Raw genomic sequence first — 72089 nt, forward strand, 5'->3', positions numbered from 1 at the left:
TGTTAAACTACGATATATGTATGAGATGCAGGAAATAGAGGAAATGCATTGAAAATTAAAATGTGATATGATTTATTTTGCATGTGTTTGATAATGTTAAATTATAATGTATGGTTTGAGAACTCCAATGGACCAGAAAAAGGGTACAGTACTGTTGCGGATATGTATGGTTGCACTAGTGCACCCACACGTCTTACATAGAGTGTGGAAACAGGATGGTTGATTGTGCTGGGAAGGGTAGTGTCCCCCTAGAGTCTAGACTAGTATGGGAATAGCCAATCGGACCTACAGACTGTAGAATGTGATTGATTTAACTCTAGAGGACCAACCAGGGTTAAGTCCAGCCTTCGGGCCGCACAACCTGTCATGGGGCTGAAGCATGACTATGATTTTTCACCGGTATAAAGGGTTTTAAACGCATAATTGTAAGTTTAATCATAGTTAATATGAGAACAACGGATATGGAAATGACGGATATGAGAACAACAAATATAAGAATAATAGACGGAAATGATATGAAAACATAATATGTGAAAACAGACATGAATACAGAAATGAGAAATATAGAATATATGTGAATGTAATGAATGACATAGAGATAACAGCATAAAGAGTAATGTAGTAAAGTATTATCAATATTAAATATAGTAGTATTATATGTATTTGGGGCGAGATATACTCTTCGCTCGAGGGCTTGCTGAGAAAGGCGAGTGTCTTGATCGGTATCAGATGTAGCTGTGAGTTGCATAACGTATTAGGGCAGAGGGAAGCTACTTGTATGGGTGGGTAAACTTCCTTATTCTTGGGAACCTTTATTATTAAACCTTTGTGTGAATGTGTGAGTACAAGATAAACTAACCACCTGAGGGCTTACTGAGTAAGGTAAGTGCCCTGATATGCTTCAGTTGTGACCATAGGTTGCTTAAGGTATCAGAGCAGAGGGGTGCTACTTGTATGGACGGGTAATCATCCCTATCCTTGGGAACTCTCGTTGGTAAAATACCTTACATGTGTTTGAGTAGGAATAGAGAATGATTTCTTAAATTGTGGTTTCATTTGAAAATAATGAATATATATGTTGTACATAAACCTCATGATAGCTACACACTGATTTAATGTATTCCATTCTTACTGAGATGTGTCTTACCTGATATAAATTCTATCTTTTTAGGATCTTCACTTGATTGAGTTGAGTGAACTTAAGGTTGATATAGCATTTTGTTAGAGCGAAAGGGTATAAACTTTGGATATAACATTTTGGGGTTGTAATATATTTATATTTTCGGAATTGTAATGTTGTGAATACTGGATGTTGGTTTGTACTTTTGAGATTATATAGATGTAAAAACTTTAGTATATTATTAAGGAGTTGATATTGTTTCCGTTGCGTATTGATATAGAGTCAGGTACAGGTAATAGAACACGTGGCACCCGGGCCTCACTTGGCGGGTTCGGGGCATCACAACGTGGTATCAAATATATATTTAAAATAACACTTCGGACCCTAATTTTGAGTTCGGGGCGTTACATTTTGGTATCAGAAAATTAGGTTTCGAGATTCTGCAGACTTAAGGAATGATTAATATTAGAGTATAGGATCAGATGACAATAAGGATAGAAAATGGATAGGTTAGGTGTTGAGAGTTATAAGATTTTGTCTTGTAGCTTAAAGGCGATAATACGTCAACGATTTCCTGTGATTTTTCTAAAGCAGCCGATGGTCTCAGAAAAGTTACGGTAAACCTCAGATGATTATTTTATTTAGATATTTTCTTTTTGTGTGTGGCTATATATATTGTGAGTCGATGTATTGATCAGTTAGACTTTACTTTAATACACTTCATACATATGTATATGTTCATTCATGGAGGAGCAATGATTGATTGGAAGAGTTATCTTGAGACGCCAAAATGTGCAGATGGAAGAGCTCGAATCAACTTTAAGACACCAAATATTTCCTCACCCACTGGTATGCATGCTCCAATCTCATTCCAATTTCTCTACCATAGTTTATATACGTAAGCTCCTATTACGTCCACTTTCTTATCATTAGCATTTGTATTATTATTATTATTATTATTAAAACAAAATTAAAATTTTGAGCAAAATCATCTATTAAGAGGATATGGCACCAAACTGTACCTAAACATAAGTAATAAATTTCAAGAACTAGCTACTAGTAAGTTCAATTTTCTAGTTCTAAAGCTGGGAATTGAAATTTTTTTGTTCATTATTGTCGCATACTAATTATTAACAATTTATTTAATATCATTAATTACACTATATTCAAATATGAATCCTAGATCTAACATTACATGCATTTATAGATTAAATAATAAAAATTTGATGATAAAATTAATATTAATGATAATAACCTAGTAGCTAAATATTGATATCACCACAAAAATTAGACTGGCTTTCATAAGACCATTCAATTTGAATCAGCAAGAGCTTACATGCATAAATGACGCATTAGCACAAATGCTACTGATCTCTGAATCAAATGGATTAGATTGTTGTCAATTGTTTAAGCAATATACTTGAAAACAGAAATGGCTGCCCCCACTTCTGGGTTCAACCTGAAACGGTAATGCAGGCAAGACTAATAAAATTGGGGTGTTTTATAGCATTTTTTTTTTTTTTCTCAGTTTCTTCAAAACCTTCTCTCTGTTCGTTCTACTTCTATTCCAACATTCTGTGCACATCTTCCTTTTCTTTTCTTCCCATTCATTGCCAAAAGTCTAAGTTCTATCATCCATGTTCCCCCCCCCCCCCACCCACCATCATTTCTTTCTTCTTTTTAAAAAAAAAAAAAATTGAATAGCCACCCACATAATAGCTCCATCCCAAATTTATTAAAAACATTCACTTATGGCCGAGAAAAACCGTAGTTACAAGCAAAGCCTTTGAGAGAAAACAAATGAACAATAAAACCCTCTCAAAAACTAACCACAAACCTAAACCAAAATCAGAAAATCAGAACTAAACAAGCATAACCAAACAGCCCAAAACCTACCTAAATCACACAACCAAGCAAACCCGACAAACCTAACGTCTAATGCTAGGAATGGGTGACATGTTCCTCTCCCTCTTTAATTGCATTTCCTCACTTTCAACCTTTCTTTCACATTTGAAATGGATTAGGAACCAAATAAAATGACAAATTTAATGAAATATGAAGTGTAATTTTGATTGCAGCTTGCCTGCTTTCATTCTATTAAATCAAATATGTGAATTGTAATAAGATTAAACCAATCCAACCCATTTTTCATGAATAAAATGTACATACAATCCTCCCGAAGCCAACCCTTAACAAGAGGCAAATAATAAGAAGTGTCTAGCGACCAAAAGCTATTTTAGCATTTAATAAATACACTATTTTCTTCCGGAACATGGCAGACTCTGCTGGGAAAAAAAGAAGAAAAAAAAACACACACACACACACACTTGCAGAAACAAAAATGCTCACCTTGCCTTTGTGCTGCAAATGAATTAATCCGTGACCAAAAAATGAAAAAGAAAAAACCCCCAAGAAACATTTAAGGCATGACATGACATGACAGTCGTGGAAAATGTATAATTTACATGCCAACACAAATGAACTAATGAGCTATATACAAGGACAAAGGGAACAAACATGCCTCTCCAAATGCGTCTACTCACATTAACCGCCGAAAATCAAAGAACCTCCACGGATTTCAAATGACAATCCCTATCCCACCAGATTTTCTTCCCCAATACAGCACCGACATTATCATGGAAATGAATACAAATTCACATATTTGTTTCCCACCATGCCCCCTTAAAAGCAACCCAAATGAGAAAAGTGGAAGAGGGAAAGTTAAAATCAAGAGTGAAGGAACAAATAAAACCCACCCCGAAATGCACATTTCACAAAATATACAAAATACACAACAATAAATGACAATAGCCAACAAGATAAGCCCACATTTTGGTTGAAATGACTACTCATGGTTGGCATCCATTGCGGTACCTGTCCGAGCTTGCGAGATCCGGTTAGCATAAATTGTCACCAACCGCAACTGCGTACTGTTTAGTCCCTCCAAATATGGCAAAAAAGCTTTTCCAAGCATGATGTAGATATCTACCAGACAGAACACAACAGTCTGCCACCATACACCAATGTGTATAAATTAGAATAGAAATGGATTAAATGAGAGAACAATTACAAATATGTACATCATTTTGTATTTTTCAGGTGTTCTTGTTTCTCATCAAAATTTGTCCAATGCTCCAATAGCATGATGGATCATATAAGGTCTGCATCAAAGCAGCATAAAAATAAATAAATAAATAAAAACAGTGAAGATAAAATCTGATTTGAGAGGTTTGGATAAGGTTTCAAATGATTGCAGACATAGGGTTGAAGCTCTCATCTTTCTTGTCTTGGTTAAACGAGTATACAGTTTAACTTGAATGTGTTCCCGCCACACGCTCAATCTCCTCCCCTTCCCCCCGCCCCCCACCCACCCTCCTTTTCCTTCATTTTCCACACGTGTGGGGTGCAATATTGCAGAACCAATCATCACATTTTGGGCTTCTATTTCTCCGAGGAGTTCAGGGAAACATAGTAAACCTCCATCTTTAAAATATATGCCTCTAGTGGGATATACACCATTAGGTGGCACCAACACTGGATGACCCCAAAGATTCCAGTGGCATTAATCCCAAATTACACCTACTAAGACTACTAAGTGGTACTCATCCCATCGTTCAGGAGATTTAAGTCATCCCCGAAGCAGTGATCTAGGGCAACATTCAGGGACTAATTTGTTTGTATCACTCCCACAATTGGATGTTTACTAGGGGGATCTTCAGCTTACAAGGATGGTTCATACTCTAATTATGTGAGGCGCCTTTTCCAAGACAAAACCATGAGGTTAGTGGATCAAAATGAACAATACCTCGCTAGAGTTAGGCCCAAGACCATGAAATTTGGTATAAGGGCCAGGCCACCCCAAGGGTAATATCATGTGGAACCCCTACACAGAGGTACTCTGATAAGGGCATCAAAAATCAAACAAGAGAGAATGTCAGAGTCCCACATTAAATGTTGTACTACGAAAATCTTTTACTTATAAGGATGGTTTGGGCTCCAACAATGAGAGGCGCCATTACAAAACAAAACAGTGAAACTAGTGGGCCAAAGCGGATAATACTTCACTAGAGTTGGGCCAAGACCATTACATTTGGTATCAAACTCATCCCAAGGATACTATCATGTGGGTAGATCCTACACAGAGGTGTGGGTCACTCTGACGAGAGTATCAAAAATCAGACAGGTGAGTATGTCACAGTCACACAATGGATGTATGCTATGAAAATCTTCGGCTTACAAGGTTGGTTCACACTCCACTTATATAAGGTGTCTTTAATACGACAAAACCGTGAAGCTAGTGGGCCAAAGCGGATAATACATCACCAGAATTGAGCTTTAGACCATGACCCTTTGCTTAAATACTGCAAAAATTCCCTTGATCCAGTAGCATTAGATTATTTATTCCTACTTTATTGTACACCTTTGCACACTAAATTTAACATAGCATTTTTATCACTAATAAATTAGAAATATAAATAATATACAATACTTACATATATTTAAATAAATTAAATTAAGTAATCTACATAATACAGTAAAAGTAACTTGATATGAAAACAACTAATAAATGAAAAGTCAAACACAGAAGTTTAGTAGTTTCCGAAGATAGTTTTGGTTTGAGAACACAATGATCTTAAATTCCCATGGCACACTAAATAGGCTAGTCATAGCAGGGCAACTTTTATAACTAAAACATGAAACACCAAATACAGTGATCTTAGATCACCGGGACCAGATCAAGCAGCATAAGAATTATTTAATTTTTTGCAGGAATAAGTTTTCGTTGAGTTGAGACTCTTCTCCTTGGTGTTCTTTAAGCTGTGTCCAATTGTAAAGATACATCAGAATAAATAGCTTCATAGTGGTAGAATGGGAGAAAAAATCATAAACGAGCAGGAGGATTTAATATCAAGACGGTGCGAAAAATCATCTCAAAAAATTTGAAACTGTTATTGCAATTGATCATCTTCCATGGAATGCTTTTCTACATAAATTAAAAACCAAGTACTTGACCAGAGAATTATAGATGAAAGAATCTGAAATCCTAAATCCCTCATTCTACGAAATCTGACATACGTAATAGATTTATCTGTCTTGTATGTCAGAAGCTTACAGGATGCTGCAATCCATGTCTTCTGATCATTAAAAGAACTTATTGGAATAACTCAGACCTTTTGAGTTATCAGCTAGACTAAATCCCAAGTGAGCAATGCTCGCACTCAACTATAAAATGAAGACAACCTTCCCTCTTCTAGTAGTGCCAACAAAGTGACAAACAACTTGTGTCTTAAAGTCAGATGTAAGCTCATGCCAATAGTAGCATCATTTTCTTCAATAAGGCAAACGGATACATTTTTACATATCTACACCTTCTGCTAAGGCATAGATACTGCTTCCACAGATTGTAGGCAAGCATTTCTGTTAACCTATTTAAGATAAAAAGACATTACTAAGCAAGGCATTATCTTTCAGGCAGCTCTTCAGTGCACTATGGATTATATCTCCCCTTTTCACAGATTGCACCATTGCAGTATGCGGGCATTCTGAGGAAGTGCTATGTTCAGTTCTGCTTCAGCTAGGATTTTTTCTTACCGGCATGATTTTATCTCCCAAAACATTGACCACTCAGGTTATGGACACTGCATTTCTAGGCAACTCACTACCTAGAAAGCTTAAGTTACAAATTGAATCACAATACTACAAGGAAAAAGTCGCATAGATATAATCCTTGAATTTTCACTCGCTAAATTAAAAAAGGGGTACTGAAGAGATTCTTCTATTTCAATTATTCCAGTCAACAAAAATACACATTTCAGATTGAACAAAAACCATTAACTCCATGTATGCTACACACTAGAATATAGTTCCTCATATCGTGATTCCTCATTAAATTCCAGATTTTTTTGCTAGGTCTTTTTAATCCCTAATCATCATACTGTTGCTCATAAGGTGTTTCAAGTCCTAAGATACTATTATAGATAATCCACATAGCTCTACACGTAGATTTTATCACTTACCACCTCAACCCCCTGCTTTCAAAGTCAGCATCGGCCAAACTCTGAACACTTTTTAGCCATTAAGTTCACTTGAGAACACTAATTAAAATATGGTCTAGCGTAGAGACGAAGTGTATTCATGCATTGAATTTACATGCACATAAAGCACTTTTGTCATTCCCTCATTTGAACAATAACGGGTGTGCACCTAGATAAAGTTCTTGTCCAACCTGTGAAGACATGCTTCTTCGGTTGCAAAAGTACTGCCTTTAAATCATCATCACTATTTTTATGAATGAAAAAACCATGCAAACTCAAATAGACCTCATATAATATCAGGTGGAATGTGTTTTTAACTGATCATGAATTTATTTAACCAAATTAATTACCCATTGGGAAGAAAAGGAATTAGTAAGTCTGGATGAGCCAAATTATTACCTTGCGTACATCTGCACTCCGATTTCCAAACGCATCAAAAAGAGCAGGCAGAAAAGAAGGTAACTGAGCCATCAGTACCTCTTGTGAAAGCCGACCCACAAGCTGAAAACAGAAATGGACCTTAATACGATCAACAACAAAAGTAACACCAAGTTTGAAAGTTTAAGCAGGTATTTTTTGCAAGGAAAAAAAGTCCATGGTGAGATAGAAAAATGAATAACATAGGACAACTGCCAACATAGAAGAATGACACTTAATGTATAATTATAACCACATCACCAAACTGCAAATAAAAAACATCATATTCCAACAAGACAGAAATCAAGGAAACTGAGAATCCCTTTCTTCATGGATCAAGAAGCTGTCAATGATAATTACTTATCAAATTATGCCTCAAAAGCAAGGGCAGCAATTAAGGTAAAGACCACCATAGTATGAGAGTTACATGAAGAGTAATCCACCATAATTTGAGTGTTAATGGTAATTTAGTCATTTAGCATTATTATTATGTGTTTATGTTAATAAGTGTGAGTTAGTAAGGGTATTATGTCTTTGGTATTGTACTTAGCATGGTATCAATGCTGACACACTAAGCCTGATTTTGCTTAGAGTGTGTGGATGATATTGTGATTACTGATAATGATGATCAAGGTATTTGAAGCCTAAAGCATTTTCAAACAAAAGACTTGGGACCATTGAAGTACTTCATAGGTATAGAAGTATCGAGATCTCACACATGAACTGTCTTATCACAGAGGAAGTATGTTCTTGATTTTTAGATGATACGGAGCTGCTGGGATCCAAACCTGTTGATACACCCATGGATCCCAATAGTAAGTTAATGCCAGATATGGGTGATTTGTTGCTTAACCTGGGACGGTACCGGAGAGTTGTTGGAAAGTTGAATTATCTTACAGTCACTCGACCAGATATATATCCTTTGCAACAAGTGTAAGTCACAAGGATGCAGTAATTCGCATTTTGAGATATCTCAAAGGTGCACCAGGGAGAGGTCTCTTATATTAGGATCAGGGCCACACTATACTCATGGATATACAAATACAAATTGGGTTGGATCGTATTCTAACCTAAGATCCACAACTAGACTGTATCTTTATTGGTGGTAATTTGGTGTCTAGGAAAAGTAAGAAACAAATTGCGGTGGTCAGCTGAAGTGTTGAGTCAGAGTATAAGGCAATTGTAAACACTACATATGAACTTGTTTGGTTGAAGAACATGCTGAAAGAACTAGGTTTTCCACATTCTCGACCTATAGAGTTAATGTGTGATCATCAAGCTGCTATGCATATTGCCTCCAACTCCATCTTTCACAAGCGAGCAAAGTGCATTGAAGTTATTTGAGAGAAACTTGTACAAAAGCTCATTACAACTACTCATGTGAAGTCTGAGTTTCAACATGCAGATTTGTTCAGTAAAGCCTTGGGAGGTGCTCGTGTGAAATTCATTTGTAACAAGCTAGAAGCATATGATATATATGATCCATCTTGAGGGGGAGTGTTAATGGTTATTTAGTCATTTTGCATTATTATTATATGTGTTAGAGCCATGTTAATAAGTATGAGTTAGTAAGGGTATTATGATATTTGGTATTGTACTTAGACATATATTATATAAATAGAGGGAGAGACCTATCATTGAAGTTAGGTCTTCCATTTTACCCAATTATTCAACAGAGAATTACATAAATAAAAATAACAACCATCACACCGCCGCTGCCGCCACCATCACCATCATGAAAAATCCAGGAATGTGGGGACACATCACATTAGTTTGCCAAAACTTGGGGCCATATTCCAGAGTCAGTCCCAACCTTGAAAATTTAAGTGCTTAACCATGCATGTAGTGTATCAAGTTAAAATAAGCATTCAAGGATTAACATGTGAAGCATTGTATTAAGACATGTATCATATTATAAAAGGCACCAAGGGAGTACCAGCCCAAGTAAATAAAATATTCATTTAGATGCCATGAACTACTAAATCTAAAAAACCATAGCTCCCAACATATAAAAAATCTGAACATTTTTTATCCACCTATCCTTATGCCTTGTAAGAACATTTACACTCGAAATGATTTTTCATTTCGCTTCCTTCAACCCAAAAAGTAGAGAGGGGGAAAAGCAGAATCACTTTCCCACTCTTTGTGCAAGCCAAAAGCTCCTGAATAATTGAATCTCTAACCTCCCAAGTGAGACCCAAGATAAAGAGCACCGAATCCCATAACTCCCCTGTCCACCTGCAATGAAGAAGACAAACTGAAGACAAACTGTTTCTCCTGCCTCCTTGCAAAGGTAACACTAATTAGTTAATGCTTGTTCTTTGCAGATTATTAATGGTCAAATTCCTTTTCTAACTGCTCCCCATGTCTTGAAACAGCCTCCTAAAGAAATTTATCTGCCCACTACCTCTACCCTCGTCACAATTTCCTTAGTACGATTTCACATTAAAGTAGCTGCCTTCTTTTTTTAATTTTTGTTTTCACTAAGCAAGTAGGTGCCTTCAGTAAGCTTCCATTTCACCTTGTCCTCCCTTTGGCTGTTAATCAGTTTCTTATAAAACTGATTGAAGAAATTAGAAGAAGACTGGATTCCCCAACCTTGAGCATGTCTCGCAAAGTCAACATTCCAAACATCATCATCTGACATCATTATGCAGGAATTCAACAATGTGTTCCCATCCCTAGCCAATCAAAAAAACCTAAGGAGATTGAAGTTTTAAAGATCCCCACATTCTTTATCATGCCAAAAAAAGCAATGTCTTTCCATTGCCAGCTTCAAGCTTGTTTTCTAGTACCAAAGGAAAAACATTGACGTAGGAAGATAATATGTACAAGAGGCATATAAAACAAAAAATAAAAATAAAAATAAAAATAAATAAAGATAAAACTACCAAAAAAAAATTGCAAAAGAATACAGCCAACAAAGCCATCCAAATATGCTCAAAATCAACAAAAACAAAACCACTAAAACACCCAGAAGAGAACCACCACAGTGATGCAAAAAGAAGATGATCCAGTCCCAATCAAATTAGTAGGCAAAGATCAATCATGAAAAATTTGAGCATTCCTCTCCAAACAAATCAACCAGGGAAAAAAGGGGGAAAAAAGCAAACAAAAAAAACAAAAACTGCACACCAATAACCTTCTCCCATCTTTATGCCTTCCAAATCCACTAAATATAATCAACAAGAAAACCTCCAAGGAACTAAGGCACACCAAACAAATACCAAACAAACCAAAAAGTTTATTCTGAAACTCCAAGCCATTGAACAATGAAGAAACAAGTGAAAATGTGACCCGTTACCAGCATAGCACAGCAAACACACATTATAAGGTCTTCTAATCTACAGCAGATTGCTAGTGTTAACTCTTATCAAGAATGGCTAACCTTTAGAGGGTACCTAGCTTTTCACAAATGATTAGCAAGAGGGAAAAGACTACAAGGGTGAACCAATGAAAATAAAGGATTTACATGAGAACATAAGCGAGACCATGGTTTTAAAACCCAGCCAGACCCAATCTAGGTGGACCAAAACCAGTCACTTTTCCGGTACAGATAATTTCAATAAAAGAGATTTGCAGCAAACTGGGGTCAACCCAGCCGGATCTGGCCAGACCGTTAAACTGGGCGGGTTGACCCAGCTCTCGCTAATAGGGGAAAAAATTGGAACTTTTGCATGAGGCTGGTGTTGAACCCAGAACCTCATGGTTGAGGAAGACTGCATACTGCCAGTGAACCAACACCCCCTTGTGATGTATATTATTCAACAACTATTATAAAATCAATTTACCCCACCCTATGCACAACTTAAAACAAATTCTTCTTAATAGTGAATCCACTGCCATTGAATATTTTTTGTTAACTCAATGTGATATTTTACTATTTCATGAATTTTAAGAATGTTTATAAAATGAAAAATATATATAAATTTTATCTAAATTATTTCTAGTAATTAATTTTTTATTATAATTAGTTAATAGGTTATTATAAGTTTAAATACATATTTGTAATATTATCTTTGATGATGATGATATCATTATATATACTATATATAATACTGCCATCACCGATTTGACCACCCGTTGGACTGATGACAAGTCTTGGTTTTAAAACATGTGCAAGACACCCCAAGTCCAAATCCTAACACCCTTCTTTCCAAATAAATATCCTTAGCTTGACTCAATAATGATCCCTGATCCTGTTGTGTCCCACTCATTCAAATGAAGACCACACTTGGGCTTAGTTTGCACCTCCTGTCGCTGATGAGAAGGTAGGTACTTTTCAAAAAAGCAGACGAAAAAAAGTTGATTGATGTTGTAAATGCTGTTTGGCCCTTGTGAAAATGGAGTTGTAGAAAAGAAAAAAATTGATACCAATGTACAGCAAAAAAATTGTAAACCAGTTCATCTTAGGAGACAAATAATTTCGTAATATTTGAAAAAATAAATTAAAAACATGGCACAAAATTATATAGCATATAGTATTTGTTTGGGAAGAAAGGGAAAGGAGAAAAAGAAACAAATAGGAGGGAAAATATGAGGAGAAGAGAAACTAGTTCCCTCCTGTATGTTTGGTTCAAAGAGAGAAACCTGAAGAAGCATATTTTTTTTTCCTATTTGGCTCAACTAATGGAAGAGAAGAAAAGAAATTGCAGTCATTTTACAATATAGGCAATCACAAAAATATATAAAATAATCTTTTTACAATATATATATATATATATAAAACCTTTTTTAGATTAATCCAATATTACTCAAGACCCTAGTAAATGCAGAACAAATGCATATGCACATTGAAATCCATGATCACAACATTTTCAGCCATTTTAAAAAAAATAATCAAACTATATTTATATATATACGCGCGCGGGCACGCACACACAAGAGTTGTGATTTGGGAATTTTTTATTTCGTTACGAGGCATAATACTGTTTTTGCAAAATTATGAGTTGATTTCTCTTCTTTTGTCTCCAAATCTCGACGATTTATGAGGAAAAACAAAGTGGGTCTTTTTCTCCCTTTTTTTCCCTCCACTTCTTTTCTCTTATATCCCTCTTCATGCGAATGAAACACAGGAAGTGGATAGAAACTCTTTCTATTCTCTTCTTTATCTCCACTTTTCACCAGCCAAACCCTGTTAAGGCGGTTTTTTTTTTTGGGAGGGGGGGGGGGGGGGGGAGGGATTAGCCCTTTATCTTTTAAAAGCTGGAATTCCTCAACTTTTAAAAGCTTGCTTGAAAAAGTAGAAGTTAGCCTTTCAAAGGTTCAATAACTATTTATCAATATGTTGCACCCAACTTCTGCTCTCAAAAATGGAAGTTCATCCACACAACCATCTGTCCCAATAACACTCCTCGACTCTACTCCACCACAACCATAGCCATTTTCCGATAATAATAAGGATTTTTAAAGTAGAAAAAGGAATTCCATGCTCAAACACCTAGCTTCAAACATTGTTTGAACAACCAAGTGATATACATGAACTCCTTCCCACCTTACCCCAAAGGGGCATTTGACAAAATTAAGCATTAAGTGCTAAACACTAAATTAACCTTTGAATCTTATTAACCGATTTAGAGGCACATTGAACCCCTTAACCCTGAGAAGTATAACTAGTTTGGTAAACATCTGAATATATAATTTTTTATAAGAACTATAATTTTTAAAAATACAAGAACAAAAATAAAAATGCGAATTACAAGTCCAACGAGTTGAGTCTCTCTCAGGGTCCCTATTCCCACCTATAAGATCACTAAAAGTATTAGAATCTTCAAGAGTTCCAAGCTAATATTACTCAAATTAGATCCTTCACAGGCTGATACCTGGTGATGTGGTAAACTCTGGGGTCATAAATGGAGGTTGATCTGACGATGGAAAGATGACCATCAACTGGCTACCGGGTGGTGCTGATCCATGCCAATCGGAGGAAGTAGCCATATCCAATAGCCTCACCCTCCACTGCTGCCACTTTACTATATTTTCCTAAGGAACCAATAGCAGAAAGAGGCTGATACCTGGTGATGTGGTAAACTCCGGGGTCATAAATGGAGGTTGATCTGACGATGGAAAGATGACCATCAACTGGCTACCGGGTGGTGCTGATCCATGCCGATCGGAGGAAGTAGCCATATCCAATAGCCTCACCCTCCACTGCTGCTACTTTACTATATTTTCCTAAGGAACCAATAGCAGAAAGAGGGCGACGACCAGACCAAATGCCAGCAAGATCAGAGCTTCTGTGGGCAACAACACATGGAATGTTCAGAGGAAGCTATGTGGCTGTGCAGGCTCTTGCACAAAGAGGAGAAGAGAGGAGAGGATTTGGGGATCCTTGTATGTAATTGGGACTTTTTTCAAGGGTAAATGTGTCAAAAAGAAGGCATAAATTTTCTGCTGACCAAATCAGCAAGGAGAAAGCTGCTAGTTCGGTCCGAGCACATTCAGCAGTACCCGTTCAGAGCCCAAACATTACAAGTTCACTTAATATTAGACCATTAAGAGTCTAGCCTCTATTAAGAGGCCATTAAGTGCAAACAAACACCCCTAAGAACCTCTTTTTGCAGCTTGTTTAACTTCTTCATGACTGAGCTAGTTAATGAAGACAAAGGGAAAGAGTAGATAGGTGGATGGGAGCCCAAAGGGTAAGATAAGACTCCCTCAAATAAATAATTTTTTTCTGTTTCCCAACAAGTTTTCCCCCTCAAACTCCTCAGCAATAGGATTCCACATACTTTTCTCTTTAAACTTTGTTTTGATGGGCTATCTCAGGCAAAATAAGGTCGTTGGATGCTTCACCACTCTATCTAAAGCATAAGGTGTTACTGTGTTATGCTGCAGGCAACAATATATATACCTATCCTTAACCCAATAAAAAAAAAAAAAAAATCCAAACTTAACCCCTAGATTTTCTTCATCCCATATCTTATGTAGGATAGCCATACCAAAGAAAAATAAAAAATGGGGATAATAAGTCTCCGTGCCTTAGGCTTCTTGAAGACTTGATGCAGCCTAGGGTACCATTAAGAATTGCAAACCTTGAGAGATACACTTCTTAACCATTAGCGCCACCATTGACCAAAACTCATTCTATCAAACAAAATAAAGGACACATTCTTTGAAGGTGCAATAATATGCCCTTTCCATATTGAACATGCGAATAACCCCTCTTTTGCTGCTTTAATTTGAGCATCAACAACCAAATTAGCATTCAAGGCAACATCAAGAATCTCTTCCACTGTGGTGTATTGACACAGTCCACCATACTCAATCTAAAGATAACAGCTTAGGCATAAGTTTGCCACACTTCTGAAAAGGCTACTAGGACAAACAGAAGAAAACCATTATTCTTGAGACTGTGGACTCCAACTCCAAGTGATCCTTCCAAAAGACAAAGATCAACAAGTGAAATAACATGAAACAACTCTCCAGTTCCCTCAAAACAGCCTCCGACAGTGCTGAAATCTCCTCCCAACAGCCATGAGTTTTCCCTGAATTTGCCTCACAATGAAGAGTTCATTCCAAAGCAATCCCATCATCTGGCAAACTGCGATCCTCCAGAGCCTTCTCCTGCTCCAACATCTCTAGTTTTTTGCAGATCAAGTCTTCCTTTTCCAAGCTCTTGATCATACTCAACCCCCCACCTCAAAATGGTCATATGAGATTTCCCCTATTGAAAAGCCAACTTTCCTTTCTCAGTCTACCAAGTGGGATGATTTCCCTCCTGATGTAGACAACTCCAATTCTTAAAGAAATTTGAATGTATTGACAAAAGAGCTCACAGAAATAGGCTTTGCCAATACAACCAGACGACGCCATAAGTATGAAATTTTACAGTTACAACACTTTCCAGCTATCAGGCACTAGCTACCAACCTACCAACTACACTTAAAAGACACAAATGAGCACGTTGCACATGCAATGCATCTGCCTTACCCATTCTCATCTGCAAATCCTGGTTCCTCTAGATTCTTTCGGTCTTCCACCTTCATGCAGGAACATTCCTCGATATAGCTAAATATTTCTCCCAGACTGCCATCAGAATGAGGAAAACAGCCTAGCAATAACTTGCTAACTCAGTCCCTAGCTTTCTTTTACTACTCGAGCCAGTATTTGGCAAGATCAACCCGCACAAATCTTTTATGTACATAGTCATCCACCAACCTTTCATTCCACAGCATCCTATGATGATAATTGATTCCATGCATTCTCTTATAATCCTCAAAAGTAGCAGTTTCTTCCATCTTAACACCATCAGGAGCAAACGTCTTTTACTCCAGAGCTTTCAGAGTCCTCCCAAGCTGAGAGCAAACCAAACTTCTCAAGGTTCAAAGAAGTGAAAAGCTTCATCGCTGTCAATTTTCAGAAATATGAAGGCAAACTTGACTCTCAAAAAATCAAGCAATTTGCTTTCAAAAGCCACAAATCTGACCTCCAACTCTAATTTAGAATGTCATCAACATCCACCAATATCGTAACATTTTGAGCATTTTGATAAGAGCATATACCCTGTTAGTGGATAGTACTGCATGCTCCATTTCATGACACTGGTTTGGCCGACCGTAGACTCCTACTTTTGACCCATAACATGCTCCTGTATAATTAATAGGGCAATGTTTCTCAACCACACTAGATCTTGAGGCATAAGTTGAATAGCATCTTCATGAGCAGATTTTTTATTCTTTAATGGTAAGGAATCTCAATTTTTTGTCTTAACTATTTAGATTATTCCCTTTTGTACATTAGTAAGAAGTAACAAGTTTGTCAAGTACAATCAATCACTTTTTGTCTATCAATACAACTTCAAGCTAATGCTTCATCAACTTTTTTTATATAGTACATCCATGGACATTTCCCTTTCCTTTGAACCCTGACACCACTATTGACATCAACACTTTTTGTCCATACTCCATAGACTTGGAAACAAATATTCGATGTTAAGAAAACCATACAAAAAACTCCAACAGTTTCAAGACTAAATATTGCGACAAATTCCAGGGCACAACTGCTTAATTTCAAAAATGAAATACCCAGACTACAGTCGATCAGTACCTAACATAAAAATAATGTAGGAAATCCCATGAAGAAAATACCTTTGTTAAACAGTTTATGCAAGTAACAAGAGTCTTCTCATCTTCAGTCACCAATAAAGGGACAATAACCTACATCAGCAAACAAGAGCATTACAAAGAAAAGATTGAGAAAGAGGACCAAGCTAAAAAACATTTACATATCCCACAAATACTAACACGAAAAATATAATAACTACGTACACTCAAGCATCTGAAAGGATCATACTGAGACAACACAATAGTCAAGCAGTGTTCTGCTTCATTTGCAACCTGGAAAATGGAAAAAAAAAAAAAAATTAAGCATAAAAAAATTACAAAAAAAATTAAAAAATTAAAAAAATCAACTAAACAAATTTACTTTGGGAACAATATCCTTCGTTACATGAAGCAATTTTTCGATCACAATCTCAACAGAATCGTCCATGGCATCTTTCTGGAAAGATAACATGAAAAAAGGTTATTAGAAAGAGAACATTCAAGAAGATCTAAATTCCAAAGAGTTTAAGTCTCTCACATGAATATAAATGCCAAGTCAGACAAACAAAAAGAAAAGCATCTCACTACGAACCCCCAAAAAAGGGATGTAACAGACCTGGTTCTTAAGCATTTCAATTATCAAAGAGAGAGCAAGTTCCCGTATTGAAGAATCTGAATCATCCAATACTTCAAGTACAACTGTCAAAATCTGATTGAAGTACTGCAAAAATTGCAATAACCAATCAACAGCCCATATCCCAAACTCGCAAAAACCAACTAGAAACACATTTCTTCCATCATAGTACTCAAATCGCTGTATAACAAAAACTTCCACATGCCAAACAATGCCTAGTCGGGTGGTAACTAAAAAATAAAATAAATCCAATGAAGAATTTTAACTACAATGCTGCAGGGCACAAAATCTCATTGAATCATCATTAATTGATTGAATTTATGCAAAATCACATGTAATATTTAACTCTACATGAATAAAAAATTGTATATCTCTAAATTAGCTTGACCAAAACGCATCAACGGAGATCCCAAAGTCAAAAAGGATGCATCAATCCATGAAATTGATAGCACTTAACTATGATACCGAATCTCCACAGAGAGAGAGAAACTAAATGGAAATTAACTATACCTTGGTCCAAACTGAGTGATCATTAGCAACAGAAGTTTCAACTAACTGCTGAAGTGCACTACGCTTGCTTCTGGTAGGATTCTCATCATTGTCATTGCAAATCTACAAACAGAAGATAGTAGATGAGCCCCATAAGGTGTCATAATTCATAATTGATTATCATAACCACAATAAGGGAAATAATCAATTTTTACATAATTATAAAAGAGAATAATAAATTATAAAAGAAAAAAATTCTATGTTGCAGAGCTAACCAGGTGAAGAATTTGAGGAATGCTAGGACCAGTCTCCGGAGTGGATTTGACCTTCACTGCCGTAAGTTTTAAATGATTAAGGTCCATTTCAGGTGCAGCTTCATTATCAAACCCAAGGTCTCCAGCAATACCACGGTGATCCTGATTGATCAATCCATTGAAGTCCAGCTGTGGAGTAGGCAAACTCTCCAAGTTCACACTGCTGTCCACATTTTCCAGACCAGTCAGGGATCCCATGTTTTCATCAATGGTTTTATTTGAGTGATTCAGATCCTTCAGTTTGGAACTAAGAATCTCAGTGCTAGAACCTATCTCAGCATTCTCATACAAATGTTCCTGCACTTCGCCAGAAGTCGTATAGCCAGCACTGCCAGTGATCAACATTGGTTCTTGCACAGAACTCCACTTCCTGCCACCATCTCCATCAACAGAACCAGCAGAATACCTAGCAAAAAAATGGCTTTTCTTTGAAACTCCAATGTATCCTTCTTCTGAGGATGTTCCAACAACATCAGATGGATCATAAGAAGATTTTGACCGCTGTCGCTCTTTCTTGTTCTGCAAAAAGTTCATTAGGTCCACTTCTATACGAGGAGTGTACTGCTTAAGGGCCCGTCTCAAAGAATTTTGTTCTTCAACAGATAAACTAAGAATAAAACTCAGGACAGCTGTTGAATCAAAGTGAGAGTAAACAGATATAAAGCATGTAATAGATGCTTCTTTCAGTTTCGTATTTTTATCATGGGCCAATGGCGTCAGCTTTGCAAGCCATAACTTTAAGATGCCACTATTACCAGAGCCTTCAGAATTCACACCATGCTTGTTAAAGGAACTAATCGCAAATTCAATAACAGCCAATTTTGCCTTTGGTGACCGCTGTTCATCAAGTGAACGGAGCAAAGCAGGTAACAGGGAATCTATACCATAAGTTTTGCTAACAATTTCTAAAGTTGTGGAGCAAGGTTGTCTGACTAATTCCTTCGGGTCAATTAACCGTGAGAAAACATGGGGTAAGATCCTTTCCATATAACTTTCAAATGGCTTTCGGCAGGATGGAATTATGTCCGCAAGTGTTGATAGAGCTGCCTGTGCAACCTTATGGTGGGGATCATCCAAATGCTGGAAAAACAACTTCATAACCTTCTCAAAACTCTGAGTAACTTCTTGAACTCCTTTTGGGCCTTGCTGCAGTAAAGATCGAAGATAATTAAAAGCACCAACCCTAGCAGACCAATCTGAACCTGAACTGAGTCCCTCACTCAAGGCATCATTGAGAGACGCTGGACCATCCACGTAGCTTGGCATATCACCAAGTGACAACTGGCTATCATCAAAACTCTTTCTCCTGCCAGCAGACATTCTTCCAGCTACATTCTTTCTCAAAAGTGGCCTCTGAAAATTTGGAATGTAGCTGTTCTGAGTATCTCTAAAAGTTGAATCTTTATAGGGAGTATCCAAGTATTGCCTCTCAATGTGAGGGTTCATATACCGCCTATTATCCTTAATGTCAGTGTTTTCTTCAATGGAGCCTCTTTCTTGCAGTCTTTCAGGCCCTCTTTTAGCCGAGTATGATGAAAGTGCTGACAATGGCTCACTCGCAGCACTACTGCGAAATGGTAATTTACTCGAGTCTTTGGAAGCTTGAATTTGAGTGATGATATCAGATAAAACCAAACCACCATTTCGGTTGCCAACTTTAGCAGTACGAGAAGTGGTCGACTCTTCAGCTAATGAGTTTGCAAGACTATTTGAAGCAGGGACAGCAAGAGGGAATGGAGGATCACGAGATGATGGAGGGTCAACTCCTGCACTAGGAGCAATAAGAGAAAAATTTAGCTGTTCACATATTATTTTTAAGCTTAATAAAGTAGAATTTCAAATCACTACTAATGTGGATAGTCATTCCTCACTACATCAATGAATGTCTTCAAGGAGATACCCAAACAATTTCGAAATGGAATGATAATATGAAATGCAAAGTCATTAAATACCTAGATCCAAACTAGATGATCGAAGAGTTGAAGGATTTTGCTTCTCAGATACATCCACACCTCTAAGCATGCTTTCAATAGCAGTGACCTTCTGTTTGCTTGCATGCAGAACACTTTCTAGACTACGTTCACTACCTTTACCGAGAGACTTTGCCTGTGATAAAAGCAGTCCAGAAGAGAGAGATGTCCCAGAGGGTAAGCTTGAACTTCTGTCCATTGCAACAATTGCAGAAGTTCCATACCCAGGTAAACTTGAAGGGGCGGATGCTTGAGGAGTAAATGACAAATGTGTACTTCTCTCACGAAGAGAAGGAGAAGCATGTCGTCTATGTATCCCACCATCCTCGTCATTTATTATCTATAAGGAATGTTCACATCAATCCACAGTTTTCAACAACAAAGGAAGGAATAAAGTTCTTTTGTCAGAAGAAAAACAGGTACCCTTTGAATAACTGGATCAAAGGATGAAAACAAGCGCCGTGAACGCTCTGGCCAGGTCCTTGCAAACATTCTGTAGCAAGTTCTTGCAGTTGATCGTACCTGTCCAATTCCAATGTGTCAAGCATATTTTGATGAACCTATATCCAAGTACCAAAAGACATGATCACTTAATAATTTTATTAATGAAAAGTCACTAATTTCTGTTATCGACCTTTGAAAACCTTTTAACCATTAACAAAGTTGTGCAACCCCTGAAACAAGTGTAAGAATAATAAAACACCCATAAATGTTCACCAGCATTTCAAATGAAAAAGGAGAGGAAAACAGATACTCAATTGCATTGAGTGGCAATTGCCCTCCCTCACCCATTTAAATTTAATCTTTTGCCTGCAACTCCACACATCTTCAGACATCAAACTCAAGGTCTCTGCAAGAAAACATGCTTCACAGACTCAACATCCAACAATCCCCCTACTTCCTCTTTCCTACCAAAGTATCAATGTTCCCCCAATATCTAAACCTTCTGGACCCTAAAATCAATAGAGGCTCCTCAATTCAACTTTTCTCAACACCTCTTTCAAACTCTTTTAAGTTTTTTCATAAACTTAAAACCCTCCCATCCCCTCACAGAACAATCCCTTCAAATATCCCTAACATAGGGAATGAAAAAAAACAGCGATCCATCCACATGTTCTCAATACGAACCACTTAACCTTCTTAGGCTCAAGGAATAATAACCTATCGTCACAGATTCTTATAGGTAATTACAGATTCTTCTGTGGTTGCTGTTACTGCTAACTTCTGAGCTTAATTGCCGCATGCAGCTGTATGTTAGAGGGAAAAACAAAGGATAGCACCAAAAATGCACAACTCTCACCATGCAGGTATGCACAAAGGGCACAAAAATAACTGATGTGTGCCTAAACCCAATGGGGCAGCAGACATCGCATTGTCACAGATCATCATAGAAAAGAAGAACCCAAATAAGAAATACCTCACTCATTGCATCCCCGACACAACACTTTATAAGATCTTCATACAAGTCAGCTGATCGCTGTATTTCTGGTGCATCTGCCCAATATTCTAGTATCAGAAGCGCATATTCACAGCACCTGCAAAAGAGAAAGCAAGACAACACTAAATAACACATAAAAAAGGTCATCTTAGGGAAAAATAGACTAGTTATACCTTGCACGGAGAACCGCACTACGGTCATTCTTTGCACAATCAGCTATTCGAATAAGCACACGGGCAACTTTGCAGTTACGCAACATCTGGAAAGCCAAGAACAATGCAATGACGTAGCATATTTTTTTCTTATTATAAAAATAGCCAAAGAGGTCTTACACATTACCGTTTTTATACAGTTATCTGCAGACTCTGCAATTACAAGTACGGTTATCACAACAAGCTTGAAAAGGACCTGAAATTTGCTTCAAAGTCAGAATCACTTCTGAACATATTTACCACTGCAATATTTAACAGGAGGAAAATAAACTTAACTGGAATGAACATCTCAGCACACGTCTCAAAATCTCCCAGGAGCTCCTTTGATAGAAAGCTCAACAGATGGCAAGCCTAGAAAGCCGAAGGTGAACTTAGGAACAGCTATACCCAACAGAACAACGCAACAGAAACAAAAACAGGAAAAAAAAAAAAAAAGAAACACACACACACACACACCAGTAACAGCAACAAAGAAAGGCACTCTACAGACATCAAGGATAATCTTGAAAGGCAGAAACGTTTAAAGAGAGAACAAACAACATACAACAATCAAGGTTGATATAGCTATGTTAGAAGTAAAAACTCCTAAATCAGCTCTTATACCAACAAAAAATTGAAGCACGCAAAAAAAGAGTGTAGCGGTAAGTTTTTTAGAAGAAGCATGATCCCTCGCTTTTCTTTAGAGATGAAGCAAGCATTCAATTATCATTTTCTCTTTTCTAGAACTTACGGTAATAAAATGCCTTTTCATTTTGGGTATTGTTTTTCTGTGGGGGTTGGATCAAGTGGCTGAATTCAACTAAAGCATAAACTATTAAATTTTTAAGTGTCTCAATGTTCTCTAGCTTAGTCAAGTTTTTTTTCCTTTTTTGGATAAGGAAAAAAAATTAAACAAAAGAAAAATGGTAAAATAATAGGATATGATGATGTCTGAAAGCAACAACCAAATAAATTACAAAAGAGCTGCCTTCCAACCCCTTTGAATGTTGAACAGTGATAAACACCACCACCACCACCACCACCCTCAAAAAATAAAATAAAATAAAACAAAATAAATCCAAATTAGTCCCAGAAGATGCTAACACAACTCTATCCCATAACAGACTAGAAGGTGTTGTGTGACACTTGAAGGTTCTCACATTCCTCTCTATCCAAGGGTCCACAAGATATTGAAGGCTGCACCACACCATAAAGCACAGCCCTTCCTACTTCAGCCAAAACTCCAATGTCTCACAAGAAAAAGATCTCCCACATTCTGAGGTGCCCCCCAAGCTTCACTGAAACAAAAGAAAGAGCGCATCACAGAGGTGGGTCGCCACATGATAATGGAGGAAAAGGTGAAAGTTTGTTTCATTGGACTCAGGGCACATCAAGCATGTATCAGGACTTAGAAACCTATACATCTTCTTGTCTATAACAAATCATGTGTGCTTATTCTATTGAGTCACAATCCATATAGAGGTTCAAATCTTAAAAGGACCTTTGCCTTCCAAATGATGTGGTCCCAATGGAAGAAATTGGGAGAAGGGATTTTTGAGAAGAGGAGGAAAAAAGGGTTTTGAAGAAAAGAGACCTGAAGAATCACTCTCCCAAACCCTCTCATCATCCCCATTGAAAGGAACAGATCCAACACAGTAAGCAAGGTAGTAAGCTTGTCAATCACCCTTTCATTGAGATACCTAGAAAAATGGAAATCCCACAAAAGAGAGCCCCCTCAAAAGAAACGAAAGAGATAGGTGCGTTGTAAAGAGCTTGCATAAGATTCAAGTCTCAATAAAATTGCAATTTGTCACAATCACAAGCGGATTGTATTTTCTCAAGCTTCTCTACAAGAAGCATAACACTGCAATTACAGAGACATAGAATCACATAATAATTATTATTCAAATACATGTTCATCATAATACATTCCCCAATGAATTTCAAGCTTCATGCTGACACCAAAAGAATTAAAATTTTACTATTTCCAAATTGGTGTCCTTAGTGCACAAGAATTTTTATATATTCTGGAATTCGATTAAAAAAAAAAATTCCAGCACACCTGCTTTACTATGCTAGACCTTCGATCTGACAACTGTGTGCTTAATGGGCCAACAAGTTGCTTTAGAAGTCCACGGAAACAAGGGTAGTCAGCAGCACCTGTTATCATAAAATGAGAGCAACAGATAAATTAATATCTCCTCCTTAACTAAAATACTAAGCCTCGTTACATTTTCCAATCTAATTTTCTTTTCTTTTTTTAGTCAGATTCATCAACAAATATGAATTGACTAGGGAAAAAAAAAAAGGACAGAAAGTTGTGCAGTCAAATGCTTTAGTGATTCAAAAAGTTCACGACATGACAAAAGCACCCATACAATTAACTCAAACACTCCTCAAGAGATCACACAGTAAAAGCGACCTGGTATAAGTGGCCCTATAAAATCACATTCTCATTTTGTACTGTAGACTTTTTACAGCCTTCTTCCACAATCAATTCAAGGATATGGTCACTGGGCGGTTTAGGGAGTTTTCTTGCAATCATTTTATTCACACTTGATTCATTCTTCTATCCCTCTCGTTATCTGTAATTGGAAAGCCAAGGTTCCCTCTTATGGCATAGGCTATTGTTTTTATTAGGTAGTTTTTCTTAGCATAGTTAAAAACAAACAATCTGCTTCAGATTAGGAGGCATATAAGTCCTAGTCTCCTGGTGTGTGATGTACTTCAGTAGGGATGAGTCACATTATCATTTTTCCTTGTATTATTCAGCAGCTTGGAGCCTCTGGAATAAGTTTTAAAGCTTTTTAGTGTGTTGAATGTGCCTGAGATTTTTGGAGACTTTCATATCAACTTCTTACAAAGACTTAGAGAGGTGTAAGGATGTTAACAGAATGGGGTTTTGTGCAGTCCATGTGGTATTTTGGGGTGTATGGTTGGATGGAGAGGAAAACTCATATTCTTAGTGCTCATTCTGTGTCTTTTGCTTGGGACAGAATGTTCTCTTTGCTTCTCTCTGGGATTTATCTGGTTATTTTAATGGAATTTTTTCTCCGACTTCCAGCACAGTTGGCTACGCTGGCTTGCGCTTCTTGTATTTTTGGTTCTCTTCTTGTTTTTTTATTATAACTTTCCTCCTTCATTTAGAAGAATGTATTATCCTCCTTGATGTGCTTCACCATTTCTCTCCTCTTAATATGCTTCCTTTTTCATTAAAAAAAATCTTTTTCATTCAAAAAATCATTAATGAAATGAAAAGAAAAGAAAATGCACAAGATGCATTCCAAAAATAAAGCCAATATGAACATCCATACAGAACAAAGGAAGCCTAGCAAATCATCAAGGTCCATGACCAAGGAAGCTGAACAACTCAAAAACCATAAATACAAGAACAGGTAAAAGCAAACAAATAAAATATTCACTTATCCCATTCCAATACTTTTCGGGAAAAAAGAATAAAGGAAAGGGAAACACGCTGGCTTCATCCCATAATGTTTCTTATTTTCTTCATTCTATGAAAAGGAAATAAAAAATATAAGTCCCTCCAAACATGCAACTCAGGTTTGAAACCTTCACTCAAGAACAAAACCTTGCACAACAAAATGCCTTAATAATTGAAGATGAAACAAGTCGCGGATATCAATTCAAGCATGGCTCTATAACCAAAAGTATAGTAATTCTGGCAAGGGAAACAAATCATCTCCTCTAGTTGCAAGGGTAATACTATCCCCTGAAGTTGCAAAAATTCTTTGATGAATAATTTCATTGGCTCCATGATAAGCTTGATGTAAGGTCCATATATTACAAAATATAAGAAGAAAGAATAGCAATGGTTAAAGTAGCTCACTCAAAACAAAATTCTTTATGAGGAACTACAAAAACGTTCGAGGAGAAATGTACAATGTTCTGAATTGACCATAGCGATATGATCACAACTGAGGTTTGACATCAACTCTGCACGTGCACATGAGAGCATGAATATTTTTTCAATAACTTCCTTTTTTAGCACAAATAGTTGATATGAAATTCCAAAAAAATCAAATTCTTTTAGGGCTGGAATGCAGGTAGGCTAGGTGAACCATCTTTTCAAAATAATGGCTCTTTTTTCTTTTCCTATATGATAAAGTGCAGCTCTCCAACCCCATCAAAAGTAGCCTAACTTAGAATACATTTTAAATTAAAAATGAAAAAAAATTATAATAATCTGAACTATCTCATATAAAAAAAATAAGATAATCTAAATCTTATAATAGGAAAAGGATAGAAGACAATGGGCAAGGGGGAGAAACAACCTCCATAAACCAGACCCTCAACTCTCTGCATGGCGGCAATGCGGACAGGCCAATCTTTTTCTGGCACAAGAGTTGAAGCAATCTTCTCAAATTCCCTAACAAGTTCCTTTTCTGAATAAACTTTGACAGGTTCTATAGGTTTCTCAGTTATATCGCTCTCCCCTGCACAAGTGAAAAAGCAAGTTAACATCAACGATCATCAACGATGCGCACTATCAGTGCATTAGCAAATCTCCGAAAAAGGTTAAAAATTCAACTCAGTACACAATTTAATAACTTACAAATGATTTTATTATAGACCTAAACTTTACCAGTCAACAGTGGGGAGTACATACCAAAATAATTACCAGTACTACCCAGGCAATGTATTTCAAATGGAAAAGTACTCCAAAATTCAAAATATCACGCCAACAAAGAATAACAACTTTTAAAGAAAATTGACCTACACAAGCACACCAGCATCTAAAACATGCTGCATTAAAGCTAACAATGCATATACAGAAAGAAAAATTAATTTTATTTGAGGCACAACTATTAGCAAAAACAAATTGCAACATGGATACTCATATATGAAACCTGTCTAGTTGAAAAATACCTTTTTCAAAAACAACGAATATGACAAGCATGTTGAAATCAATTTTATAACAATTGCTAGCATAATTAGTCAACACCTATAATCTATAACCCCATAATCTTTTTGCTCTTTTTTTTTAATCAATAGGCATTCCAGATATCTAGAGTCAAAAAATGCACTATATTATACAAATATTTGATTCCAACAACCATGTAGAAGAACAACAGAAACTGACAGTGAAACATCTATTTGAAAAAAAAAACTTAAAAGCCAATAAAGGGAAAAAAATACAACAGTAGGCATCAAAATATTATAACTGAACATATAAATAGCATATATATGGTAAGTGCGGCACCATAGACCAGAAAAAGGTGTTAATCAAATCAAACAGCAAAGCCTTTTTTCCAACAATATGGATTTGTCGACATGAATAATTTCCCATTCGGCTCTATTTAGGATTACCACTACAGTAACATTATATTTTACTAAATATTTTTATACTATATCTTAACCCACGTTCTTATTGTTATCCTCTTAGCATTTACAGCATCCTCCACATCAATAAACACATGCTTTGATGCAGCACCAATTAGCAAGATAGCAAGGAAGACAAAGAAGAGTTAAGACAACATTTGAGGAAAAAAGAAAAGAAAATTTAATGAAATGGAAAAACACTATTAAGGTTCTCAATGTTCAATCTTGTAAGCTACGCAAAATTAAAAATGAAGCCTTTATACAAGCTTTTCCACTAAATCTAAATAAGGTAAAGAAGAAATAATAAAAGAAATACCAATTACAAAATAAACCCTGAAATGTCTTCATAAATAATATCAACAATTAAATAAAATAGATTCACAGATGTCTTCTCTCTTTCTACATCACACTTGCCTTAGTGCATCCTCCGTAGCACTTGTCCAAATTAACTAGAATGGTTCTCTCATCACCTCTTTAGATATCCAATGTGCAATCATTTCCCCTGCCACCTTTTCTTGTATTGTCAAACATCCATCTTAATATTCTCATCTGGCAAACTCATTCCATCAGCATACTCATCTTAAATTGCATGGAATTCCTTCCAGCTTAACAGGTATTCTAGGATCAAGTAACAACCCTTGTAGCTCATGAAAATAATCTTTTTTCGATACCTCCAGCCCCTCAGTGTCAACTATTGCATCATTTCCCAGCCTACCATCCTTAAGAAGACAAGGAAAACGTAAGGGTGGTTTAATACATACACCGCATGTAAACCTATTGTGATAGAGACAAGTTTATATTTATTAAACTACTCGATATAGTTTCATTGGTTTATTAATGAAATGAAGGTACTTGAATTACTGTTGATCTAATACCTTTTAATCTCTTGGTACCCTTTAATGAATTCTCTTTTTTTTTTGGCTGATCAAAAAAATAAATATCTTTTAACCTCTTCAAAAATGTTGTTGATATACTTAAGATAAACAGATTGGTAGATATAACCTCTTAAAAAATATTATTGATATACTTAAACAGATTGATAGGCACATATGAAGACCAACTAAAATTTAAAACACAGACACATGACAAGCATAGACTTGGTTTAGCACCCATTGGTGCCCTTTCACGAATTCATTCTTTTCACTGATAAAAAAAGCGAAGTATATATGCATATGCATTTGCATTTCAAATAAGATGTGGGAAAAAAAAATCATGTGTCAATTTCTTGACTCGATAAAACAGCTAATCCTTTGTTTTTGATGAGTCAGCCATGCTATGTCATATTTGTTTTAGCCATGATATTATAAAAAACCCTGACAAGGCTCCCCTCAATCCCATGAAAATAGATTGTTCACAAATATTCAGATGTATTAATACTTCTTTTAAGTGTGAGCACACTAACCTCCAAAGAGAGAAATCTCACGAGTGGAACTCTTGGCTTTTGGACTGCTTTTCTTTGGGTTAATACTGGCAGGCTTCATATCACCAGTTACAAAATTACCCAAAATTCCATCTGATGATCGAATCTTCGGTTCAATCCTCTCTAGCCTGGCATTAATGTCTTTTACCTGCATTGTTATAAAAACATCAGTATTTTTAGCTGCAACTGAATGTGGCAAGGTACAAACATTGAGTAATTAAATCAGCTCAAGTAGGATTAAATTTTAGGCTTTGAATTATAAAATCAACTCATGTAGGATCAATTTTTTACTGTAAATTACACCAGCTACATAACTGAAAGTTGAATCCAACAAACGCATTGGGAATGAAATCACAGATTAAAAAGGGAATATTAGCAGTTTGAACATCACCAGAGAAGTAGGAAGGTGATGCCGCTGAAGTTCATCACGGAACTGAGATCCAGCCTGTGTATACATCTCCTGCAGGGGGGCAAAATAATACTCAAATCAGAGAAAATTCTGAATTTAGCAAAGAAGGATATAGCTAAAACTTAAAACAATAATCACTGAGAGCACTTATGCAAGGTTAGAATTCCCAAAATGCAACTGCAAGACTCCAACTGACAACACCATATCCAACACCTCATTTATACTATTCAAGCACACATCAAACCTTCCACAACACTAACATGAGTCATTAATAAAATAGCATAAAAATAAACATACTCAACAAAATTGTGATACAGAATTCCAAACACTAAAAATCATTTCATGAAATGTTCACATCACTTAAATTCACATTATTCAAGAAGGGTAAACCCATTAAGGTCTGAACACGCATGTTTAAGCATCAAAAACCACCATAAGAGCCACAAGGCAGAAGACTAATATGGTTACAGGTTGGACTAAAACTGATGAATTTTAATGGAAAGAAGCTGGTTTCAAACTTGCTTTGGGGTAGGAGTTGATATTTGGCACCTCTTTGGGCAGTTAGTGCAGGCTGTGTGTTCACTGGAATGGAAGCCTTTATTGTTTTGTATGTATTCTTCATTTCTCATTTTGAGAATTTCTTAACCTCATCATCTTATATTATTTTTTTCTAACTAATAAAGTGCTTTTCTATATGGAGTGAGGAAAATCATTCTGAAATTCCTTAGCCAACACGCAAAAATCACTCGCAAAAAGTGCCACCACCTATCGCCCTTTGCTCTGCCAGGAATAAATACTGAAAATTTCTTACCTTTCCACCCCAAGCCTAACTCCAAAAACAATCCCACCTTCATCCAGATAATTGATAGCCAAAACCACGTGATACCCTTGCGCATACATCAAATCCCCTTTTCCATCCAACTGAAAACCAACAATCCATCACTGAACCAGGATGCAGCCTCTTGCAAAACCTAACCCACCTGTTTCAAACAACATTATTCTCAACCACAAGCAAAGACGAAACCCCCCTGCTCTTGTCCAACTGCAGATCAAAGGATTTTCCTTCGATTTGTAACATTCAATTCAACATACCCTACAGCAGTAGGCTTCATAGCTGCATACACAGATTGCGAGAGGAGAAGAGAGAGAATGAGAGAGATAAAGCGAAACATCCCTCCCATTTCCAGGGGTAATTCTCTCATTTTTAACTTACGTTTAAGGGTTATTTCTAGGGTAACTTTTCAATCTGAAAATATCATTCAAGATGGCAATGCAAAAATCAAAACTGATGTTGGATCTTGCAGTGCTGATGATTCAGATGATGATGAGTTGATTTTATCTCAAGTGGATATAAAGGGAATAATAATACACAACATTAAATAACACAAACAAAAACACTTGCTATTCAAGTGATTCAAAAATATTCATGCACTACATTCCAAACATAATCCCCACAGCACTGCAAACATACCACATTTCCAAAGAGCAGCTCTATCCTTCTTTCTTCCAAAACCCTCAAAAAAAATAGCCAACATTTCTTCCACCAATGCCACAAACACAAGCTTCTCCCAAGATGCCAAATAATTTACTCCAGATGCTCCAAGCAAACACAGTGTAAGAAAAAATTAGCAGTAGATTCAGAATTCAAAAAACAAAGCACACAAACATTAAGGACTTCAAAAGTCCCCTGATTTGCACAGATTATTAGTATTGAACTATTGATTCTATTATGCAGAATCAGCCAAAAGAAAGCTTTAATCTTTAAGGGAGCTTTAGCCTTTCCAAATACACAAGTATAGAGGTAAACAAAAATTGGAAGGGGTCAAAATATCAAAAATATATTTACAAGAATATAAACCCAACCCCCCCCCCCCCCGGCGGATCCAAAGCCCAATAACGACAACAAGGAGGAAAGTTCCATCAACTCTCTTATCATTTAGATATCTTCTGAAATGGAAGTTCCAAGAAACCAGAGGGCTAACCGAATCTACCACAAAGAAAGAAATCATACAATCCTGCCCTAAGCTCATGGTTATTAAAATCACGATCTACATCATAGGATCATACGAATCTACGGTCCAAATTCACCCAAACGATCCAAGTCGCAACAAAAATTGGAATCAAGTAGAATCAAGGTATAATCGTAAAAGAATCAGCAGAATCGTAGAATCGGAATCATAGAATCGTACAGATCCGACTCTGTTGCCTGGATTAGGATTTTTTTTTCCTTTTTGGGCTTCAATAATGTGGCTCAATACATGTTTTTATACGACCAAAGGCCCCAAAAGGTTTATGTTTGGTTCAAAGTCTTCTAAAACTGGGGCAAAATGGATCCCAGCCTCCCATCAGTGAATAGATTCAGCAGAATCTGCACCTGATTTCCCTGGAGTTCGACATCTCAGTCCTCTACTCATTGAAATTCAGCAACCCTGCACCTGAATTTCTCTCCTGTTGGACAACCAGAGAGCCATCCATCTGGTGCCTGATGTTTGAGCAGCAGCAGCTTGCCGTACTGCTGTTTTATCAACAGTTCTTTTGCGTTCAACAACCAGAGTTCCTGTGGTTCAACAAAAACTCAATGCTCGGTGCTCAGTGCTCAGTCCTCTTCCTTCTTTGGTGTTCGACAAGAACACATCAGTCCTCTTCAACAGAGTTCTTGTTTGATCAGCAGCAGCCAAGAAAAGAGCCAAGCCAGCTGGCCCAGCAGAGCTGTGGAGGTATGCTTTGAAGCAAATTTTTTGCTTCTTGAAAAGACTCAATAGTGAGCACTGTTTTTCTTCTTCTCCTTTTCTTGCTCTTCTTCTTTTTCTTCTTTTTATTGTTTGAACTTTTTATTGTATTTTTAACTTCTTATACTTACTAAGTTACTAACCAAGTTTTTAGTCTTAAGTGTTGGCATAAAGTTCCACATATATGATTTTTCAATATTTATTTTACATTGAAAGTAGAATCTTGCGATTCTTGATCCGATTCAATGACTCGATCCTGCTGACCACTCAAATGGTCCCACTTAGAATCCCGATTCTAACAACCTTACCTGAGCTCAATCAAGAGAGACAAGGATAAGATGTGGATCGAACATCATTCCCGAACCACGGATCTTTCCGAAAACAAATCCAAGAACCCCTTCCCACCACAAAATTAATGTGCGTGAATAAAGGATAAATCTGAGAAATAGATCTCCATGGACTCTCTAAAGAACATCGCAAACTAACAATGGTATCTCATCCATTCACACCAAACCCATGCTTACTTCTAATCACTTTATGCCAAAGGGCATAATTTTCTAAACGAAGATGCCATAATCATTTAGCTAGGAGAGAGATATTTTCAGACACCAAATTTCCAAGACCCAGCCTTCCCTCCATTTTAACTTGCATATCTCATCCCACCTTACTAAATGATCCTGGAAATTCCCAACTCCAAACCATAAGAAATCTCTCATTATTTTCTCAATCTTGTTTGCAGACTCCACAGAAATTTTAAAAATGGAAAAATAATATAAGGGGATACTAGATAAACAGGCCTGAATAAGGGTGATTCTAAACCCTCCCCCTCAAACCCCAGGGAAAAGAGCACCCCTTCCATCATCCCAGCCTCTTGGCCACTCTTTCCACTACAATGTCCCAAAAGCCTGCAGATCTAGGTTTGCCCCCAAAGGGAACCCCAAGTAACCCAAAGGCCAATCTAAAAGACCACACCCCACCCCAGAAGCCTGCTCCCTAACTCGCTCAAGAGGCACATTAATATTTGCTAACCCACTTTTCCCCAAATTTATTTTAAACCCCAACACCCTCTCAAAGACATGGAAGATACCCAAAATACATCTAAAAGAAGGGTCATTATCATCTAGAAATAAAATATTATCATCTGAAAACTGAAAATGAGAAAAACATGACTCCCTCTCTCCCCACTTCCATGCCGTTCACCAACCCCCAAACCACAGCCCTATCCACCATTCTAAAGTTGAAATTACAAATTATAGAAACAAGCTTAACAGATGTAGCATCAAGGAGGAGGTTTCTTATCCTATTAGTCATGACAAAAGTCAAGATAATAACAGGGTTAAAGGTGTTTCAGCCATTGAATTTCATTTTCTAGATAAGTTCAACAATATATGTGAAACCAGCTTCGCAAAGTGGTATCTGCAACAAACATCTAATTTTCTAAAGTTGAAGGTGCAAATCAACGCATAAATGGTGTGTTAATCCAACACTTCAAATCTCGAGAACAAGCTTTTCCCAATTGGGAGAGAAAGAGAAGGGCAATAAAAGCATCAATAAAATGCTAGTTAACTTCTGTACTTTATTTTTAGGATTGTTTATTGTTTCTAGAGGAATGTATCTTAAGCACAATTGTAATTTTCCTTTTTTATGAACGTGATTTCCGTGGTTGATTTTTTTTCTTTTGGTTAGAAGACAATTTTATTAAAGCAATAAAAAAAAAGTACAAAATAGAGGAGTCCTCCTCCTCCCTGGGTTACAAAGATACATAAAACTACAAACTACTAAAAGAACCAGGAAGAATAGTACAAGTATCAATTACAAGAGCACTGCCCTCCAATCTCTCATGAGGTTGAAAAAGTGGTAATCTCCAAAAAAAGCCAAGGGAGTGCACCCAAAGGAATGGAAGGAAAGTCACTCTATCTCAAAGTAACCATGGACAGGTTATTTTCGTGAGTTATTTGTAGGGTAATTTTCAAGAGTTCTTTAGCAATTCTAGTTTTCCAATTACACAATCCAAAGTTGAGTTTATTTTAGATGTTTCTTGCTTTTCAAACATGTTGACTGGTAATAGGATTGCCAAGTGTGGGATATATAGAAGGGTTGTCGTCTTTTGGATTTTAATTTAATAATAAATGAATGAATACCAATTTTCTGGCACAGTACTCTCTTCTGACCATGTGGAATTTCATGGTGGTTGCAAGCAAATTTCTCACAAACCCCAAATGAATTTCCTAAGTTCTATCCCTTTTCATCAGTCCTCGTCATCTTCTTCTTCCTCTTCTCCTCTCAGGAACAGTTTGCATGCACTATTCACAACAGCTTAACTTCTATTTTGCCCTTCTCTTTGCAACCCTAGTCACTATCCTAATTATCTATCCAATAAAGCCCTAAAACCTTAGAATTTTTTCTTGGTAAATAAAAACTTAACCGCAGTTACATAAAATCATAGTCCATTATGCTGCACAGAGTTTCCAGCTATCTGTTCCATGACTCCATCTATTCCACTCTTCTTGTAATTAAACGTCAATTAAATATATCCTTAGTAAGCTTCTAAACCTTGGACCCACTCTCTACCATAATAACAAATGCTAAAATCCCTTAGGAACCAGAAACGTAAACTACAAATAAAAAACCAGCAACCTGTTTGGTTAATATTTGTAAAACTAAAACAAATTAAAATTTTAATTAAAAAATGTTAATTTCCATCCTTAAGTCAAATAATATTATAAACATAATTAAAATAATAAAATATCAAAATAATACATAATAAAAATAAAAACAATAATAATTATTTTACTTAATTGTTACAACAACAAAACCAAACTTTAAGTTCTATTAGGTGGGGTCGGCTATATGAATCATTTTCCTCCAATTTATGCAATCATTTTCTTTGGACAAATTCAGGGCTATCAAATCCTTACTATCTCATTCCAAGTTACTTTACGTCTACCCCTACCCCTACCCCTTCTACTGCCCCCCACACTAACTAAATCACTCTTCCTCACTGGAGCACTATATGACCTACGTTGCAAGTGCTCAAACCATATAAATCGTCCTTGACTCCCACCCTTATCTTATCTTATCTTCCATAGGAGCTACACCTAACTTACCGCAAATATGTTCATTCCTTAATTTATCTTTCAATATTATACCACTCATCCATCTAAGCATTCTTATCTAGACAGCTTTTACTTTTTGGATATTCTGTTTCTTCGTTGCCCAACATTCCGATCCATATAGCATAGCTGGTCTTATAGCTGTCCTATAAAACTTCCCTTTCAATTTTAAGGGTATATCACAAAGCACACATGAAGCACTTCTCGATTTTACCCAACCTACTTTAACTCTATGCTAATCATCATCCTCAATTTCTCCTTCAGTTTGCATAATAGATCCAAGGTATCGAAATCTACAAGTGCTATTTATTTCTTCATCATCAAGTTTAACTTTGTCTCTAATATTCCTCCAATCATTACTAAAATTACATTTCATATATTCCGTCTTATTTCTACTTATCCTAAAGCCTCTAGATCCCAAAGCTTCTCTCCATAATTTTAACTTAACCTCTACTCCGCCCCTAGTTTAATCAATCAATACAATATCATCTGCAAACAAAATACACCCTAGAACCTCATTTTGAATGCTCTTAGTTAGTTGGCCCATCACTAAAGCAAAAAGATAAGGGCTTGAAGCAAATCCTTAATGTACACCTATGGTAATTGAAAATTCTCTAGTTTCTCCATCTATAATCCTTACACTAGTCATTACTCCATCGTACATATCCTTAATGACATATGTATACCTACTACATATACCTTTTTTTTTTCTAAAACCCACCTTAATGACATCGGTATACCTACTACATACACTTTTTTTCCTAAAACCCACCATAGAACTTCCCTAGGTACCCTATCATATGCAAGTCCCTCTTCTTTCTCTAAAATTTTCCATTAATCTTCTTAAAAGATATATAGCTTCTATGGTAGATCTCCCAAACATAAAACCAAATTGATTTCCTGAGACCTTCGTTTCTAGTCTTAACCTTTGTTCAACTACCCTTTCCTACAGTTTCATCGTATGACTCATAAGTTTAATTCCACGACAGTTATTACAATTTTGAATACCTCCTTTACTTTTGCAATTAAGTATTAAAGTTTTTTTCCTCTATTCATCTGGCATTTTCTTAGTTTTTATAATTATATTAAATAAATTAGTTAACTATATAACTCCATTATCACCTAAGCATTTCCAAACTTTAATTAGGATGTTATCCGGTCCTATAGCTTTTCCATTTTTCATCTTTTCTAGTGCACACTTAACTTCATTAACTCTAATTTTGCGAACAAATCTCATATTTTTAGTCTTTCCCTCATTTGTTAATTCTAAGTTTAGGTCTTATATTTGGTTTTCATTAAACAACTTACTAAAGTAACTTCGTCATCTATCTTTTATGTCCTCGTCCTTAACCAGGACAATATCATCCTCACTTTTTATACATTTTACATTTCCTAAATCCTTACTCTTCCTTTCTCTAGCTTTAGCAAGTTTAAATATATCTCTTTCCCCTTCTTTTGTATCTATCTATCATACAAACTATTAAATGATCTGTGTTTAGCTTCACTAACAGCCATTTTTGCATCTTTTCACGCCTCATAATACTTTTCAAAGTCATCCATGTTTCTATATTTTTGCCATGGTTTATACCAAATTATTTTTGTCTTTACGGCTTTTTAGACATCTTTATCCCACCACCAACTTTCTTTACTATTCGAGAATCTTCCCCTTGATTCACCTAAAATCTATTTTGCTATCTTTTTAATAGAGCTAGCGAATCTACTCCACAGAGTATTTGTTTCTATCCCATCCTCTATGATCCAATCCCCATCTTTGATCATTTTATCTTTAAATTTTATTATATTTTCTCCCTTTAGGTTCCACCACCTAGTTCTCTTACACAGGTTTATTTTCTCTTTTTTCTTCCATTTTTTAATACATATATCTAACACTAAGACTCTATGTTGTGTGGTTAGGCTTTCACCTAGAATAACTTTACAATCCTTGCATGATAAACGATCTACCCTCCTAGTTAAAAAAAAATCTATTAGACTTCTATTTTGTCCACTTTTAAAGGTTCTTAAGTATTCTTCTCTCTTCTTAAAGCAAGTATTCATTGTAATAAAATCATATGACATAGTGAAGTCTAAGATCATCTCCTCATACTCATTTTTGTCTCCATATCCATATTCTTTATGTATTATTTCATAACCTTTATTATCCCTTCCAACAAGTCCTTTCAAATCTCCTCCAATGAATATTTTCTCAGTCCTTGCTATGTCTTGTATAATACTATCCATATCTTCCTAAAATTGTCTCTTAAGATTTCCTACTAAGCCTACTTGGGGAGCATAAGCATTAATGATATTTATTATCTCTTGGCCTAATACCATCTTGATTTTTATAATTCTATCCCCTACTCTGTTTACATCAACAACGCTATTTTTTAAGTTTTTTCTACAATAATTCCTACTCCATTCTTATATTTTTCTTTTCCAGTGTACCAAAGTTTAAATCCTAATTAATCAATTTCTCTAGCTTTCTCCCCCACCCATTTAGTTTCTTGAAGGCAAATTATATTAACTTTTTTTCTAATCATTGTGTCCACAATTTTCATGCTTTTACACATAAGTGTCCCTATATTCCAAGTTGCTAATCTAATCCTTGTTTCATGAATAAGTTTCTTTACCTACCCACGTCCAAAATGATGCGGGAACCCTTGCATATTTGACACCGTACCTGGGCGCCAACACGGCACGTCGCTTCGAGGCGATGACCTAGCCCACCCTTGCCCACTTTTCACTACACTCAAGTGGTACAAGTGCAACGCATCGCTCGTAAGGGACGCCCCAGTCATCTTAGTAAAACAAAAATTATGTGTCAGGAATAGTCAAGATAGCTCAGCCGGTGGAGCAGAGGATTGAAAATCCTCATGTCACCAGTTCATGCTTTCAAATTTTACTTTACAATACAAATTTTATTGTACATGACAATTGAAAATTAATAAAAATATTTTATCATTGGCTTTATTATTTTTTATTTTTTAAAAAATTTATGTGCATTTTTATTTTAATTATATTTAAATGCATAAGATCATTTTATTTTTATTTTTATTTTTATTTAATAGCATATAAAATGAATGATTTAATTCAAAGAACTATTTCTAGATAATAATTTTTTTTGCAAACAGGTTGCCAATACAACTGAAAACCATAAAATCTAGTTTTACATTTTTTCGCAAACAGCTGAAAACCGACAATAAAAACAAAAAACTGGCAACATAAACAAACACACTTTTATAAGTTGTTTTTTCACTATACAAAAACCAAAACAGAAAACAGCAATAATACCATAAGGGCCCTTAGACTTAGTTTCTCCAAACAAAGCACTCATAAGCCTGTAGGCAGATCCTTAATCTGCCCTGTGTCAATACATTACATATATTGTACAAAATTTAACTTACAATGACAAAGGAATACATATGGTAGTCATTACGTGAACAGACAACCATACAATACAAATTGCAACAATAAAACATTTATATTAAGTATAAATTGCATGCCTGTTTTTTAATTTAAACAAAATGTAAATGTATGTCATAATACACAATATTATGCAATACATCATAAAATAGGTTATCCAGAAAAACAGTAAAACACTACAATATAAGACAAAAGAGTTCTATGCTCAAAAATTAATAACAAATAACAAATTGTGAAAGACTTCAAAATATCTAATTACAATCGTGCAAAATCTTGGCATACTGGTTATGAGAATTCAGAGGCAGATCATTGCCCTTTATTGGCTTGAGCCTCCATCAATGTAATCCCAAACAGTGAAACCAATTGTGAAAAAGTTGCAACCATAGAAGACCAGAAATAATTATATCCTAAAACTGAGTAGATCCTTATCGGGAGTCGGGACCATAGTTGTCAAATCGAGATTCGAATCGTGAAACGAAATTCCAACCTTGGGAATCGAGAATCAAATTGAATTGTAAGATTCAGTAAATTTTCCAAAATCAATTCTAAATGACATGCATATGTTGATATACAAAGAGCAAGCAAAATAATAAAATACATTTGAATTTTGATTAAAAAAATCATATTTCATGTTTATGCTGTCCCTAAACAAATGAAAAGAAAGAGAATGAGCTAGCAAATATTAATAAGGAACTTTATGCTGTTTAAGGGAAGGAATCGAGAAAAAATAATAAAAAATTGAAATCATGCATATAATTTGTCAGATTAAAAGAAAAAAAGAATTAACCTAAGAAAATGATAATAAGTGAACAAAACTACTAAAAGAACTAACTTTTGAACCTTAGCAATATAAAAAACATGAGTACAATTTACTCAGCGAGTGTTCCACCCCTTCTTCTCAATGGTAGAACACTATATAGTCTATACTCCTAGAGTGAAGAATGGTTTTGTGAAGGCAACATAGGACCTGAATTTCTATTTTCTCCTCTTTTTAAGCACAAAACTGACGTAAATAAGGAATGGATGGTAATCATGTGAGATCTCTCAAACTAATTAGGTTCGTCAGGATATGATAGGTTTAGAATCATGTGAATCGATAGATTCAAATCAATTCGATGAATTCCTGAGCTGAATCGATAGATTTGGCAACGATTCAGTTGATTTTAGATCGCTAGTAAGATTTGAATTGATTTGGTGCAGAATAGATACGAATTGTATGAATTGAATCATGAATCACAAGATTCTAAACTATGATTGGGACATCCATTCTTAAGCCAGTCATGTACTTTTTTTTCTTCTTTCTTATTAGAGTTGCAGGGAAACTTCCAACCAAAAAAAAACACATCATAGTAGCAATTCAAATGTGTGAACCGATAAAATAAATCAGCTACAGGATAAAATTAAATCAATTAAAAAAATCCTGGCCACGATAATGCAATAATGAACAGGCAGTGGTTCCACCAACCTCAATGCACAATATAGCTGCTTCTCTAACACCATGATTTGAATCATTCAACATTTGCAAAATCTGACAGTCCAAGGAAAAAAATAATGAAAAAAAATTATCAAACTCTTCTCTCAAAAGAATTATTAAAACAACAAAGAAAAAAAAATAGTTGGTACTCGACTCGCAATACAGTTTTAAAAACATACTGGAGGTAGAATAGCCCGCTGAAGAGGAAGCTCGGTAGATGCAAAAAGACCAATTGCAGATGTTACAGTCCGTGCAAACTCTTCTCGTACTCTCCAGCTTTTGTGTGTCCAGGCAAAAGACCCTGCCCTTTCAACAATTATAGTAGGAGAAGAAACCTGAAACATGCATAACACATAATTCATTTTTCTATTCTTCTTCAATGAGATCACAAATAATAAAACCAGAAAGAATAGCCTCTTCTAAGAAAAATATAACATTTCACAGTTAAGTGTAATCACTAAGAATCCTGCTCATTTTCAACTTCCTACAATCAGAAAGGGTTCTACCTTGCAGTACATGGTGTATTTAATTGGTGAATAATGCTACGATTTTCAAGAAGCAAGTGATTTCTTATGAAATACGGGCATATAGTTTCACTTTCCAAAGGAGCTTCAAGGTTGATTTAATATGCAATGCGATTAGCATGCTTTTCTTCATTAGAAATTTTCCTAGTTCTCTACTCTTCTTTTGTGCTTTTTATTGATTCTAGAGAATATATTTTCATATTTTTGGGGTGATCCATGACCCAACAGCAATGGTGTTACACTCAAAACTTGAGGGAAACAGGTTCAAGTCGCAAAAACAGGCTCCCCAAATGTGGACACAAGGCTATGCACATCTACCCTCTCCAGATCACCAATATGCTGTGAATCAGGATGTGACCACTAAGAAACAACGTATCTAAAAAGCAAAAGTTGTTAAAATGAGAATGCCAAGATGGATGAGTAGTATAACGTTAAAAGATAAATTAAGGGATGAACATATTTGTGGTAAGTTAGGCATCCTGCATAACACCTGTGGAAGATACGACGTGGGAGGAGCAGCAAAGATGGGAACCTGCAACATAGACCAAATAAGACACAATTGAGGAGGACTGAGCTAGTTACTTGGTAGTAGATGGAGACCTAAAATGATTTTAAAAATGAGATAATGAGGATTTAATTGTTGGAGGAAACTGCCAAGATCATGGCAGAAAAAGATTCATGTAACCGCCCCACCTAAAAGGACTTAAGGCTTGGTTTGTTGGTACAATTACTTTTGATTATTTTATAATTTTTTATTGCTTGGTTTGTTGGTATAACTACTTTAGGATTACTTTATACTTTTTTATTGATTTGAGATTAGTTTGCAATATTTTATTGTTATAACTCTCTTCTTCCTCCTCTTCATCTCTTCTTTCGCCTCTCTCTAATCCATCTAGTTTTTCAAATTTTCTCTTTGGCTATTCTACATCATATATATTTGAAAACCACCCCAAAACTCCCCCACAGACATATAATTTGAATAATCTTTAATCAGATTCTAACTCAGAAGTAGGAATAAGGGCATGACATATATAAAGAGAAAGGCTAAAAAACACAATATTATAAAGATCTAAAACTGAGCAACAGATTCACACCTATACAGATTAGATAGCTTGGTAATACACTAGAAGTCAGACCAAATGACCGCAAACTTTATTTGCTTACCTCTGGCTATTGAACGGAGCAATTTCTTGCTGTAAAAAAAATGTTTCACAACCCTGATAAAACTGTTGTTAAGAAGAAATCATCTCTGAATATTTGAAAAGAAAGATGAAAACTTACTGAGATGTTTTAAATGAACAAAAGGACAGTTTCATAATTTTATGTAAATATCTGAATAGGCAAGTTCATATTATTCAGAAAATAAAACTAAGGACAGACATGGAACTCAAAACTCATAAAAAAACACAGAGGCAGATTTTTGCCTTTAAATTTTAATTTCCAAAGCCTTAGATCCCCCAAAGAAAGACTGGCTTTTAAAAAAGCTTAAAAAATATTTCACCAAACGCCTCAAAATTGGGTTTTTCTTTTAAAGGAAAACCACCTCTCCTCCCCCCCACCCCCAAAAACCCCCACAACCTACCCACGCAAAAAAAAAGGAACAAAAAATTGTGTGGCCAAAAACAAGCCAAATGTAGATGGGTCAAATTGTAGACCAATATTGATTTACCAAAGCGTCATATTATGTAATAGCGACGTGATCCTAGTTTCCAACAAAAGAAAGGTGCACAAAAAAAATTTTATAGAGGAAGTTAACATCATATTGTTTTGAAATCAATAGATTGCACTATAAACAGTCTGCTGCACTTTGTCAAGTTGACTACAACAACAACAAAACCAAGCCTTAAGTCCCACTAGGTAGGGTCGGATATATGAATCTTTTTCCGCCAATTTATGCGATCACGGACCATTTCTTTTGACAGATTCAGGGATATTAAATCCTTACTATTTTCTCCCAAATTATTTTAGGTCTACCCCTACCCCCTTCTACTATCCCCCACAGTAACTAACTCACTATTCCTCACTAGTGCACTATGTGGCCTGCATTACAAGTGTCCATACCATCTGAATCATCCCTCCCTTATCTTATCTTCTATAGGAGCTACACCTAACTTACCGCAAATATGTTCATTCCTTAATTTATCTTTTATTGTTATACCACTCATCCATCTAAGCATTTTCATCTTGGCAACTTTTACTTTTTGGATATTATGTTTCTTCGTCGCCCAACATTCCGATCCATAAAGCATAACTGATCTTATAGCTGTCCTATAAAACTTCCCTTTCAATTTTAAGGGTATTCTACGATCATGGAGCACACTTGAAGCACTTCTCCATTTTAACCAACCTGCTTTAACTCTATACATTACATCATCTTCAATTTCTCCTTTAACTTGCATGATAGATCCAAGGTATTGAAATCTACAAGTGTTATTTATTTCTTCATCATCAAGTTTAATTTTGTCTCCAATATTACTCCTATCATTACTAAAATTACATTTCATCTATTCTTTCTTATTTCTACTTATCCTAAAGCCTCTAGATTCCAAAACTTCTCTCCATAATTCTAACTCAGCCTCTACTCCGTCCCCATGGAACCTCCTTTTGAATACTCTTAGTCAATTGGTCCATCACTAAAGCAAAAAGATAAGGGCTCAAAGCAGATCCTTGATGTACACCTATGGTAGTTGGAAATTCTCTAGTTTCTCCATCTATAGTCCTTACACTAGTCATTACTCAATCGTACATATCCTTAATGACATCAGCATACCTACTACATACACCCTTTTTTATCTAAAACCCATTATAGAACTTCCCTAGGTATCCTATCATATGCTTTCTCAAGGTCAATAAATATCATATGCAAGTCCCTCCTCTTTTCCCTAAACTTTTCCATTAATCTCATTAAAAGATTAATAGCTTCCGTGGTAGATCTCTCAGGCATAAAACAAAATTGATTTTTTGAGACCTCCGTTTCTAACCTTAATCTTTGTTCAACTACCATTTCCCATAGTTTCATCGTATGACTCATAAGTTTAATTCCACGATAGTTATTACAATTTTGAATATCTCCTTTATTTTTGTATATAGGTATTAAAGTGCTAGTCCTCCACTCATCTGGCATTTTCTTAGTTTTTATAATTGTATTAAATAAATTAGTTACCCATATAATTCCGTTATCACCTGAGCATTTCCAAACTTCAATTGGGATGTTATCTGGTCTCATATCTTTCCCATTTTTCATCTTTTTTAGTGCAAACTTAATTTTGTTAACTCTAATTTTGCGAATAAATCTCATATTTTTAATTTTTTCCTCATTTGACAATTCTAAGTTTAAGCATTTTATTTGGTTTTCATTAAATAACTTACTAAAGTAACTACGCCATCTTTCTTTAATGTCTTCATCCTTAATCCAGACAATATCATCCTCACTTTTTATATATACATTTTACATTTCCTAAGTCCTTACTCTTCCTTTCTCTAACTTGAGCAAGTTTAAATATATCTCTTTGCCCTTCTTTTGTATCTAATCTATGATACAAACTATTAAATGATCTGTATTTAGCTTCACTAACGGCCTTTTTTGCATCTTTTCTTGCCTCCCTATACTTTTCAAAATTATCCCTATTTCTACATTTTTTCCACATTTTATACCAAATTTATTTTGTCTTCATGGCTTTTTGTACATCTTTATCCCACCATCAAATTTCTTTGCTATTCAAGAATCTTCCCCTTGATTCACCTAAAATCTCTTTTGCTATCTTTTTAATAGAGCTAACTAATCTACTCCAAAGAGTATTTGTATCTATCCCATCCTCTATAGTCAAATCCCCTTCTTTGATCATTTTATCTTTAAATTTTATTATATTTTCTCCTTTTAGGTTCCACCACCTAGTTCTCTTACACTGGTTTATTTTATCTTATTTCTTCCATTTTTTTAATACATATATCTAACACTAAGACTCTATGTTGTGTGGTTAGGCTTTCACCTGGAATAACTTTACAATCCTTGCATGATAAACGATCAACCCTCCTAGTTAAAAAAAATCTATTTGACTTCTATTTTGTCAAGTTGACTACCTAGATTATAAATGCAGATTCTTTTTGTGCTTTACAATTGTACTAGACATAATGATTAGACAGATATTCTTTTCACTTCATAAGTAAATTTCTAAGCTTCATAAAGCACCCACCCAAATAGATGTCCTCTTTGAACATCCCGCCTACCGTCGCATCCTGCTCGCCCCTTCTGAATATTTGGTGTGAATCACTTAGAGAAATTGGAACAATACCAAATAAAAACTATTTTGTCATTGGACAAGACTATGACTCTATGGACCCAGATACTAGTTGGAGCTACCACCCCCATGTGCACAACCTTATAAGCGGTAAGAACTCCACTGCCCTATTCAGTGTGGCACTCAGTACCAGCTATACACTTAACTTGGAAATCCTACTCCTTGTACTTCAATTGTGACACCATTTCATTAGGTATTGTTAAGCTTTCCAACAGTAAATTCAACTCAACAAAGAGATTTTTGTTTGTACTTCATTCTTAGTTTGGGTTCAAGAGAAAACACCAATGGTTTTTAAACTTCTTGACACTAGCATGGTTTTTAAAATAACAATCTAGAATGTAGGATTAGACAATCCTACTTTGCCAAAAACAATCTGAATCTTACATAGAATCACAAATTTGCATTTCTTTCTCACTGTAATCCTTCAAATTCAAGCAAAAGACAAACAATGGTTGTTAATGAGCTTGGCACTGGCATGGTTGTTAAAATAATGATCCTTCCTAGCCAAAATGATCCAAAATCCTACACAAAATTACAAATCTTGCATGATACTGTAGGATCATAGTAGGCTCAAAGTAAGATCCTAAGATCCAAAAAGTTTAGGTTTTTATCCTTTTACTAAATTATTTATTTTTTTGTTGAATACAACTTGTAGAAGAAATACACAATGGAGAAATCAGAAAGTGATTTTGCTTTATTCAATATTAATTATTAACAAAAATTACAAACTCATGAAATTATTTTAGCACATTGTCGCTTAATAAGTGCTCTATACATTAATGTTATGGTTGACATACCAATTGGTACACTAGTGCGTCGATGATAATAATGAAGATGTCAATAACAAAGGAGCATAGAGAAGAAATTGATGACGACGATTATGGTAGTGATTAGCTAAGTAATTATAGCCTAAATTATGACAGTAATGGAAAGAGGTCAGTTTGGTAGTTTGGCTCAGTTACTTGTTTGCAAAAGGCTCTTTTAGATTTAGAGTTCTTCTTATATAGCTGTATGTCCACTGATTTGTGTTAAAAAAATTCTTCTTTTAAAACTATGTACTCCTTCATTATAAGTTGTTTAATGGAGTTAGCAGTGCAACAACTTGAACCTTATATCTTAGTTTATACAAGGACTATACCATTTGAACTGCTTTCATTGTATTTTCTTAGTTTTGACTTACTATCCAAATTTACAGATTTATAACATTCAGAGTTATGAAAACATAACAAGTAAGTACACTTCTCTCCTAGTGTTGCACGGTTAGTAAAATCTTACACTCCCCCGTCCAACCCTAAGGTCTGGTTTTGCCAACTTCTATAGCAACCCTATCAGGACCACAAACTATGTAGGATCTTGATTTTAAATCTTTGGGCTCTAGATCATAATTTGTTTGAAATTTCCTACATCCTGCACTAAAATTGAACAATGATTTTTCAAAGATTATAAATTCCGATATTGATTTCTCCTCTTACTCTCCTAGCATTTTCGTTTTCCTCCATATTCATTGTCTTACTTTCAAGTTGATTATATAACTTCAATTGGTTTACGTTTGCATTACTATTTGAACAATCCAATTCAACACCGTCAGTAAGTTGACTTGGGTTGTCTAGATCCAATTTCTAATGAATATTTAACTTTAAACTCCTATTATTCAAGAAGGGAAATTTAACCCTTATTTGGTCTACGGAATCAGGCCTAGAATAGAATCAAATTTGAGATGGGAATTCCAATTCATGTGTTTGGTTTGCAGAACCAGGAGCGGAATCTATTTCGGCCAGAATACTAATTCCACCATTTGGGTGAATGGTGATTCTGCCTGTAAGTTGTAACCCATGGGAATCACCATTCAATTCCTGTCTTTATTTTTTAAAGGAACATTGTAACCCTAAACAAATATGTTAATAACGAAAAATACTCATAAATTAAATTACTCAAAATCATAACATCAAAAATGTCCTAAAGTCAAACACAACTCACTCGTCCAAAGGAGAACTTCTTGATCAGACCCCACTGAAACATAATACTTCTCCAGTGAGCTCTTTCTCTCCTCTCGCACGCACACGCACACGCACACGCATATTTGAGTCGCTTCTGGTGAGCTATCTACGGTGAGCTCTCTCTCCCTCGTGCATTGCAGCCAGATTTGATTCCAGCACATGTCTCTTTTTTTCTTTTTCTTTTTTTCCTGTTTTTGTTTGATTCCAGCATCTCTTTTTTTTTCCATGTGTTTTCATTTACCCGTGAACTCTTCTGATTTTGCTGCTGTGTTTTAGTTTTATTCTGGCTCTCACTCACGGCCAATTTTTTGTCTGATTATTTGAAGGCGAAGGAGATTATAGAAAGCTTCAAAATGCCCTGAATCAGAGGCAGATTCATAGGTAAACATCAAAGAGAGATCAACCAAAAGCATTCCTATGAAGCTGTGCTAAAGTTGAAGGTGCAGTATACTGTATACTTATGTCCCAGCCCATGTTTAACCCAAAAAAATCAAAAAAGAAGGAAGAAAAAAAGCATATAAGATCAAGAAACAAAAAATTTACATATTATTTTTGTTTATATTTTCGAAATGGAGTGAAAATTAAATAGTTCTACTGTTGGTGGGGTATTTATGAAAATTGACTAATTTTTCTTTCCAATCCAATCACCATTAAGGAATAACAAAAAAAAAGGATTTTTTTTTTTTATAACAAAAGAAGATTTCATTAATAGATAAAGAATTTACAAAAGGAAAATGACATATCTCCCAAGACAAACTGGGATACTCAAAAATTTGACAAATAAAAATACCCAAGAGAGGAGAGATTATCAAATCAGCATGTTCCTCTAATCTCTTTCAAACTCCTGGAAGCTTGCCTTATCCTTCCCTCTACCAAATCCCACGAAGGATATATCTAAAAAGTCTTCCACCAAAGGAGGGCACACCCAGCTCTCTCCCAAAACACCAAAAAGCATATTCCATATAACAACAACAACAAAACCAAGCCTTAGTCCCACTAAGTGAGGTCGGCTAGAATCATTTTCCGCCAATTTATGTGATCATGGACCATTTCTTTTGATAGATTCAAGGATATTAAATCCTTGCACACTATCTCCTCCCAAGTAATTTTAGGTATACCCCTACCTCTTCTACTACCCCCCACAGTAACTAAGTCACTCTTCCTCACAGGTGCACTATAAGGCCTACGTTGCAAGTGTCCATACCATCTGAATCATCCCTCCCTTATCTTACCTCCTATAGGAGCTACACCTAACTTATCACGAATATGTTCATTCCTTAACTTATCTTTCAATGTTATACCACTCATCTATCTAAGCATTCTCATCTCGGCAACTTTTACTTTTTGGATATTATATTTCTTCGTCACCCAACATTCCGATCCATATAGCATAGTTGGTCTTATAGCTGTCCTATAAAACTTCCCTTTCAATTTTAAGGGTATTCTACGATCACATAGTACACTTGAAGCAATTCTCCATTTTACCCAACCTGCTTTAACTCTATGCATTACATCATCTTCAATTTCTCCTTCAGCTTGCATAATAGATCCAAGGTATCAAAATCTACAAGTATTATTTATTTCTTCATCATCAAATTTAACTTTATCTCCAATATTCCTCCTATCATTACTAAAATTACATTTCATATATTCTGTTTTATTTCTACTTATCCTAAAACCTCTAAATTCCAAAGTTTCTCTCCATAATTCTAACTCAGCCTGTACTCCGTATCTAATTTCGTCAATTAATACATTGTATCATCTGCAAACAACATATACCATGGAACCTCCTTTTGAATACTCTTAGTCAATTGGTCCATCACTAAAGCAAAAAGATAAGGACTCAAAGCAGATTCTTGATGTACACCTATGGTAATTGGAAATTCTCTAGTTTCTCCATCTATAGTCTTTACACTAATCATTACTCCATCATACATATCCTTAATGACATTAGTATACCTACAACATATACCATTTTTTTCTAAAACCCACCATAGAACTTCCTTAGGTATCCTATCATATGTTTTCTCAAGGACAATAAATATCATATGCAAGTCCCTCTTCTTTTCCCTAAACTTTTCCATTAATCTTCTTGAAAGATAAATAGCTTCTATGGTAGATCTCTCAGGCATAAAACCAAATTGATTTTCTGAGATCTCCATTTCTAACCTTAATCTTTGTTCAACTACCATTTCCCATAGTTTCATCGTATGACTCATAAGTTTAATTCCACAATAATCATTACAATTTTGAATATCTCCTTTATTTTTTGTATATAGGTATTAACAAAAAAACATATTCCATATCCTTCAAGAAAATGGAATTCAAATTGTGATTCCAAAAGTTATTTCGTGCAACTTACCAAATTCAATAATTGAATTGCAACGCTAATTCTGATCCTACCTTAATTCCACTCCTACCTCAATCAATTTCCTGCCTTAGTTCCACTCCTACCTTCCCTGCCTTAATTTTGTTCTGCAAACCAAACCCTAGACGGGGGGGTTAACCCCAAGTTTGACATAAAATAGTTCTAGCTTCAAGCATAAAGTTTCTACTCAAATTTTGCTTATAAGATATAAGGCTAAAATTTCAATCCACTAATAAGATTCTTGTGTCATTTGATGCTATTGGGATTCTTGAAGCTATAAAATGAACGACAAATAAATTTTACCTTGGTGACGTACTAATTAATTTACATGGGACATAGCCTCTTAAATTAACGTGCATGCTCTAAATGGGTTTGTGGCATAGTTGTACAAATTTATTGGAGAAAAATGTACAATGATACTCATACATTAAAAGAGGATGTTGAAGTGTTTATAAATGTATACTTCAAACATAAAAGAGATATTCATTTCTTCCCTAACATACTTTTTGGTTCACTGCTAATATAATTTTTTCTCATCAGAAAAAAAATATAACGAGATATTCTTTTTGTAAAGTAGATTAATAATGGCAGAAAATAAAATTACAAAGTGATAATATTCCACTTTTACAAAAATTTATCATGAGAAAAATTTGGAGTAGAATTTTAGATTGTGAGATTTAGGGTTGAAGATCAAAAATGCACCATGTTTCAAAAGTTCATACCAATTAGCAGTTCACTCAGGGTTAGCATTTTCTGGTAATTGTTAAGAACGTTCCGTTGTTTGGGAATCTCAAAAGCTTATGAACCCAACGTCTTGGTCTCAATTCTCATAAATTAATTATTCAAAAATTGGGAACTAAAAATGCATGCAAACTTTACACTTCATTCAAACCAAAAACTTTTTTGTTCTACAATGACCACAATGGAAAATATTTGAAGATATCCTTCAGTTGTTTAATTCAACAACTACCACAATGCAATGTCAAATGCCTCGACATCTTAAACATGACATTAAATCATGGATATATAACTAAGACCACAATCTAAGACACATCAAATAATGTTCACATACTACAAGAACTCATTAATAACAATACAGTAGAATTGACTTACATTTTCCAACTTCTAACCAAAATAACTTTAACTAAGAGAACCGTAGTTAGACCATATGGGAAGATAGACTTCATTAGGGAATGGACCACTCCACCCCAATTCAAAACCCGAATCCCATTCTCAGAAAAATAATGAGAAACCTCTAAGAACCATTCTATGAATAATACTTCATTAGAATTCAACACATAACAATTACAATAGTACTAAAATCAATAAAGAACAAAACAATTACCATCAATTTTCAGTAACATGGGCCATGGATACGGACGAGAAGTGGTAAAAAATCATCTATAACCAAAAGCACGTAAGTAAATTTATCCCAAAAAAAATCCTGGATGCAAATAGTAGAAATTCATTTGCACCGATCACAATGACAACAAAAGGAGACAAAATTCAACAACGTTGGACACATACAGAAAGAGAGTGAGCGAGTGGAAGAGCAAGAGTGTATACCTCCATGAGAGTGAGCAAAAGGCGGCGGGCAGCGTCGCGAACTGGCTGCTTGCCATCGCCCAATCGCTCAACAACGGCAGGCACAAGCGCATTGAAGTGAAGCTTGAGGTGGTCCCCGGAGAGCACGGCGGCGGAGGCCAATGCCTGCAAAGCCCCCTGAGAAACCCTAAAATTGTTGTCCTTCAAGAGATCCAAGCAGACGTCGACCAGCGAGGTGACATCCGACGACGATAGGCTCTTCCTGGAAGCTTCCAGAAGTTGGTGGAGGTGCTCCACGCCGGCCATCCTCTCCTTGGTGTCCTTCGCACGAGCCATCTCCAACGCCTCCTCCATGGCGGTAGAGTGGATAATTAGGGTTTTCGGGAGGCGGATCTCGCGGCTGGAGGATCAGATCTGACAGACGCACCGTGGTGCCGCAAAATTTAGCCGAGGTATTGGTTTTGGGAGCGGGGAGGGTGGGGGGAGAGTGAGACAGTGGGAAAATGAAGAGAGAGAGAGAGAGGGAGAGAGCTTTGCTAGATTGACGGAGGAGACGATATATCTATCCGGTTCGCGCAGTTAGAAAATTCACCGCTCCTTTGCGTAATTTAACAGATTCTACCACCGCCGCGTTACCTCATAGTCAATTTGTCAGCCCCAATTTCATAATTTCCCGAATTTATTTTGCTATTTTTTCTGATTTTTTCCTATTTTTAATTCAAAAGTTAATATTATTTACACACGAGCCCCGATATTTTAGAAAAATCTTTTTCAGAGATTGCATTTTTTATGCCCTTCTCATAATAATAAAAATCTCCTAAAATATTCAATATTACCCAAAAATTTTAGTTTTATTGTGGAAATAATTTTTATTTTCTATCTAATATTTTAAAATAATATTAAAAATTAGTTAACTTATTTACTTTTATAATTTTTGTGAAAAATAAATGAATAATACTTTATAGATTGATATTATTTGCTCGTTAAAATAGCTTTTGTTGCTGTCGAAGATCGAACAGCTTTGGATAATCGTCATTTGACCACAACCATATAAAAAGAGACAATCATAAATAGGTTGGAGGACTCGGGGTGTATTCCGAGAGATCACTCTAATGCTTAAATAAGAAACTTATGGAGGCTTTGAATGGCAACAATAGAAAGAAGTAATTAAAAATGAGATGCTTACTTCCTCTCGAAGCCCCTTTTTATAGCAGTGGAGGTTGACTGTAATGACCTGCTTATTATACTGTAAATTTTTTTTTCCATAGTAATACCCAATATACTAATCCTGACAAATCATAATCAACATAAACCCATGGGTACCAAGGATATACTTGAAATACAATACGGAGACCTAAGCAGCAGGAAACGTAAAATCATATACATACCAAATTACTAATCAAAACAATACCAGAGTTTACTACAACTGTCATATACTTTACACGCATCCCAAAATATCCAAAAGTGGCCTAGGGTCACCACCCAAAAATCTGACAGACCCTAACAAAATAACTTACCCTTTAGACAGAGTAGAATAGCTGAACTCTAACGCTGCGGAGCTCTATCCACTCTTCTATCTGGGGCTACTGAAATATTTATATAGCTGGGGTGAGACACCTCTCAATAAGGAAAATAACCTAATATCAATGTATGGCAGTATGAGTATTTTCGTGTTATACATATAACAGTACATAAATCATACTTGCTAAAACTATCTGTAACATATCTGGCAAAACATATTTTACCATAACATGGTATAACATACTGAATTTCTATACATATAAATCATCTCATATAACCGTATATGGAAAACACCCTGGATGGATAGTTGGCTAGTGTCATGTCTTACCCCCACATGACTGGGTTGTGCGGCTTGAAGGTAGGACCTAGCAGTGGCTGGCAACCACGCTAGATCAACATAAGTTTGTAAGTACCATGGGTTTGCCCCTCCTGGTCCAGACACCCCAAGGACGCCTGCGCTACAATAACCACATCGACTGCCGATCTCCCACTGCCCCTTATGGCAACCGGTAGCACTAACATAAACATGATCGTGATCATATAGCTACGGTACCGTGCTTCGTGAAAGCCTAAACCAAATCAACCAGGTTCTGATAACATATAATATATTTCCAAATAATGATACCAAGCTATTTCATAATAATATATGTCATGCTAATATTTTCATAAAACTTTGCATAACATATCATATAGAATTTATGGCCCTTAAGCTGGCATTTTGTATCTTGTAAATCACGGTCCTTACGCCGGTATAGCATATCATAAAAACCTTCGACCCTTACGCCGATATTTCATATAAAATCTCGGCCCTTATGCCGACATAACGTATAAAATTCTCGGCCCTTACACCGACTTATCATATAAATTCCTTAGTTTGAAAAATCCCTGTATCATTTTAACATTTTCCTAAAAGTAGTAATAACATACTTATTTTGTAAACACAATATTTCATCATCATAATTTTCATGGTAAATATTACTCATGCCACATAAAAGAGATAATAATCTTGTTTTTGATATTATACATGAAATTCATATTTCTGATCAACAGCATTATTTCCAACATAATTCTATAATATATATATATATATATTTATTTGAAATTAAATGCTATAAAATAATAAATATATTTTCATAACATCCTGACTTAGTTTATCCCCTTACTTGACTTCTGGAAAGCCCTTAAAATGACCAGTTTTGCACCCGTAGGGTTCCCCGTTCAACACCCTGTAAATAACATCACCTTGAACAAAACTTCAGTATTTCTTCGAGTGCTACCTATTCTACAACCGTAGGAAAGCCAAATATTAAATGAAAAGCCTTACCCGGAACTTGGGATGGAGACCAAATTAGCCCCACCAACGATCCACTCCAACAAACTTGAAGAGAACTTCCCCAGGATTAGCGTGGCAGCTTCAGATCATCGATCTGACAAAGAACGGATCCAAAATCTTAGAGAGAAGGAGTGGAGGACGAAAAATGCAGTGAGAGAAAATGATGCTTGCAAGTTTCTGTGCTGAAATCCGGATTTAGGGCTATTTATACACCTACCCTCGTCGACGAGCCACGTCACTTTGTCGACGAGGATATGAAAGGATTTTGTCGACGAATGCTTATTCCTCGTCAATGAAAGTTAGAGTTGAAAATAGTCCCTCGGTATCTACTCGTCGACGAGACGCGTGTTCCTGTCGACAATCCCATCAAGCGTGTTCCTTGACAAACGCACTGCGTTCGTCGAAGAGACCCCTGTTGACTTCCAATTACAATTTCTTTTCTCTCCTCCCTCTATTATTTAATTAATATAATTCATCGGGTCTCTACATTCTCCCCTTCTTATAAAAATTTCGTCCTCGAAATTTACTATCCATATGATTCACCATCCCTTAATGTAACGACCTCAAAATTATATCATTTCATTCATATATATATATATATATATATATTATAATCATACCTATGTAGCTAAAACATAAGTTATACAATCATATTTACTGTACAATACTAGAATTTAGTTCATACAGACTATAGCCATAAAACATTTCCTTCCAGTATCATCTATCCCAAAAATACAAAACTCTATCACAAACTCACCCTACAACCAGGGTAATCAAGAAACCCCTATCCGTAAGCCTGATCTGCTCGCGTAATTGGCTCACCTGAAAAATGTTAAAATAATAGGATGAGTCGATACTCAGTAAGTGGAGATATGCTATTACTAGTGTGTGGCGACTAAGTTAAATACACATACTTTAAATAACATCTGAGCTATAATAAAATGATAAGTCTGTAAAGCATATCTTACATTTTTTGCAATTTAAAACATAACTGTATCATCTGAGTTTTTCGACTTTTCATACTGTTAAGATCATACTATATTTATCAATTACTATAAAACTGTATACATATACATAATTGTGCTTTATCCCTAAAACTTTGTATGTCATGATTTGACCTCTCATGACAAGATTGTGTAGCCCATAAGCGGGACTTAATCTGGTCAGCCCTCTAGATAAGTCATTATACTCTACTCTACCTCAGTTTGGCCAAACTGCATACTCTCCTAGGCGTGGGACTGGCTGCTACCTCGTCAAACTGGCCCCCTCAACCCATCGAACTGGGGAGCTGCATACTCTCCGAGCACAGTTGATGGTACCCACATACTATCTGAGATATGTGGTTGCACTCTATCTGTATTAGCAACGGTACCGTGCTCTGTATTTTTTATCTGTATCTATCTGTAATCTTTTCATAGGGATCTGATACTATATATTTACATATATACTCTTTTATTGTTTTCATCATGTTTCCAAAATAACCATAACACTATAATTCTGTACTGTAAATACTATAATATTTGTAGCATCTTGATGTTATAACTGTATAATCTGTCTGTATCTTCTATCTATATAATCTGTCTATATACTCAGAGTGTAATGGCATTTAGGAAAAACATAATATTCTGTAAATACTATATATATACTGATCTGAATAAACATTTGTATATCGTCATATATATATATATATATATATATATATCTTTCTGTGTAATCATTTGAATAAAAACTATATATGTATACACATTCTGTCTATATAAAATCTACAAATATCTAACTATATCTGCACAACTTGATATACTGAAAAACTATATAAAACTCCATATCAAATAATATCTACTCAGGCCACACATACTTTAAAATCACATATTCTGTAAAAACTACATAAATACTGGTATACATGCATGTTTGTAAAATTTTTATTAATATATTCAAATTTCCTAGCATAGCATATTTCCCTTACCCAGTTTTTGAAAAGCCTTCACTGAACTCTGGCCCTACACCAGTATGGTTCTCCACTCAATACCCTGAAAATGACATCCCCCAGAACAAAACATCAGTATTTTCCTGCATACAACATTTCTTATAACCGCAGGGAAAGCATATTCTGAACGAAACACCTTACCTTGAATTTAGGATGAATTCCAAACTAACTCCACAACGATCAGCTCTAACAGACTTGTAGAGAACTTCATTAGGAGCGTCGTGGTGGCCTTAGATCTTCAATCTGGTGAGAAATAGACCCGGAATCGAAGAGAGAGGGAGTGGGAGGCGTTTTAAAGAGAGAGAGAGAGAGAGAGAGAGAGAGAGAGAGAGAGAGAGAGAAAGAGAGTTTTTGCACTTGTTTTTTACTGAAAAATTTGGTTTTTCACTATTTATAGCCCCGGATTCATCGACGAGACATGTCATCTTGATGACGAGTCCTTAAGGAATTTCGTCGACGAACTTCCTCCCTCGTCGACGAATTTCAGACTGCTCAAAAACCTCTCTCGGTATTTTCTCATCCACGAAACCTGTCCTCGTTGATGAGCTCCTTTTATATCCTTGTCGATGAATCCCCTGTGTTCGTCGACGAGATGCTGAAAAATTCCTTGGATTATTATACCTAAAGGCAAACAGTCTACTTATTTTATTACTTACCCTCATTTATGGCAGAAGAATACCGTGGTTACATTTAAAGTTCTGGGAGATTACATATATCTAAAATAAAATTCTCTCAAAACTAAAATACTACTTACTAACTAAACTATTACATATATGACTAACTTGCAAAAGAAACATTTCATAATTACTTACACTTTTCTGTTTACAATTGAATTCCACTAAATAAATGCGGATATTTCTGCCTTATCTAGTTCCTCGAGTTCCCAAGAAACTTCTTCTGTTGCATGATTTCTCCACAGAACTTTCACTAGAGGAATCTTCTTATTACGCAATTCTTGTTATTTCCTGTCCAGAATCTATACTGGTACCTCCTCATAAACTAGGGAATCATTAAGCTCTATTTCACTATAACTGATTACGTGAGAAGGGTCTGGGACGTATTTCCTCAACATGGAGACATGGCATACGTTGTGTATCCTGGACAACACAAGTGGCAAAGCTAGCCTGTAGGCAATCGGCCCTACTTTCTCTAGAATCTTGAGCGGACCAATGAACTTAGGGCTAAGTTTACCTTTCTTCCCAAATCTCATAACCTCTTTTAACAGAGCTATTTTCAAAAACACTTGATCACCGATATCAAATTCCAATTTCCTGTGGTGGGTATCAGCGTAACTCTTCTGTTGGCTCTAAGCTGCACTAATTCTATCTCTAATGAGCCGAACCTTTTCATACGCTTGTTATACGAACCCTGGCCCCATAACTCGCTGCTTACCTATCTTATCCCAATATAAAGTAGAACGACATCTCCTACCATAGAGTGCCTCAAACGGTGTCATGCTAATGCTAGCTTGATAACTGCTATTGCATGCAAACTCCACCAGCAGCATAAACTGGCTCCAACTACCCCCAAAGTCCAGCACGCATGCTCGAAGCATATCTTATAATATCTGAATCGTCCTCTCAGTCTGCCCGTCTGAATAAGGATGGAATGTCGTGCTAAAAGATAACTGAGAACCTAGAGCTTCCTACAAGCTTCTCCAAAATTGTGACGTGAAACGCAAGTCCCGATCTGAAACTATAGACGCATGCACACCATGAAAATAGACTATCTCCTGAATATAAATCTCTGCCAGTTTGTTAATGGAGTAGTTGATCTTGATGGGAAGGAAATGGGCGGTCTTAGTCAAACGATCTACAATCACCCAGATTGGATTCTGGTCATGCAATGTCGATGGCAGCCTTGAAATAAAATCCATAGATATGTGATCCCATTTCCACTCCGGGATAAAAAGTTGCTGCAACTAGCCTACCAGCCTCTAGTGCTCAGCTTTTACCTGCTGGCAAGTCAAACATTGTGCTACATATTCAGTAATCTCTTTCTTTATACCACTCCACCAATAAGACTCCCGCAGATTCCTATACATTTTCGCGCTGCCAAGATGAACTTTATATAAAGATCTATGAGCCTCTTCTAAGATGATCCTTCTGATACCAACATCAGCAGGTACACATAATCTAGAACGGAACCGCAAAGCCCTGTCATCTGTGATACTAAACTCCTCTCCCTAACCATCATGTACTCTGACCATTTCCTCTACTAATTCTGGATCCTCTTTCTGAGCAGCTTTAATCTTTTCCTACAAAGTAGGCTACACCACTAAACTAGCAATACATGTCTATGGACCACTCTTAACCAACTCTATGTCGAGTCTCTCTAGATCCATCATGATCAGATACTGAATCTCCATAGCTGCTAGTGTTGGTCCCACAGACTTCCTACTCAGCTCATCAGCTACCACGTTTGCTTTTCCTGGGTAGTAACTGATAGTACAATCAAAATCTTTAATAAGCTCCAACCACCTTCTTTGACTTATGTTCAGTTCATTTTGAGTGAAAAAGTACTTTAAACTCTTATGGTCGGAGAAAATTTCGCATCGCTCGCCATATAGGTAATGTCTCTAAATCTTCAATGCATGTACTACCGCAGTCAATTCAAGATCATGGGTAGGATAGTTCTTTTTATATTCTTTCAACTACTTGGAAGCATACGCTATTACCCTACCATGCTACATCAATACACAGTCAAGTCCTTTCAAGGATGTATCACTGTAGATAACATAACCCTTACCCCTTGACGGGATAATCAACACTGGTGCCATGACAAGCCTTTGTTTCAATTCCTAGAAGCTCTGCTCACAACTGTCGTCCCATTCAAACCTGTCGTTCTTCCTAGTTAGTTGCGTCAGAGGCCCTGATGACGCTGAGAATCCCTCAATAAAACGACGATAATAACCAGCCAGCCCTAAGAAACTGCTAATCTCCTGGGCATTCCTTGGTCTAGCCCAATTCACTACCGTATCAATTTTACTAGGATTCACAGAAATTCCATCCCCTGAGATGACTTGCCCCAAAAACACAACCTTCTCGAGCTAGAATTCACATTTGATGAAGTTGGCATACAACTTCTTTTCTCTGAGCATCTGTAAGACCTGCCTCAAATGTGTCTCATGCTCCTCATAGTTCCTCAAATAGACCAGTACATTATCAATAAAAACAACAATAAACTAGTCTAAATATTGGTGGAAGATTCTATTCATCAAATCCATAAATATTGCAGGAGCATTTGTTAGACCAAACGACATAACGAGGAATTCATAATGCCCATATATGGTCTTGAAAACTGTCTTCAAGATGTCTTTTGCTTTTACTTTCACTTGATGGTAGCCTGATCTGAGGTCAATCTTGGAATACACATGTGTACCCTGGAGCTGGTCAAATAAATCATCTATACGGGATAGAGGATACTTGTTCTTGATTGTCACCTTATTAATTTCCCTATAATCTACACACATCCTCATGGACTCGTCTTTCTTCTTCACAAATAACACTAGACCTCCCCACGGAAATACACTGAGCCGTATAAATCCCTTATCATGAAAATCTTGCAATTAATTCTTTAATTCTGCCAACTCTGCTGGCGCCATTCGGTAAGGTGCTTTAAAGATCAGTGTTGCACTTGGAAGCATATTAATAGGAAAATTTGCCTCAGATTAGGAAGCAAGTCTGGTAACTTATCTGTAAAAACATCTATAAAATCCTTTACTATTAGCATACTAGTGAGCTTTAATTCATTCATTGACATTTCCTTCACAAAGGTCACGAATCCCTGACAACCACTTAGAAGCAGTCTCTTTGCCTAAGTAGCTAAAACTAACTGAGGTGGGGATTGCACTCACGACCCTATAAACCTAAATTCTGGTATTCTCGGAGGTCTGAATATTACTTCTTTCAAACAACAGTCTATGCTGGCATAATTGGTTGCCAACTAGTCCATACCAAAAATTACATCGAACCCGTGCATGTCTAATACTATCAAATCAACTGGCAAAATTTTCCCCTAAATATTAACTAGACAGCCTAGGAGCACTCTAGTACACCTCACTACTGACCCTGTCTGTGTAGTTACTAACAGTTTGGTGTCTAACAACTGTGTTTCTGGCCCATATAATCTAATACACTCCATAGACATGAACGAATGTATGACTCCTGAATCTAACAATACAATAACTTTAAATGAAAACATGTTAATCATATCTGTCACCATATCGCCGACTGTCTCAGCATCCCTATGCATCAAAGCATAGACTCTCGCTGGAGCTACATTCCTCTGTTGGCCACCACGGGGCGCCTGATAGCCTCCCTGGTACGATCTGGGAGCAGGTGCGGTATCAGGTAGTGTAGGGAAATCTCGCACTAGATGTCCCTACCTACCATAGCGATAGCAGATAGCTCTGCCCGCTCGACACTCTCTCAAGTGTCTCTTTCCACAAGTCTGATAGACAGGAAAATTCTGCACCGCCTGAACCTCACGACCTCCAGTCTCCTACCTCTATCCTCTGCCATAGTTTTCTCTCCTCCACTAACCCTGCCTAGGTCCCTACTAGAATCCTGAAGGCGCAGATCTCTTCTTCTATCCCTGCTCCTCTGCATCCATAAGCTCACTACCCTTGGCCAAAGCTACTCTATCAACTAACTCAACAAAATCCTATATCTTCAACACTACCACCTGCTTGTATATTCCTCGCATCAATCCTTTTTCAAACTATCTCGCCTTCTTTACTTCATCGGGAATAATACACGGAGCAAAGTGGGAAAGCTCTATAAACCGCACTGCATACTGCTGGACCAACTGTTGTCCCTATTTCAGATTTAGGAACTCTTCCACTTCAACTTCCCTGACAGTGGCTGAGAAATATCTATCAAAGAATAATTCTTTAAATTGGTCCCATGTCATAGCTATCTGAGTCATCCTCTGCAGCTCCAGAAGTCTCACAGCAATCCACCACCTCTTGACCTCCCCTATCAGTTTATAGGTGGCGAAGAGGACCCTTTGCACATCTGTACACTGCAATACTGCCAAAACTTTATCGATCTCCTACATTAAATTCTTGGCGGCTGCAGGATTAACTCCTCCTAAAAATGCTGGAGGATTCATCTTGGTAAATATTTCTATCGTGCACCCATGGCCTGCAGACGGGCCTCCCTGCCCTCTAGAGCTTCTAGGGATCTCAGCCATAACCTACTAAGCCATGCTGCATAGTACCGCATCAGAATCAGCCTTGCCTACACTCGAAGGCCCTGCACCATCACTACCACTCGCATGGGTGCTACCTCCTCCAAGGTCCATCCTAAAAAAAACAATAAACGTAATTTAGAGACCCTATCCTTATAATTTATGCACCTAACATAGTCCCCTATCTTGACATCCTCATCTTATTCCTAGATCTAGTCCAATATTCTAAGAACACAATCCAACAATAGTTTACTATGATTTTCCTGAAATCTTCACCTCAAGAAAAACACAGAAACTACCATGGAAGTCCTACCTCTAGATTGTAGAACAAAACCTTAAATCCTTTTCCTATACTCTAGTATCGTTTCTGCTACACTCTAAAGTCTACAGAACCTAGAAATCTAGGCTCGAATACCAAACTGTAATGACTTGCTTATTATACCATAATTTTTTTTTTCCATAGTAATACCCAATTAATAATCCTAACAAATCATAATCAACTTGGACCCATGGGTACCAAGGATATACTCGAAATACAACATGGAGGCCTAAGCAGCAGGAAAGGTAAGATCATATACATACCAAATTACTAATCAACACAATACCAGAGTTTACTACAATTGTAATATACTTACACGTATCCCAAAATATCCAAAAGTTGCCTAGGGTCACCACCCAAAAATTTGGCAGACTCTAGCAAAATAACTTACCCTTTGTACAGGGTAGAATTGTTGAACTCTAACGCTACAAAGCTCTATCCTCTCTTCTATCTGGGGCTCCTGAAATATTTATATAATTGGGGTGAGACACCTCTTAGTAAGGGAAATAAACTAATATCAGTGTATGACAACATGAGTATTTTCGTGTTATACATATAACAGTACATAAATCATACTTGCTAAAACTATCTGTAACATATATGGTAAAACGTATTTTATCATAACATCGTATAACATACTGAATTTCTATACATATAAATCATCTCATATAACCGTATATGGAAAACACCCTGGATGGATAGCTGACTAGTGTCATGTTTTATCCCCACATGATTGGGTTGTGTGGCCTGAAGGCGGGACCTAGCAATGGATAGCCGACCATGCTAGATCAACATAAGTCTGTAAGTACGATGAGTCTGCCCCTCCTAGTCCGAACACGAGAGGGATGCCTACGCTACAATAAACCACATCGACTGCCAATATCCCACTACCCCTTACGGCAAGCGGTAGCACTAACATAAACATGATTGTAATCATATAGCTACGGTACCATGCTTCGTGAAAGCCTAACCAAGCCAACCAAGTTCTAATAACATATAATATATTTCCAAATAATGATACATGGCTATTTCATGATAATATTTGTCATGTTAATATTTTCATAAAACTTTGCATAAAATATCATATAGAATTTACGACCCTTATGCATACATTTTGTATCTTATAAATCACGGCCCTTACGCCGATATAGCATATCATAAAAACCTTCGGCCCTTACATCAGTATTTTACATAAAACCTCAGCCCTTACACCAACATATTGTATAAAATCCTCAGCCCTTACGCCGACATATCATATAGATTATTTAGTTTGAAAAATCCCTATATCATTTTAACATTTTCCTAAAAGCAGTAATAACATACTTATTTTGTAAACACAATATTTCATCATCATAATTTTCATGGTAAATATTACTTATGCCACACAAAAGAGATAATAATCTTATTTCAGATATTATACATGAAATCCATATTTCTGATCAACAACATTATTTCCAACATAATTCTACAATATACATATTTATCTGAAATTAAATGCTGTAAAATAATAAATACATTTTCATGAAATCCTGACTTAGTTTATCCCCTTACCTAACTTCTAGAAAGCCCTTAAAATGACTAGTCTTGCACCCGCAGGGTTCTCCGTTCAACACCCTGTAAACAACATTGCCCCGAACAAAACTTCAGTATTTCTTCGAGTGCTACCTATTCTACAATTGTAGGAAAGCCAAATACTAAATAAAAAGTCTTACATTGAACTTGGGATGGAGTCCAAGTTAACCCCACCAACGATCCACCCCAGCAAACTTGAAGAGAACTTCCCCAGGAGTAGCGTGACAGCTTCAGATCGTTGATCCGACGAAGAACAAACCCAAAATCTTAGAGAGAAGGAGTGGAGGACAAAAATGTAGTGAGAGAAAATGATGCTTGCAAGTTTCTACACTGAAATCCGAATTTAGGGCTATTTATACACCTGCCCTCATCAACGAGCCACGTCACTTTGTCGATGAGGACATGAAGGGAGTTTGTTGCCGAATGCTTATTCCTCATCGACAAAATTCAGAGTTGAAAATAGCCCCTCGGTATCTACTCGTCGACGAGACGCGTGTCCCTATTAACGATCCCATCACACCTACGTCATTTGAAATATAGAATTTCTGAGTTATCTATCCAATCATACTTTTAACTATAATAGGTAATCTCTATTTACTGTATATACTATATATGTACATTATTTTGAAAACTTCCCTGGATGATTGTATGTCATGATTTAACCCCTCATGACAAGGTTGTGCACTCCGTAGGTGGGATTAAACATTGGTTGGCCCACCATTGCTAGTCTAACTGTATGCATATGTCTGTATATGCCTATAGCACGAAAGGCCTGCTCCACCTAGTTCGGATGCTAGGGAGCCCTCTACTCTACTTGTGGCACAATCGGCAATACCATACTCTATCTAAGACGTATGGTTGCACTGTCTATACTGTATAGCTATGGTGTTGTGCTCTATAAACTACTCCGTTCCATCAGGGTCTAATATCATATAGTACTATTTCTATATAACATCTATCTATTTTGCCATGATTCTTTATCAATTGTATTAACCATGATTTTCTAATTCTCTGTATTAACCATGGCGCTCTATTAATTGTAAATCTGTATAATCTGTATTTTTGTATGTCATAGTTCTATGCTCTGTATATCATGGTTTTGTAAAACTCTGTATAATCATGGTTCTTTAAAATATTGTATAATCATGGTTCTATAAAATACTGTATAATCATGGTTTTGTAAAATACTGTATAAACATTATTTTGTAAAATACCGTATAATCATATTTCTGTATAACCATGTAAACTGTAATTCTGTAAGCCTTTGTATAGTTGTAGCTCTGTAAATAAAACTATATAAGTTGTATTTCATAATTCTGTAAAAACAATATAATCATAAGTCTGTAAATCTGCATAAAATTCTGTAAATAATCTAGTATTTCTCATGCCACACAATTTAATAAAACTCAATAAATATCATTTGTAATACTATATAATTTCCATGCTCTAATTTATTTAAAACCATACTCTGTAATCCATATTCAAATACTATACTTTGCTGATAATATTTCTAATTTAACAGGTATAACATATTTCCCTTACCTGACTAACTGAATACTATTTTATGTTTTTCTATCTCATGCCTGCGGCATTCATAATTTCAATGCCTTGAAATTATACACGTATATTCTCCAATCAATTCACTAAATTATCAAAATAATTATCCTATTCATATTTTCTCAAACCTGCATATTTCAGTTTATCTATAGAATGTCAACTAGACAAGTATTACTATCTTTACCTTATTTTTTGGAAAAATACCCGCCGAAACTCTAATTCATGGCTGCAGCTATTATACCATCACTTTGTATTTCACAAAATTCCAATTCCTTAGTTCAACCCTTGAACTATATTCATATTCACATTTCTAGGCCTATTCATCCAATAATTTAGATAAACAACCCATAAACACTCAAATAAAACTCTTACCTCAGTTTTGGGATGGTGCCCCAGAACCCTAAACTAAAATTCCGCTCTGCCTATGTTGTAGAGAATCTTCCCAAGAACCCTGTGGTGGTTCCTGATCATTGAAATGATGCTTAATGAAGCCAGAATCTAAGGAAATTTGAAGAGGGTTTCGTAGGGTTATTAAGAGGGAGAGAGAAGAAATAATTTGATTAAATGAAAAGTGGTTTGTGGGACTTTATTTCTTCAGCACTGCAAGAGAAAATCGTCGCTGATTTTCTCTTATTCTTAGAAAACCGTCACCGGTTTTCTATTAATTGACCTAAAATTTACTGTTACCTTTTACCATTCCGCGGTGAAAAGCCAAAACTGTCCCTGATTTTCTTCCTTCTCCAGAAAACCGTCGGCGGTTTTCTCCTCCTCTGGCCAAAATTCACTTTTCCTATTTTCTTTTATTTATTATATTTTCGGGTCTCTACATCACCTTAGTTTCAAATTTTTGAAATGCGTTTCTAAAATTCAAATGCTTCAAGGTCTACCATTTTACCTGAGCTATTTTTGTTGACTCTATGAGTCCAATCCTATTTTGATAATGACAAATCACTTGGTATTTGATCTATGCATTTGAGATTGTGAATAGGAACAATATTTAGCATGCATAGAAGGTTAGAAAACCACGGAAGCCATAAGGATTAAAGAATATACTACTTGACACAATCCATGGAACTAAAAGAGTAGAAGAATGAAAATGCAAGCGTCAAGTTCAAGATTGTCATGGGAATGAGTATTTAGAACTAAATATATTTACATATTTCATATGATTTAATTCAAAGCTCAAAATATACCATACACATGCACATCAATAAATAAAGACTTGTGAAATGAGTTTGCAAGCACTACGCAAAATGAATTTGAGATTAGCATGATGGGTGAACTAAATTTCTTTTTATGACTTTAGATCAAACAAGTGAAACATGTAATTTTTATAAATCAATCAAAGTACATTAGAGATCTGCTCAAAAAGTTTAATATGGAAGATGAAAAAAATACTAGGGACGCGTATGAGCTCATCTTTGAAATTAGACAAAAATGAATAAGGTATACCAGTAGATGTCAAGCTCTATTGTGGAATGATTGGTAGCTTACTATATCTGATTGCCAGCAGGCCTGATATAATGTTTAGTTTATGTTTGTGTGCAATATTTCAGGCTGCACCTAAAGAGTCACATTTGTTAGCTGTCAAATGAATACTTAGATACCTGATTGAAACTGTGGAACTTGGATTATGGTATCCTAAGTATACATCCTTTGAGATTGTTAGCTATTCAAATGCTGATTTTTCTAGAAGTAAAGTAGATAGAAAAAGTATCAGCGGCACATGTCATTTCCTAGGACATTCGTTAGTATCTTGGTTTTCAAAGAAGCAAAATTTAGTTGCTATTTCCACAGCTGAGATAGAATACATAGCGGTAGGAAGTTTTAGTACTCAAACGCTATACATGAAGCAACAATTGACGGATTTTGGATTAAGTTATGATAGAGTTCCCATAAGGTGCGACAATACAAGTGTAATAAACATCTCAAAGAATCCTATATTACATTCACGAACTAAACATATAGAAATTAGACATCATTTTTTTCATGATCATGTGCAAAAAAGAGATGTGACACTTGAGTTTGTATGCACAGATGAACAATGGGTAGACATATTCACGAAACCACTTGCAGAGGATAGGTTTATCCAAATTAGACGTGAATTAGACCTGATGCATAGTCGAGAAGTTGCCTAGAATTATATTAGCTGACATAATTCAGGGGGAGCAACATCACTTACTATTCAAAATTTGTTAAAAATTTCAAATTCGACTCATTTGTTCCAATTTGGTAACACATTTGGTATTAAACTCATATCATGATGAGTGCATGTTTATTGACACATGTTAATCCTTACATAACCTTTGAACTTTAGTGACTATTTTTGCTTACACTACAAAAAATAAGGTTATTAGTGACGATTTTAAACCGTCACTAATACTCACAAAACCGTCACTACTAGTTTTAGTGACGGTTTTATGAGTATTAGTGACGGTTTTCAATTTGTCGCTATACCTACCATTACTAATACTTATTAGTGACGAATATCTCAAACCGTCACTACTAATATCGTATTAGTGACAGTTCTAATCCGTCACTAAAGACCGAAACCCGTCACTATAGATTCTAGACCAGATCTGTCAAAAATCGTCACTAGTGCTCTATTATTAGTGACAGTTTTAAATTCATCACTAATTCTCTATCATTAGTGACAATTTAAATGCGTCGCTATTGCTACCTTATTAGTGACAATTTTATATTCGTCAGTATTACTCAATTATTAGTGACGATTTAGGTTCGTCACTATTACTTCATTATTAGTGACGATTTCTAAACCGTCACTATTTGTCTAGTAATAGTGACGGTTTCCGAACCATCACTATTGCTCTTAAGAACCGTTACTTATGGTTTTAGTGATGGTTTTAAACCGTCATCAAAGACATAATATTAGTGATGATTTTGAAATCGTCACTAATACTTAAATTGCACAATTAATAATTCCTATAAAAATCTGATTCAAATTAATTCCTGTAAAAACCATAATTGCAATTCAAATTTAAGTACAAATATATTATACAAATTCAAATTCAAATTCAAATTCAAATTCAAATACAAATATATTATACAAATTCAAATTTAAATACACGACATTATAAAAATTCAAATTTAAATACATTTCATTTTTTCAGATAAAAAAAAAAATGGAAAGCTGCATCCGAACTGCATGACATCGTCCTGATGTTGTCACAGTAGCAAACCCTACAAATTAAGAAAGTTAAAAAAATTAGTATACGGTTTTTGAAAATAAATCACTACGTAGCACATATACAGGCATAAAAAATAAATCACATCAACATCAGATTGTAGATGACGAAATAATCCACCCCTCAATCAGTAGACATCAATACAAAGAATGAAAAACACAGCAACAATGCAAATTAGGCAGCGCACACTAGCACAAAGCAACACTATAGAACTTCATATGTTAAGTTCAAAAAGCAGTCACGACTACAAAATTCAGTATTCTAGGAGGAATCACAGATATACATAGCCTCGAATAACTACAGGCACTTAAGCAGCCGTGCTGACACTCAATAAACAATCTAGCAGCAGGTAGAAGCATTTGCAAGCAGGGCTAGGTGATCACGTACACACACACAACATCATTATAGTATCTTCACTTGACAACCAATTAGAAGAAGAATCAGAAACATTTATATGTTGTCTTATGCTGAGATAATGCATTGAAGATGTATTTTGGATTGCCACCACAACCTTGAGGCTTTGAAGGATATAATGTGAAATTTAGCGTCACTCCTAAAAATCTTTTTCAAAACAGAACTAGAGAGGAGTTTCTTAAGATGCAAGCTGATATTCTAGAAAGTATCTTTTTCTTTTCATTGTTCTCATTAGTTAATTACATTTATTCCAGGGCCCATATCTAAACAAACAAAGGACTCACCTACAAAGAGTTTTAGGGGATGACAATGTATTGATTGTCAAATTTGCTAATAGAGAGACCGCAACACTTCGGTGACCTATTCTGGTAATCATTACACTGCCTGCAGAAGTATTGCAAAGGAAGGAATTCTTGTAGGTTTACATCGTTATCGATTTTTTGGTGAGTTTTCCTTTTCTCATTCATTCATGCTTTTGGTTTGGTTTATTTTGAAAATTTATGTTGATGAAGTCTTTTAAAAAAGAATGATTGATAATATGGGTTTTGTGTTTTCCATCTGCTGATTTGCATCAGTTGAATTTGGTCTGCTAGATGGGCAAGATATCATCATAAGATACAAATTTCTATTATGTTCATATGCGCATGATGTCAATATGAAGTTATGAGTTTGTTTTACATCTGTACATTTATTTTATAACAAGAATCAGACTGTAATTCATGCAGGGTGCATGGCAACCATCTTTGAACATTTCAATTGTGTTAATAAGCATTGGGTTGTTACTAAGTGAACCCAACCCTGATGATGGCCTTATGTGTGAAGCAGTAAGTCTATGTACTTTCAAGTGTTTGGGATGGGGTATGTGGTTAAAGGCATCTCTTTGATTTATTAGTATGTTTGTAGCACTGACTACGTGTGTATGAGAGTCAAAAGGGTATAACCAGATCTGAGAGAACTCAAGGCAAAGACTACAAATGTCATGAAGGACATTCCCAAAGAATCACTTGCCATCTTAGGGAACTTGTCTTCACCCCAGTTATAATTTCTTTTGTAAGAAAAACAAAGTCAAAAAGGAGAATACAAATGTAGTTTGAAACTTCCCCACTTGTGTGTAGATTAATTTGTTAATTGATTTGATCCTGATTTAAATTCCATTTCATGTTTGCAGGACTTATAGCAGCAGCTTGTGGGCAGTTTGATGCAGTCCTGCAGAAGATTGGTCATGGCCATGTAAGCAAGGTAGCTGAAAAGAGAAATGGTTTTTGTAACGGACAATCAGTGGTGAAAGCCCACAAAAATGGACATGCTAATAAAACCTCCAATGGGTCACTAAATGCTGTGTATGGCAATGGTAATGGTGTGTATTGTAAAGAGAGCTGGTGATTGTAAATTCTCCATCAGTGTTCTTATGGTCCTACTGTGCCTTGAAGGGTTTTTTCGCTAGCCATCCCAAATCTCTATACAACCATGAGTGTTTGTAGGTGTTTAGAACTCAGGAAAATGTTTTTGATATGTAGCTTTATTCTGAGTCTTATGTGATCTCACTGAAGTTTTGAAGTGGATTTTAACTTTTTCAGCTCAGGTTTTTAATGATTGTCAAGTTCATGTGCAGGTTTATATTAGCATATCTTCAGTGGCACGTGAAAGCTCAAAGCTTGAAGACAATTTCATTCTCTTAATTGTAATCATTTTCAGTGAAATTTGTCTGTAATAGTAATTAGGGTTCTTCGGTTTGTAATAAGCTCACACACACATCACATGCATGATTTAATTTGTAGGCTCAAACCGAACCATAGAAAGACCTTAGGGTGAACCTTCGGTCGACCGACACCAGACTTTTTTCGGTGTTTCCAAATTGGACCCTAAGTGACTTTAGGACATGCACATATGCACATATGTTTATTAGGCACTTGAAATAGACTTATTTGGGTCAATTTGGGACCGAAATGCACACTTGGTGCACTTTCGGTCGATCGGCCAATTCAGTTCAATTTGGCCCGGTCGACCGAAACCGGTCTGGGTCAACTATTTGACCCAGGCTAGGTCGACCGAGCCCTTATAGGTCATTTGACCTCGGTCGACCGAACCACCTAGGAGTCAACAGTTTGACCTCCCGGTCGACCGACCAGATTTGTACTCCAACTACCTGGTCGACCGAGGGGTCTTGGGAGAATTCCCAACGATTTGGTCGACCGAGCCATGCAGTTCAAAAGGGCCCGGTCGACCGAACCTCGAAGTTTTGGAAAATCGCCCTTGCCCGGTCGACCAACCACTCAGTTCAAAATGCCCCTGGTCGACCGAGTCACTTGAGTCCTGGTCAATCGAACCATTTCTGGTCGACTGGACCTCTCGGGTTGCTCCTATTTTTACCGCGGTTAATAATTTTTTAAACAGGGTTAAAATGTCTTAAATGTCATTAAACTTTTCTAATAATACCCAATAGGTCCCCAACGGTCATATTTCTCCCTTGCCTATATATATGAGTTTATTTGGGATAATTAGAGAGGGGATTAAAAATATTGATTAAGAGAAATTCTCTGAAAATCCCAAATCCTATAATACTCATATCCAATCCCTATTCACTCATGCTTACCTTCTTCGATCTCTTAAATCCTCTGTAAGTCGATTGAGTGTTTATATTTAATAGGTTTGCTCTCCCATTCATATTTGATTGATTTATTTTCATTGAGAGCTAAACCTAAGTATTCTTAGGAGACTTTGTTAATAAGTCTCTCTTAAGAAGACTTTGATAAATCTTCTAAGATTTGCACCTTCATTGCAACATCTTAAGAAGATTGTATTTGTTTTTGGTTGCAAAACATTTTCAAAATACATTCAAATATCTAGTGTGCTTTGTCTTGATAAATCTTTAAAGAGATGTTTGTTTGTGTGAGAAAAATCTTTGTTGCAATATTCATTGATTTATATCCATAGTTGAATACAAAGATTAAACTCTTTTTGCAAACCAAACTTATACATTGCTAAAGCTTCATATACATATATATATATATATATATTAAGAAAACTTGTTGATTGAAATATATGAAGTTTGGATAATATCTTTGTTTGAGCACTTAGATTGAATAGCCTGTGATACAAAGATCATTTAGGTTTGCACTCTCACGTACTCATTACAACGATAGTAAATCTATTTGAGAGTTGACATCTTAGACCACATTGAGCTTACATATTGAATCATATTTGTGGTGTATATTATTGCGCGAATTTGGGTACTTATCTGCTTTACTTGAAAGCATAATCACTGTACCATTTCATTGTAATACACTTTGGTTATATTTCCAGGCACGGGCCTGAAGAGGGAGACTAGCCCTGGAATAGTCCCGGATTGGCTTAGACCCGGTTAGGAAAGCTAGGTGCGTCGTCCTGTTAAGGCGTGTAGGTTGAGGTCAGCCCCGCTAATTGACCTGGTTAAGGTTGAGGTCAGCCCTATGTTAATTTGACCTGGTTGTAAACGGTGTCGCTCCACCCTTAAGTGAGCCTTTAGTGGAATCCTCCGGCTTGCAAGCTTGAGGCGGGGACGTAGGCACGGTTGGCCGAATCCCGATAACATATCGTGTGTTCATTTATATTTCCGCACTTTATATTTACCGCACATGTATGTTATGGGTGAATGATGCGTATGACTTAAATTTCACATTATATTTATCTACGCATTTGGAAATTGAATAGACAGACCCTAGGTTGTGTATATACTGTTGTAAGATAGATTAACCTAGGAGAAAAAGTTTTAAATTCCAATTCACCCCCCCTCTTGGGAATACACCAATTCTAACAATATATGCAGCCCAATGATTTTTGCTTGTAATAAGCATGTAGTAATACTTTTCACGCTCCATTACTACACTTTTGAAGAGTTCAGTTTGAGTATGGTGAAGGATTTCCATCTTTCATTTAGAAGTCAGTAGCCGTGCCAATAGCTACTAAAATGTCACTGGGTGCCATAAGTAGTAATTTTAGTTTCGACAGCTTTGTACACTAATCAAAGCTTATAATAATGAAAGCTATATTTGTATGGTGAAACACATCTCACTAAGAAAAATAATGGAAAAACATTATCATCTTAAGACATTTATAAACATGATTTATATGCATTCGAATTCCAAACTTTCATATATGAGATAAATTTCAACACGACCTCATGTATTTAAAATTCCAAGCATCCAAACACTATGTAATATCATATCATCACAAACCCTTGCTATCATCCACTTCCACACTAACTATTGTCTTAACTCATTTGATACCAATGACGGAACAAGATTTACTGTTTTGTATAGATATGAAAATATTCTGGACAGGTTCTATTCAACAGCAAACTCACAAAGCTTCTGACAAACTCACGAAAGGCTGCTGCTGGTTCGCAATGTGGAAGACTAACTCACGAAGCTCCTGCTGGTTCGAAGGGTTGATGATGAACTCACGAAGGTCAGAAGAAGGCCAGAGGGCTTTGAAGGGTCAAAGAAGAAGGTCAGAACTGAAGGGTCTCTCACTCTCTCCTCTCGTGCTGGCTCTCTGAACAGAGATGCTCAAATGAAGAATCAAATAGGGATTAGGACATTAGGGATTAGGGATTTAGGGTTCGCCTGGGAGTGGGAGGGCTGAGCAGGGCGTATAGGCCGTGTGGGCACTTGGGCAGTGGGCTCATTGGGCTGACTACGACTGGGGTATTAGTGACGGTTG

At 36.0% G+C, this 72089-nt stretch overlaps 1 protein-coding gene across 2 annotated transcripts; it reads right to left on the reverse strand.

The window, feature by feature from the left end:
• Positions 1-3566: 3566 nt before the first annotated feature.
• LOC131155731 (CLIP-associated protein) lies at positions 3567-50824 on the reverse strand. Of its 2 annotated transcripts, XM_058109095.1 has the most exons (21): positions 50311-50824; positions 39737-39892; positions 39549-39611; positions 28804-28872; positions 28395-28560; positions 25945-26106; positions 23715-23812; positions 21950-22024; positions 21801-21869; positions 21635-21720; positions 21441-21558; positions 20447-20545; positions 20006-20363; positions 18015-19819; positions 17761-17862; positions 17233-17337; positions 16999-17073; positions 16842-16910; positions 16662-16730; positions 7555-7656; positions 3567-4127 (listed from the first exon to the last, which is right to left on the reverse strand). In XM_058109095.1, exons 1-21 carry the CDS (start codon positions 50641-50643, stop codon positions 3966-3968), a joined length of 4341 nt encoding a protein of 1446 aa, XP_057965078.1. In that variant the 5' UTR covers positions 50644-50824; the 3' UTR covers positions 3567-3965. The 2 variants fall into 2 exon arrangements, with proteins under 2 accessions (XP_057965078.1, XP_057965079.1); XM_058109096.1 differs by lacking the exon at positions 17233-17337 and having other exon boundaries at positions 50311-50779.
• Between the last annotated feature and the right edge of the window lie 21265 nt (positions 50825-72089).

This window comes from Malania oleifera, chromosome 5, assembly GCF_029873635.1.
Source record: "Malania oleifera isolate guangnan ecotype guangnan chromosome 5, ASM2987363v1, whole genome shotgun sequence".
Taxonomy (NCBI): domain Eukaryota; kingdom Viridiplantae; phylum Streptophyta; class Magnoliopsida; order Santalales; family Ximeniaceae; genus Malania; species Malania oleifera.

Coding starts and splice junctions, on each gene's coding strand:
- LOC131155731 (XM_058109095.1), bottom strand. CDS start 50,643: ATGGAGGAGGCGTTGGAGATGGCTCGTGCGAAGGACACCAAGGAGAGG. Junction 20,546..21,440: donor TCGGGGATGCAATGAGTGAG/GTATTTCTTATT, acceptor GGAATTGGACAG/GTACGATCAACTGCAAGAAC. Junction 20,364..20,446: donor TTGATCCAGTTATTCAAAGG/GTACCTGTTTTT, acceptor CATTCCTTATAG/ATAATAAATGACGAGGATGG.